We start from the raw sequence: 72089 nt of genomic DNA, 5'->3' as shown, positions 1-72089 counted from the left end.
AGCCATATGGTTGTCGCTTTATTGTATGCAATGCAATCGCCCTGTAATTGTTTTACTTTATCACTAAGCGGTAGCAATAGTCGTAGAAGCAATAGTTGGCGAGACGACAACAATGCTACGATGGAGATCAAGGTGTCGCGCCGGTGACGATGGTGATCATGACAGTGCTTCGGAGATGGAGATCACAAGCACAAGATGATGATGGCCATATCATATCACTTATATTGTTTGCATGTGATGTTTATCCTTTATGCATCTTGTTCTGCTTTGTTTGACGGTAGCATTATAAGATGATCTCTCACTAAATTTCAAGATAAAAGTGTTCTTCCTGAGTATGCACCGTTCCCAAAGTTCATCGTGCCGAGACACCACGTGATGATCGGGTGTGATAAGCTCTACGTCCATCTACAACGGGTGCAAGCCAGTTTTTCACACGCAGAATACTCGGGTTAAACTTGACGAGCCTAGCATATGCAGATATGGCCTCGGAACACTGAGACCGAAAGGTCGAGCGTGAATTATATAGTAGATATGATCAACATAGTGATGTTCACCATTGAAAACTACTCCATTTCACGTGATGATCGGTTATGGTTTAGTTTATATGGATCACGTGATCACTTAGATGATTAGAGGGATGTCTATCTAAGTGGGAGTTCTTAAGTAATATGATTAATTGAACTTAAATTTATCATGAACTTAGTACCTGATAGTATTTTGCTTATCTATGTTGTTGTAGATAGATGGCTCGTGCTGTTGTTCCGTTGAATTTTAATGCGTTCCTTGAGAAAGCAAAGTTGAAAGATGATGGTAGCAATTACATGGACTGGGTCCGTAACTTGAGGATTATCCTCATTGCTGCACAGAAGAATTACGTCTTGGAAGCACCGCTAAGTGCCAAACCTGCTGCAGGAGCAACACCAGATGTTATGAATGTCTGGCAGAGCAAAACAGATGACTACTCGATAGTTCAATGTGCCATGCTTTACGGCTTAGAACCGGGACTTCAACGACGTTTTGAACGTCATGGAGCATATGAGATGTTCCAGGAGTTGAAGTTAATATTTCAAGTAAATGCCCGGAATAAGAGATATGAAGTCTCCAATAAGTTTTATAGCTGCAAGATGGAGGAGAATAGTTCTGTTAGTGAGCATATACTCAAAATGTCTGGGTATCATAATCACTTGACTCAACTGGGAGTTAATCTTCCTGTTGATAGTGTCATTGACAGAGTTCTTCAATCATTGCCACCAAGCTACAAAAGCTTCGTGATGAATTATAATATGCAAGGGATGAATAAGTCAATTCCCGAGCTTCTCGCGATGCTAAAGGCTGCAGAGGTAGAAATCAAGAAGGAGCATCAAGTGTTGATGGTTAACAAGACCACCAGTTTCAAGAAAAGGGCAAAGGGAAGAAGAAGGGGAACTTCAAAAAGAACAGCAAACAAGTTGCTGCTCAGGAGAAGAAACCCAAGTCTGGACCTAAGCCTGAGACTGAGTGCTTCTACTGCAAACAGACTGGTCACTGGAAGCGGAACTGTCCTAAGTATTTGGCGGATAAGAAGGATGGCAAGGTGAACAAATGTATATGTGATATACATGTTATTGATGTGTACCTTACCAGAGCTCGCAGTAGCACCTGGGTATTTGATACGGGTTCAGTTGCTAATATTTGCAACTCGAAACAAGGACTACGGATTAAGCGAAGACTGGCTAAGGACGAGGTGACGATGCGCCTGGGAAATGGTTCCAAAGTCGATGTGATCGTCGTCGGCACGCTACCTCTACATCTACCTTCGGGATTAGTTTTAGACCTAAATAATTGTTATTTGGTGCCAGCGTTAAGCATGAACATTATATCTGGATCTTGTTTGATGCGAGACGGTCATTCATTTAAATCTAAGAATAATGGTTGTTCTATTTATATGAGTAAATCTTTTATGGTCATGCACCCTTAAAGAGTGGTCTATTCTTGTTGAATCTCGATAGTAGTGATACGCATATTCATAATGTTGAAGCCAAAAGATGCAGAGTTGATAATGATAGTGCAACTTATTTGTGGCACTGCCGTTTGGGTCATATTGCTATAAAGCGCATGAAGAAACTCCATACTGATGGACTTTTGGAATCACTTGATTATGAACCACTTGGTACTTGCGAACCATGCCTTATGGGCAAGATGACTAAAACGTCGTTCTCCGGAGCTATGGAGCGAGCAACAGATTTGTTGGAAATCGTACATACTGATGTATATGGTCCGATGAATATTGAGGCTTGCGGCGGGTACCGTTATTTTCTCACCTTCACAGATGATTTAAGCAGATATGGGTATATCTACTTAATGAAACATAAGTCTGAAACATTTGAAAAGTTCAAAGAATTTCAGAGTGGAGTGGAAAATCATCATAACAAGAAAATAAAATTTCTACGATCTGATCATGGAGGAGAATATTTGAGTTATGAGTTTGGTCTACATTTGAAACAATGCGGAAAAGTTTCGCAACTCACGCCATCCGGAACACCACAGCGTAATGGTGTGTCCGAACGTCGTAATCGTACTTTACTAGATGTGGTGCGATCTATGATGTCTCTTACTGATCTACCGCCATCGTTTTGGGGTTATGCTTTAGAGACGACTGCATTCACGTTAAATAGGGCACCATCAAAATCCGTTGAGACGACGCCTTATGAACTATGGTTTGGCAAGAAACCAAAGTTGTCGTTTCTTAAAGTTTGGGGCTGCGATGCTTATGTGAAAAAGCTTCAACCTGATAAGCTCGAACCCAAATCGGAGAAATGTGTCTTCATAGGATACCCAAAGGAAACTATTAGGTACACCTTCTATCACAGATCCGAAGGCAAGATATTCGTTGCTAAGAATGGATCCTTTCTAGAGAAGGAGTTTCTCTCGAAAGAAGTGAGTGGGAGGAAAGTAGAACTTGGTGAGGTAACTGTACCTGCTCCCTTATTGGAAAGTAGTTCATCACAGAAACCGGTTCCTGTGACATCTACACCAATTAGTGAGGAAGCTAATGATGATGATCATGAAACTTCAGATCAAGTTACTACCGAACCTCGTAGGTCAACCAGAGCAAGATCCGCATCAGAGTGGTACGGTAATCCAGTTTTGGAGGTCATGTTACTTGACCATGACGAACCTACGAACTATGAGGAAGCGATGATGAGCCCAGATTCCGTAAAATGGCTTAAAGCCATGAAATCTGAGATGGGATCCATGTATAAGAACAAAGTGTGGACTTTGGTTGACTTGCCCGATGATCGGCAAGCCATCGAGAATAAATGGATCTTCAAGAAGAAGACAGATGCTGACGGTAATGTTACTGTCTACAAAGCTCGACTTGTTGCAAAAGGTTTTCGACAAGTTCAAGGAGTTGACTACGATGAGACCTTCTCACCCGTAGCGATGCTTAAGTCCGTCCGAATCATGTTAGCAATTGCCGCATTTTATGATTATGAAATTTGGCAAATGGATGTAAAGACTGCATTCCTGAATGGATTTCTGGAAGAAGAGTTGTATATGATGCAACCTGAAGGTTTTATCGATCCAAAGGAAGCTAACAAAGTGTGCAAGCTCCAGCGATCTATTTATGGACTGGTGCAAGCCTCTCGAAGTTGGAATAAATGTTTTGATAGTGTGATAAAGCATATGGTTTTATACAGACTTTTGGAGAAGCCTGTATTTACAAGAAAGTGAGTGGGAGCTCTGTAGCATTTCTAATATTATATGTGGATGACATATTGTTGATTGGAAATGATATAGAATTTCTGGATAGCATAAAAGGATACTTGAATAAGAGTTTTTCAATGAAAGACCTCGGTGAAGCTGCTTATATATTGGGCATCAAGATCTATAGAGATAGATCAAGACGCTTAATTGGACTTTCACAAAGCACATACCTTGATAAAGTTTTGAAGAAGTTCAAAATGGATCAAGCTAAGAAAGGGTTCGTGCATGTGTTACAAGGTGTGAAGTTGAGTAAGACTCAATCCCCGACCACTGCAGAAGATAAAGAGAAAATGAAAAGTGTTCCCTATGCTTCAGCCATAGGCTCTATCATGTATGCAATGTTGTGTACCAGACCTGATGTGTGCCTTGCTATTAGCTTAGCAGGGAGGTACCAAAGTAATCCAGGGGTGGATCACAGGACAGCGGCCAAGAACATCCTGAAATACCTGAAAAGGACCAAGGATATGTTTCTCGTTTATGGAGGTGACAAAGAGCTCATCGTGAATGGTTACGTTGATGCAAGCTTTGACACTGATCTGGACGATTCTAAATCGCAAACCGGATACGTGTTTATATTAAATGGTGGAGCTGTCGGTTGGAGCAGTTCTAAACAGAGCATTGTGGGGGATCTACATGTGAAGTGGAGTACATTGCTGCTTCGGAAGCAGCGAATGAAGGAGTATGAATGAAGGAGTTCATATCCGATCTAGGTGTCATACCTAGTGCAACGGGTCCAATGAAAATGTTTTGTGACAATACTGGTGCAATTGCCTTGGCAAAGGAATCTAGATTTCACAAGAGAACCAAGCACATCAAGAGACGCTTCAACTCCATCCAGGACCAAGTCCAGGTGGGAGACATAGAGATTTGCAAGATACATACGGATCTGAATATTGCAGACCCGTTGACTAAGCCTCTTCCACGAGCAAAACATGATCAACACCAAGGCCCCATGGATGTTAAAATAATTATTGTGTAATCTAGATTATTGACTGTAGTGCAAGTGGGAGACTGAAGGAAATATGCCCTAGAGGCAATAATAAAGTTATTATTTATTTCCTTATTTCATAATAAATTTTTATTATTCATGCTAGAATTGTATTAACCGGAAACATAATACATGTGTGAATACATAGACAAACATAGTGTCACTAGTATGCCTCTACTTGACTAGCTCATTGATCAAAGATGGTTAAATTTCCTAACCATAGACATGAGTTGTTATTTGATCAATGGGATCACATCATTAGGAGAATGATGTGATTGACTTGACCCATTCCATTAGCTTAGCACTTGATCGTTTGTTTACTGCTATTGCTTTCTTCATGACTTATACATATTCTTATGACTATGAGATTATGCAACTCCCGAATACCGGAGGAACACTTTGCATGCTACCAAACGTCACAACATAACTGGGTGATTATAAAGGTGCTCTACAGGTGTCTCCGATGGTACTTGTTGAGTTGGCATAGATCAAGATTAGAATTTGTCACTATAAGCCTTGCAAGCATGATAACTAATGAGTTAGTTACGAGATGATGTATTACGGAACGAGTAAAGAGATTTGCCGGTAACGAGATTGAACTAGGTATTGGGATACCGATGATCGAATCTCGGGCAAGTAAACATACCGATGACAAAGAGAACAACGTATAGTGTTGTGCGGTTTGACCGATAAAGATCTTCGTAGAATATGTAGGAACCAATATGAGCATCCATGTTCCGCTATTGGTTATTGTCCGGAGACGTGTCTCGGTCATGTCTACATAGTTCTCGAACCCATAGGGTCCACACGCTTAAAGTTCTGTGATGATCGGTTTTATGAGTTTATATGTTTTGATGTACCGAAGGCAGTTCGGAGTCCAGGATTTGATCATGGACATGACGAGGAGTCTCGAAATGGTCGAGACATAAAGATTGATATATTGAAAGCATACATTTGGACATCGGAATAGTTCCTGGTGAAATCAGGATTTTACCGGAGTACCGGAGGGGTTACCGGAACCCCCCGGGGGCTAATGGGCCTTGTTGGGCCATAAGGGAAAGAGAGAGGGGCCGGCCTAGCGCAGGCAGCGTGCCCCCTTCCCCCTGTCCGAATTGGACTAGGAGAAGGGGGGCGGCGCCCCCCTTTCCTTCTCTTTCTCTCCCTGCCTTTCCCCCTCCTAGTAGGAGTAGGAAAGGGAGGAATCCTACTCCTACTAGGAGGAGGATTCCTCCTCCTAGGCACGCCAACAAGGGCTGGCCGGCCTCCCCCTTGCTCCTTTATATACAGGGGCAGGGGGGCACCTCTAGACACACAAGTTGTTCGCAAAGATCTCTCCCAGCCGTGTGAGGTGCCTCCCTCCACCATAATCCACCTCGGTCATACTATAGTGGTGTTTAGGCGAAGCCCTACTGCGGTAGCTTCATCAACATCGTCACCACGCCGTCGTGCTGACGAAACTCTTCCCCGAGCTCTACTGGATCGTGAATTCGCGGGACGTCACCGAGCTGAACGTGTGCTGAACGCGGAGGTGTCGTACGTTCGGTACTGAGGATCGGTCGATTGTGAAGACGTACAACTACATCAACCGCGTTGTCATAACGCTTCCGCTTAACGGTCTACGAGGGTACCTGGACAACACTCTCCCCTCTCGTTGCTATGCATCACCATGATCCTGTGTGTGCGTAGGAAATTTTTGAAATTACTGCGTTCCCCAACACAAGACGGTTCCAAAAATCCTTGGCAAAGTTGGTAATCATCACTTGAACATATAACTCTCTTGGCAGCCCCTTTTGGATCATGTGAAGAGCAATGCCATTGAGTTGTTGGCTGATTGCTTCTTGAGGAGTGAGAGTCCCGGGGGTGTGGCTCGATTTTAATCCATGTTCTACCACTTTCGATAGGGCCTCTGTTCAAGAATTCATCCGATTAACCAGTTAACTTGCCGATTAATCCCTACTCATAGGGTCCCCGAGTAGCCGATTACCCGATAAATCGTCCGATTAATTGATTAAATGGCCGATTAACTTGCCGATTAGCCTATTAATCCGCCACTCACCAGCCGACCGAGCAGCTACCAGTTAACAATTTCCTCAACAATGGATAGGGCTATGAAAACTAGAGAAGGATCTAAGGAAAATTCCATAAAGTGTCGCGTTGCCGCACCCTCTAACCGGCTAGTGGAACTGTCATTTGGACGGTCGGGCTCCATCCGAGCCACCGCCTTTGCCAAGTCCCTATGTTGGATGGAGATCAGGAACAAAAGAGATAGGTGAAGGTGCAGAGGCGACCCTCATCACCAACCCCAGAGTACCCAGGAGTAGACCTGGCCATGGGCAGCCCAGCCCGGACGGTCCGAAAATCCCGGACCGGGTTGAGCCCGAGTGTGCCATCAGGCCGAGCTCGGGCCTGGAAACTGAGCCCGGCGGGCAGGTCGGACCGGGCTCGGGCCTGCACAAAATGCTTTTTTAGTTGTGGTCTGGCCGGGCCAAACGGGCAGTGTCGGGCTCGGGCCGGGCTTGGGCCCAATTTTGTAGGCCCGATGACCGGGCTGGGCCTGGGTTTTTAGCACCTGGCTTTTTTTTGCCCGGCCCAAGATATGCCCTGGTATACCCAGGAGGATGGTGAGGCGAATGAGTAGTCGTTGGAGAAAGTGTCGCTTTGACTCCTCCCAAAATGTATCTCCCGGGCAGACTAACCCTTCAGCATGGAAGTGTCTCTAAGTATACTGTTCGGGCATAACAACATCGAAAAGAAAGATAAATCATTAGGCACGCTGGTTTTATTTGGCAAAATAGTAATTTCCAAAAGGAATACATAGTGAATGCACATCGACAGCTTGTTATGGTAGTTTTATTAGTCGGCGGCACAAAACTCACGACCTGTGATTTTGTCAAAGGTGGAAAGGTGGTGGTAGCTATCAGCCTATCAGAAACAGGTATTTTTCTTCCACTCCATTTGGCTCATTACTATCTATGAATATGATGTTTTTTTTTCGCTCCGAAATATTTATAGTTTACTTGCTTTTGGATGTTAATCCTTGCAGTAAGTTCCTATATACAAGCTTATACTTACAAAATATACTGGGAAAGACCATACATATTATAGCTAAGACAAAAATATATGATTTCCATACATGTAAAGATTAGACGCACCTTCTTGCAAAATAAAATAAGGTAAGATTAGACACTCACTAACAAAGGATCGTCATTACCACGTAACCGAAGCATCATGTTTCAAAACAGAAGGGACTAGAGATATCAGTGCTTAAAACAGTCAACCGTGTAGTTATGCCACACCTATTTCTTTACTCCTTGTCACTTTAGTGTAACTTTCCCAAATTGTGTACCAATGTATCGATATTTGGCATTCTCGGTATTTAGGGGCTGTTTGGATTATGACTATCTTTGCCATATATTGTCACATGATTTTTGCCATACTTGTCTTAGTTGAGTTGCTCAAATTGTTAGCCACACTTTTTGTATCTATGACATGTGGGGTTCACTGCTCATAAAAAAAGCATTGCCTTAGGTGTGGCTAGAACCAAACACCTACCTAACTTGGTCAAATTTGCCTAAGGTTAGGTGTGATAAAGTGTAACAAGGTGTGGTTGGAAACCAAACAGCCCTAGTTCCTAGGTCCGCCACTGACAGCACAAAACTCACGACCTGTAGTTTTGTCAATGCTGGAACACTGGAACAGTAATGGTAGCTCTCAACTTGTCACAAACGGATTTTTTTTTTTTGAAACTAAGGCAAAAGGTTGCCATTTTCATTGAATAAGAAGAAGGTTTAAGAGTCTTGGCCAAAAGACCAGATTACAAGCATCACTCTCGCGGCATTATATTACACAAATATTTCGCCCCGGCAAGGCACCACAGTGAAGCTTCCGCTTTGACGCGAGCCACAAGCACCCCGACCGGAATTGTCGTGCTGCGGAACACACGTGCATTTTGCTCTTTCCAAATTTCCCAAGAGATAAGAAGCATAAGGGAAAGAAGTGCCCTTCAAGATTGTGACCTCCCGGAAGCTATGTTGCGCCACCACTCCTTGACTGAAACCATGCCTCCCCAATTCGTAGGATGGACATCATGTAAACCGAGCCATGCTTTGATCATTCCCCAAACTCTAACCGTGTAACGACATTGGAAGAGAAGGTGAGCTGCTAATTCTGGCGTTTGTTTGCATAGCGGGCAAAGGTTACAGTTGGGCCAGCCCCTACGCTGAAGCCGGTCTGCCGTCCAAATCCTATTGTTGATGGCCAACCAAGCAAAAAATTTGCATTTGGGAGGAACCCAGTTCTTCCAGACCAAAAGAGGCATATCTGAGTCGATAAGGCCAAGAAATTGTGCACGGTATGCCGTCGCCGCTGAATATTGGCCATCATTGGTGAGCTTCCAGGAAATTGAATCAGCCACGCCGGGGTTGAGGTGAATGTGTGATAGCTCACTCCAAAGGTTGACGAACTCGGCTATGTGGTTCACATCAAGGTTCCCACCAATGTCCACTCTGCAGACCCATGTGTTATTATGTGAGGCCTTCTGGACAGTGCAGTTTTTTCTTGCAGAGATCGCAAAAATATTTGACGCGATGTCTTTGGGTCTCATACCATTCAGCCAAGCAGACTCCCAAAACGAAGCCCTTATCCCATCTCCAATCAGAACCTTGATGGCAGCAGCAAATATATCTTTATCTTTGTCATCACACGGGGTCCCCAAGTTTACCCAAGGCTTACTTGGATCAAACGGATATTTTTCTTCCACTCTATATGGCTCGTTACTGTGCATGAAATAATGATGATGTTTTTTTCCGCTGTAGAACTTTCTACGGTTTACTTGCTTTTGGATGTTAATCCTGCCGGTAAGTTCCTTTTTATTTATGGATTGGCGGCAAGTTTTCCAGACGCAAGCTTACAATACAAGACACTGGGAAAGAGCATACATTTAGGATTTCATGAGGGAGGAAAAGGGGGTGAAGAGTCGTACAATGCATTGGTGGGATGAAGGTGCTAGCTTGGCTGAGATATTATAGCTAAGATAAAAATATATGTTTTCCCGATTGTATGTAAAGGTTAAACACTCACTAACAAAGAATCGTCATTACCACGCAATCAAAGGATCATGTTTAAAAAAAGGTACTAGAGATCTCAATGCTAAAAAAATTCAACCATGCATTTATGCCACACTTATTTCTTTACCCCTTATCCGTCACGTGTCAGAAATGGACCGCTTCCTTCAAGCTACGTGAGTAAACAGAATTGATCTGCGTACGATGAATCTGTGTATGATTTACATCCGACGCTATCGCAATCCTCCATTGAATTGAACGGACGGCTGCTGTGCACTGTCGTATGAAAATCATATTTAAACAGTCATAGGTGTAGCAGCTCTCATGAATACACACACACACACACGAAAATCATATATATTTTTATTTATTTATTTATATATATACCCAGGATCTCTGATGTTACATCAGCAAGAGTTGCAACTCTCCGATTTAACTTCGAAAAAATATGAGCAAACAAGATTCTCTTGTAGCTCTACGTTTCGAAAGGGATCCTTGTAATCCTTCCAAGAACGTCTAGACATGTGGCTAGCTAGCTTACTTTCGCTGGGAGGCACATGCAAGAGTGCTTGCACTGCAACTAAATATGCACGCAAGCTTTATACAATAACTGAAAAGAAATCTTCTATCCAACATAAAAACAAATGAATAATTGCATGGGCCCCTGGGATGCACGGCCAGAAAGCTGCTTCTAACCTTTTTGTCGAGTAATTTAATCAGACCGTGCAAGCATTACAAATGATCGGGCCACTGACAATCATATCCATATCACTTTCAGAGCTAAAGTCCAGTAAGAATATTTTCAGTTTAGTTGGTGAATATAACAAGAGCGTTTGGTTACGTCGTCCTGAATTAAGCATGACGCGTGACTGGGAAAAAAATGCATAACTATCCGGAGACGAAAGATGAATCCAGTTGCCTGAAGTGGGACCAGAGTACGTCTCGTGTAAAATTCTAAAATTCCCGTACTACATGTTCAGTAGTACTAGGATTCATGCAGATAAACCAGCAGCACTGAATTCCCGTTCCAGCAGTACCAACTATCCGGAGCTAAAGTCCAGGTGTTCCTTCCACTGTTCCCTGAATTGGCTGCCATTTTGTTGGACTTCATATTGGCTGCTACCGCCTACCAGAAGTATTTTGCAACATAACGCCCTATCATTCCTACGATGTTACTCACATTAATTAGTAGGTTCCTTTCAATCAAGAATAAAAGAACAGAGATCCCTTCGGGAAGCAGATGCTTAGTTCCGTAATACTTCAGGTGATGCGCATTCATCAAAGACCAGCTACAGATTTCATCGGTTGTTGACGGCGCACGGGACACGATGTAGCAGATCTCACCAACGCAACACAAGCGTATCAGTCAGTGAACCTACCGTCACTGATGCATTTGGTTGGATCAGGTGCATCAGACAAAACGACGCATGATTTTTCTCAGGACAGTGATTAGGTGGCTCCTATACGTCGCAAGTTTGTGGGGCTTTATTCTTTCAGTTCCTAATCCACCTTTAGTTTTTCATTTTATCATGACGACCCTTGAGCTGAACTGAAGGAGGCAGGCCACCTTCTTTCTCATGGCTGCTTCGGGGTCCTGAAAGCAGGGTGGAGCAAAAGGCATCTCGGCATGGCGACCACAGCCGCTAAACAACCTAGACGTTTAGCCAAGACATTGCTTCCGCCGGTAGCAAAATGGAGGGCCAAACCCCTGTAGAAATCGCCGTCCTTCGTCGGTACATCGCCTCTCTCTTGTTTGCATCTTGTGCCTTTGCTGGTACAAAAGCACCCAAGGCGTGTCGCGGGAGGAGCACGGTGTTGTTTTTCATGGCAAGGCATGCAGTTGCTGTCAGACAAAGGGGAGGGGGGTGCAATGGAACTAGAGGAATAACAATGACTTGTGTTTGTTGGGGAAAGGGAGAGCTAGGCCGTTGAGTCCATTTCAGTGCGGGTAGGGAGGCGCCAGATGAGAGGACAAGATGAATCTGATCTTACATCACAGGTTGATGGGAGCATGTAGTATTTCTCAAGAGTGCTGCTGTGACACGCCAGAAGCTTAGTGGGGAAGACGACGGACGGTTTGCTGGTGCCACTCCATTATCTATCTCTTCATGCAATGTTGCGCCAGCATGCAGTTTGCGAGGATGCATGCAGTTTTAGTGCTCGTTTTAGTCTGCATATGAACTACTGCTATGAAGTACTCCCTTCATTCCTAAATATAAGTCTTTTTAGAGATTTAATATAGACTACATACGGAGTAAATAGTCCATATTGGAATCTACTTTGCATGTAGTCCATATTGGAATTTCTGAAAAGACTTATATTTAGAAACGGACGGAGTATAAACAAAGAAAAAGCAATACAAACACATGGTGCACGGTAGCCTTAAAATATATAGGTGTATGTTCAATGAGTCTGGAATAATTGACATCGCCCACTCAAAGAGCCAAAGGTGCATTTGCTGCTCACCGCTTGTATGACCTTTGAAACCTAATAAAGCAACAACTAGCAATACATATTTTGCCATCTCACTAGTCCCATTATATGTCTTACAACCTTAATTTTTTGCTACGGTTTACGTGCAAACGCCACAAAGTCCATCAAAGCATCTCACCAACCACTGGGAACTACAATCCGGTATCGAAACTTTTCCTGTATGAATTGACATTTTGGCTCCAACAGTTCAAGTACAACATAAAGCCAGGTCTAAGATAGCAAAACTCTCACCAGCAGCCATGAATTGGAGGACTAGTGGGGCAACGCTATGTATAGGCCTACAAGAGCCAAAGATAGAGCCAACTCTGTGACCAAGGCGTGCTGGGAGTTTGAACACACTTTGTGACAACATACACCATAGCGAAGCAACAGGGCTCTCATTTTCTTTGGGATAGGCTCGGTCAATTAGGGAAACGGGCAAATGGTTCTAGTAAAAAAGTTGACAAACATGATGAAGTGAAGAAATTAAGGGGTTCACTTTGGAGCAAGAAAATCCTTACATTATACTGTCTCAATCTCAACTCTGAATTTAGGAACTTAGGACTGCTGCCCAGTACGATCAAAACTAACAAAAGTGCACAGTGGCAAAGGATTTCGTAAGACAAATAAAATGATACTGTTTTCACATGATCAGTCTAGTCTACATAGCTTCACATTTAGTAGTGATCAAGGCTACAAAATGTTGACTGCGCGGACCCAAGTAGTCAGGTAGACCTACATTTCAGAACGAGGAGGGCACAAAAAGCTGCAAAAGCCCGTACCCGAGACAGAGGCAGAAAAATGTGGATTCTACTCTTTAATCCATGTTTATAAATTGTGTGATAGAGTTTAAACCATTTAAAATTTTCTTTCACATTTTACCACAAAGTCGTCGTGCTGTGTCAAGTTTTATTACCCTAATTAACAAGTTCCCACCAATTCTAACTGAATGAGCACACTATCAGGTCGACGCATTTGGTGATTGGGACGCCAACTCGGAAGCGGTAATCAGCTGGGCATGCCCGCCATATGGTACGACCCGGCCCGCTTCCCCCACCTAACCTGGCAAGCAGCGCTGACTTGCCAACAGGGACCAGGCTGCTCCTCCTTGCCACCCTCTATCCATTTCTCGCCCACTACGCATGGCTTCACCGGATTCAGCGAGTGGGTCTTACTTGATGAAACAACACAAGGGGTGCACTGAAGTGAGCTGGGGAAGCGCGTCAAGTTAAGCAGGGAGGCAGGTCGGATCATGTAAATAAGGAGAACATGCCCATCTGATGTATGCTTTTGAGAGTTGGCATGCCAGGCATTAGCCACGCCATTGGCACACACTCCCCAGGTGGGTCAGGTCAAGGCATTGCAGCATATGAGTATGCTGTGCTACTACTCCCCATCACGTGGTACACTGTAGAGGACTAAGTTCTAGGAGCATGTTTGATTGGTATGCTGAGGTTGCCACACCTTGCCACTTCATAAGTTAGGTAAGTTTGACTAAGTTAGCCATCTGTTTGGTTTGCAACCACGGTTGTAGAAAGATCCTTTTCATGCAATCTAGGCCTCGCGTGTCATTGGCTCGGAAATGTGCGGCAAAATTGACTCAAGTGTGGCGCCAATTTTGATCACCTAACCATAGGCATGTATGACAAAAAAACTTGGGGGCATTTAGAGGTGCCTATCAAAAAGATACATCGAAGGCTTCAGGATCAGGGTTTCATTGGCCAAAGAAGACCCATGTTTGGTTTGCAGAGATTTTTTCAATGCAATCTAGACCTCACGTCATTGGCATGTCCTACCCGAAGCCTTAAAAATGAACAATAATAAAGATCAGTACACACTTGACCATGTCACTGATCGCTCTATATATGTCAGAAAACCTTCCTTGGTACGATATACGCACAAACACTACAAATTGTGTCGAACTTTCTAAGAACGATGTGAGCCACAATTCGATTATATAGAACAAAGTCCTGGAACTTTTATGCGTGGGCTGACCGTTCAGCTCCAAGCATCCCAGTACAACAAAAAAGGAGTCAAATATAGCAGAAGTAGCTCTCACCAACAACCATGAATTGGACGATTGGTGCAATGGCATGTCTGACATCAACGTGAGGCGTAGAAGATTCAGAGATGCCGATAACGGTGCCCCAAAGGTGTTGGGAGTTTCAAAGGACTATGTGCAACACATTGGCTCTAATTTCCTTCTGCGGTAGGCTCAGTCAGTCAAGAAGAAATGGGCAAATGGGCAACCAGTCTAGTGTGAAATCATGAAAGAACTCAGGAAATTAAGTGGCTCACTTTCTAGCAAGAAAATTCAGTATGCCTCAGTCTGAACTGTGAAACTAGGAAATTAGCACTGCCCAGTAGTCGTTTATCTCGTTCCAAATGCGCGTTATCTTTTTTTTTTTTTGGAAACAGACAAGTGCAGATGATCTGAAGTTGTAAACCAAATGGCAAGGAGTCAAGCAAGATTGCCACGGTAACATGAAACAAACAACATTGCTACAGAACTTGCAGACGCCCGGACCTGATAGAGCAAAGTGCTAACAGACATAGAAGCAGGATTTTAGAGAGAAATGACCTGACAGTGAGAGTGAAGTGGTAACAGACATAAAGGCAGAAAAAACTGAGAGAAACGCTACTGCATAATAAAGAGATGCGCGGGGGGAGGGGGAGTGAACCACAAAACTTGCTGGAATAGGTGAGATACGCACATCATGTGGTTGCCTCGGATTTCAAATTCTCAAGAGCTCCCCCCATTCCTAAATATATGATTGAACTACCAAAACGTCATATATTTGGGAACAGAGGGAGTAGATTGTACGAACTTCCAACGGAATAAAAGGGAATCACAACAATTTGAAGTGGTGTTAGCCTTCTTTGTGGTTGATGAGACTTGGAACCATGGTTTACTAGCACAAAGTAAACACTAATGTCCATTATCCAACTAGTTGGTCTAAAATTTACATGATTCCTCCATACAATAAGAAAACAATCTATTATTTTCGATGCTGCTACCCTCGGCCGTATGACGACCCCTTGGATGCTACCGGTCTTCTCTTCTGTTGAGTCCTAAATGTTGACCCAGATTTTACGAATCTCCTGCCTGCGCTGTTATTCCTAGGACGTTCTTCAAATGCATTTTCAGATTTTCCAAACCTTGGATTGTTTCTTGCATACTCTTCCCTGTTTCTAGCAACTTCTTCCCTCTTTTTCATCTTGCTGGAGCTAGGCCTATATAGAATAACCGAGCGGCCGATTTGGTCAACAGCGATGGATCCGGTTGACTCCTCAAGTTGTCGTATCACATCAGGTAGTTCTCCAGGGCAATTCCCATGAATTTTTAGCTGTTGTTGAATGGAACCATGGTGAACAACATAATAACCGAGGAATGAGACTGAGGAAAAGGGACACTAAAACACAAAAAGGGATTAAGATGCACCAAACCATACAGTTCCATTGATGCTGTTCCACACGCACACGAAATGGATAGAAGGAACATTTTTGTGCAAGCTATCCCAAGTATTAGACTTGGATACAAGGACACAGCTACCCAATTCCAGCATATGCATGACTCCCAACTTGGCTAGGTTAGAATACAGACTCTAGAGATATCCAAAGTAAGCTAATTACTTTGAGGACAAACATGCAGATTGATTTATCAATCATATTGAATCCTAAAGGTTAGACTGCTTATTATAACACAAAGTTCCTGAAAGATAGGCTTGCGTTAAATTTGTCCTGTAAGGATGATTGGATGTTTTGATAAATAAGAAAGGAATTGTGTTGTCCTATATATGACTGGTAGGATTGATAATAGACTGAATCCTCTGCATGCAAACAAAATCAGTATTCAGTCAAACAGAATATAGGTTGGTTATTCACAAATTCACCCAGTCCAACCAACTAAAATAACAAAGTTAATAGTTAATGATAGTTGGCCACACCATTTCAACCTGCAATCTATTATTCATCTCGATGACCTAAGACTGGCAATAATCCTATATTTGGACTGGTCTACCTAGTTACCAAGAGTTGCCACCAGGGCATGCATGCTGGGCACAATCTTGAAGACCATAATCAAACCATTTTCTGTTATAACGATGTTTCTTCTTTCCCACAAACTTGCCTTGGACTAGCTCTCTTCTTCTAGACTACCAGCATCTACCTTCTAACCTATCATTTTAAAATGCTACAAATACCTATCTGGTTGCGGAGCTAAAATCATTTCCAAAGGAGGAAGGCTGGTTCTACTTTCATCAGCACTTGACTCTCTTGCTATTTACTATATGTTGATTTTTCTCTCTCCGGGAGAAAGTGATCGAGGCTATTGACGCTATTAGACGTACCTTTTTCTGGGCTGCTGATGGCACATGCACTGGTGCTAAATGTTTAATTGCCTGGAAAAATGTTTGCAAACCTAAAACAAATTGGTGGTTTATGCATCAAAAATCTTCATATCCAAAATAATTGCCTTATGAATTTTTCCTACAAAATCCTTTCCAATGAGGTTCTTCCTTGGGTCACTTGGTACCACTCCCAACACCCAAACTCCATGACCGTCCCCCGGGCACATTCTTCCTTCAACAACAACAACAAAGCCTTTAGTCCCAAACAAGTTGGGATAGGCTAGAGGTGAAACCCATAAAGATCTCGCAACCAACTCATGACTCTGGCACATGGATAGCAAGCTTCCGCGCACCCCTGTCCATAACTAGTTCTTTGGTGATACTCCAATCCTTCAGGTCTCTCTTAACGGACTCCTCCCATGTCAAATTCGGTCTACCCAACCTCTCTTGACATTCTCTGCACGCTTTAGCCGTCCGCTATGCACTGGAGCTTCTGGAGGCCTACGCTGAATATGCCCAAACAATCTCAAAGGATGTTGGACAAGCTTCTCTTCAATTGGCGCAACCCCAACTCTATCTCGTATATCATCATTCCGGACTCGATCCTTCCTCGTGTGGCCACACATCCATCTCAACATACGCATCTCCGCCACACCTAACTGTTGAACATGTCGCCTTTTAGTCGGCCAAAACTCAGCGCCATACAACATTGCAGGTCAAACCGCTGTCCTATAGAACTTGCCTTTTAGCTTTTGTGGCACTCTCTTATCACAAAGAATGCCAGAAGCTTGGTGCCACTTCATCCATCCAGCTTTGATTCGATGGGGCACAATCTTCCTTCCTCAATAAAATTATAAACACACAATTCCCCTCCAAAACATCTCCTGCCTTTTTCTTAAGGTCACCGCAAGCCCACCTGAACATTTTGTCATTTTCATTAGCTGATCATGAGGCGAAACATCAGCAATACAAGGGTTCGCAAGCCCATGCCAGAGGAAGGCAGGGGGGTTGACCGTACAGGCAGAAAAACTACAGAAAAGCAGCGAAGTTTTGAACCCAGGATTCAAGGATCGATTTGCAGATGGGACGCGAGCATCCCAGCGCCACAACTTGACATCCGCAGCGATGTTGCGAGCAACCACAGCAGGGGGCATGCGCTGGTCACAAAATACCTTGGCATTCTGGCTATTCCAGAACATCTCCTTTGGCATCACAAACAGCGGCTCCACTACATTCTTTTGGCATGACACCTGGCTACTGCACCAACCAATCGACGAAGCCTTCCCGAACCTATACACCCACTCCTTACTTACGCACTGACGTTTTGGTCTCCGTGATCTTGAAACTCGGATTACAATCTAAACTGCGGAATCACCTTACCTTTGTGGTGTCAAACAAGCTAGAAGTTTTGTTGCTTCTGATGCAGGATTTCAAGTTCAACGAAGAGCCAGATCAACACTATCTCAACCACAGCCATGGCTTCTCCTCCAATAATGCATAAGACCTAACCTTGCATGAGGACAGCGAAGTTGACTACGCCGATCTCATTTAGAGCGGCAGGGCTCCTAATAAGGTGAAAATCTTCGGATGGCTCCTATTCTGCGGCTGTCTAAACACCAAGGAAAACATGTTCCGCAAAAAAAAATCTCCCCCAAACAACTGCTGCTTGCAGTGTGGCCACTACTCCAAAGACTCCACTCACCTCTTCATCGACCGTCCGAAGTCCATGCAGATTTGGGAACAACTGGGAATCGCTCCAGGACCTTCAAACCAGGACCTCTGGAATGCCAGGCCACCCAGATGGCTGCATCTGGCCAGAGGTGCTCCTCTCCATTCTATGGAAGATTTGGGACTAAAGGAGTGCATAGGAACATAGATGGTTCTAGCTGACTTTATTTTATGGACTCATTAGTTCTAGGCTTCTAGCTGATATGAACCTGGACATGTAGCTGCTGTCACAGGTGTGCTATCTACAAGGACTGCATTGATCTCCTTGGTGATTTTGGGAAAGTCATCTTTGAGCATTGTCCGTGAGGAGCCAATGCAGTGGCTCATGAGCTAGCTAGGTTTGCGTCGACTCATCCGCCAGATGTGTGACTGGAGAATCCCCCTAGTTTTACTGTGCCTTTCCTCATGGATCATGTAACTATGGTTTATGATTAATAAAGCTGCCATGATGGCGTTCCCTCAAAAAACATGCAGGTCATCAAAGAGAGGTGGTGCGAGAACTATCCAATGGAGAGGAGTTGGTTTTAAGGATCGCTGCTGCTCTTCATACATTTCCTTGTGAAATTCAACATGAACATAAAGCGAAGGCAGTTCTGGGCACACATTCAATCCGAAAACAAGGTTATGAACTGGACTAAGGACATTGGTTGATATGCACCTGATAACGAACGAACCCCTATTTATTATGAGTCTATGACATTAATCCCCATTTCCCGGCGAATACATTAGTAGTAGCATGCTAGTTGTTTGACATATACTGAAATCGCAATTTCCTAGCAGGCAACACTAATCGTAAAGGAGAGAGGGGAGGCACCTTGAGGAGCTCGTTGGACTCGAGGTTATCCGTGAAGGCGGTGACGAGGTTGGGCGTGACGCCGCCCTTCCCCACCTGCTGCGACTTGAGCTTCTTGCCGAGGCCGTGCGCGTACGAGGCGAGCTCCTTCCGTTCCTTCACGTCGAGCTTCGGCAGCGGCAGCCGCGGGAGCACGAAGGAAGGGGGCGCCTCCTCCTGCTGCTCCTCCGTCGCTTCGAACTCCTCTTCGTCCGCCGCGGCCACCGCCTCGGACACGGCCGCTACGACGAGGCCGTGGCCGCTGGTGAGGAGGGAGCAGAGAGGGCGGTGGGGGGCGGAGAGGCGGAGGCGAGCGGACGGGACGGGACGGGAAGGGAGGGACCGGAGGTGGGAGGAGAGGCGGGCGAGAGGGAGGCGGAGGAGGGCGACCGCCGCCGCCACGCTCGTCATGGTGTTCGACGGAATGCCGAGGAGGCGACGAACTCGGGAGGGGATAAGCAGGGGGACTGCAAGGCCGCAACTGCAGAGGCAGAGAGCGAGAGGGAGGAGATAAGCAATTAATCAGAACTCCTGGCCCGGGCCCCACCTGCCATAGTCTGATAGAAGTTCGGTGCCGTTCAAACGAGAACACTACACTCATTTCCCGCTGTTTGTTGTCAACAGGCTAACAGTTCTAGGTTGCCATACAAACACTACGATCTGAGATACACAGCGAATTTCTAGAGAATTTCATACGGAACTGTTAGATTCCCGTTGGATTCAGTTATTTATCTATAAAAAAGCAGGGTGAAAGCCTATTTCGATAATTCCCATTGGATTTGGAAAAGAATCTCCAGATCGATAATGGTCTGGGTTTTCTGATTGTTTATAAAAAGCCTTTGGTGCTTTGAAACATTGATGGATTCCTCCTTGACATATATATATACTTTGGGTTCCCGCAAAAAAAATCTGGAAAAAATGGTCAAGCCAGTGTCATATTTGAGGGGAGGATGAAGATGAACAACAGTGCACACAGCTAGCCATGAGGCACCAACAAGGCATCCAACAGGCACACGTCTTGACAAAAAGAACATATATAGCTCCCCGCAAAAAAAAAGAACATATATATAACAAAAGGAATTTCCACGAGGTCTTCACCGATCAACGTCTTTGGAGACGAAACAACATCATAATGCACATTGTACAACGCCAGGGACATGTATGGCTCGATGAACTTCTAGAAGACCTGGGCGACTTTGCTCGCCAGTACACGGTCCCGTTTTTCGATGAACTCGGAAGGGAACCAGCCAGCTTTCCCCCTGCACTCACCTTCAGCCCACCCATTGTTTGACACCTGATTAAGGAGGGTATCAGCACAAGCTTAGAATAGTTGAATTTGACTGCAACAAGGACGAGGCACTAAGAAAATTCAGCAAGTGGCAAGCATTCGAGCTGCTGGCAGCAGAGTTGCTGCCACCAGCGAAGGGCCTGGTAGCAGAGGGTTGCACATGGGATTAATATTAGAAACATGTTAAAGGTTTAGAGAAGGAAGCACCTTCCGAACAACTACGTAGTCGCCAGTTGACAGATTGAGCTCAGTTTCACTCTCAGCTCGGTATGACTGGATCGCCTGACAAAAAAATGGGCATGTATAGCAATTAAAAAGAAAATCCCAACAGATAAAACAAATTAGTATTCGTAGGCTAGTTGCATTATGATGAAAGTAATAATTGGTTACCTCAGCCAGGAAGTGCTCCACTGTCTCCACCAATTCTGCAACTGTTGGAGTCCTCATGAATATGCCGTTAACTTCTTCATATGCGGGTGGCGGCGGCATAGAATTCTCAATGACAGGAGGAGGTGCTCCTTCAATTCTTTGTCGCTCAGATACCATCTGCAAATAAATAGTTCTGAATCATGATAACAAAACAAATATCTTTCTTGACGATGTACAAGTTTGTTTGTTATGTAGGTGTGATTAGAACGCCTATACAAAGAATCAGTACCTCTCTTTCAAGTTGATCTAGAATCTGAAGGACCCTTTGGTGGTAACTTCTCTCAGATTCAACCTTCGGTCAAGCCATCAAGTGTCATTTGAAGCAATAGTAGAGCTTACGGTAAACGGGGAAATGATCAAATGATTCAACCAAACAAAGATTAAATATACCATCGCGATAAGTCGTTGTAATGTCAGCCTTTGTTGTTGGGCTTCAACAGCAGTCATTGCTGCAACAGCTTCTTTGCCTAGAGTCCCCATATTTGATTTTAACTCTTGCAGCTTCGACTCAGCAGCCTCTAACCTTGAAATCATATCACCATTTCCAGATGTCTCTCTTAATTTCATTTGGCGCTTTGAAACTTCAATGGCCTGCACAACCCATGGATACCTCGCTAAGTCTCTTGTAGCAACAAGAAAAAGAATGTGGTATAACATGATAGAGTGATGTTCAAATGAATAGTGGGAAGAAACTAATAGGAAGCGTAGATGGCCAAGAAACAGCTCAAAAGTCCATTTATGGGGAAGTGGTGTACTGATGTGTATTTTCATTTACACGGCAACTTCGCATGGCAAATCAAATAAATAAAAATCATGTGCGAGAACAATTGCAACTCCCTACACAAACGCTCAATTAAGTCAAGCATCTCACCTATTTCGTCTGCTCCTTATGTACCCAAGAAATGCAAGTGAACTGAAAGTAAACTGGTCTACTTTTAGATATCAGATTTTAGCACAAAATAAACAGAACATGAGATGCTGATCTGTTTAAATGGCTGAATGACTTCTATTGTTGCTTTACATGAAACATAAAAACAGTGACTTGCATGGGGCAGTGCTCCACATTGTTTTCCTCGTAAAACAACTGTGGACTTAGTGAAATAGATATGCCATTTTTTCAGCAAAGAAAATTTCAAATCATCTGACATTATGTTGAGATATTACTGGTTTACAAGGTACATCTTCTGAGTAATAGCATAATTTCTCTATGTCATGTTATTGTATATATATTTCAAATTGTCAACAGTAACTTGGAAATGAATGTTTCTAAAGCCATTGGAGACAAGAGATAAATGTAAGCATATCGGAATATGATATTTCATAGTGAAGTAACCTGTGCTTCAGCTTCTTGACGCATTCTGTCATATCTTTGGGCAAGGTGACGAGCATCTTCCAGAGGAGCTCCCATCACCATGGCTCTCAGTGGCTCTGCCACCTGAAAATATTGATCATTAGTCACAAATATGCAGGTTGGGTAATATAAACAAACAAGGTTGGAAGGATGTTATGAGTAGTAAAATGCATAGCAGAATAAGGTAGTTATTTCTTATTAGCCTGCGCATGGTAATGGATAATTAAGTCTTAATAACAGTTTTTACGGATGTGAGATTTTCCACGAACAAAAAGAAAAGCATCAAGACATAATATCACCAACATAGAACACAGGTCAAAAAGAAAACTATAGTCCCACTCTATTTTCCCACTTTTCTATCTTCTATTTAGCATTTTCCTATTTTAGAAGGAAAAATAAGATGTTGGGAGGAAGGTTCTGAAACTAACAGCTCCGCTCGAGGTCTATATTCGGTGGGAAGCTCAGTTTCATAAACAACAGAAAAGCTAGGGGGACACCATTTAGGAATTAGGACAGACCCAGTGCTATAAGCTCCCACACCAGGTGGGGTCTGGAGAACGATTATATATCGGCCAGTTAATCAGCATCTCAGTCAGTTAATCGCTACTCGGTGAGTCGCCGAATAGCCAATTGACTGATTTATCGGCCAATTAACTGGAAAAATCGCCCATTTATCCCTACTCGGCACCCGAACAATATGGTACCAGTTACCGATATCCTGAACATTGAGCCTTACACTTGCACAGTGCAATGAAGAGAGGCAGCGTCGAACCCAGGACCTCTAGGCACAAGTGGGGAGTATTTCACCACTGCGCCAGCCACCAGGCCACTGACAAATTACACTAGCATATATTTCTTAATTACTACCCTATCAGTACAGTACGTAACGGAAAAAAAGTGAAGATGACAGTGTTTTTGTTCCCACACAACTTAAATATAACCACTGAAATGATGACAAGTGGTGACGAAAATCAGATCATCAGCCGGCTGGCAATTGCCACTAGTCGTGTCTACTGAAATAAAAATAGAACCAATATGTAACGCATAGTAACGAACTTTACATTGCAGGTACATAATTCCCCTATGTTTTTATAGGTTATTACTGGGCTGAAACCAAAAAGGGACAGTACCTGGGTGCCAAACGCTTTCAGCAGGTTTGCCCGTTCCTTCTCCATCAGGGATCGCGCCTTCGCAAAACTCAACGCTGCCCTCGACAATGTACTCCCACTGGTACAGGTATTCTCAACACCATACTTCTTGCCATCCTCACATAACTTATTGCCTGTGAAACCATAACTCGGATTACGCGCCAAATTCAGAATCGACCATGCACTGCAGCAAGAACATTACCTAGTTCGACTTGCTTCGAGCCTGTGACGATGTAGCCCTCGACCCCACGAACTATATCCCTTTGGAAGTGCTGCAATGTAAGTGAAAAAATGACCAAACCGTAAGCAAAAAATAGGAGGGGCGAAGCATTACGAACTGGGAGGAAACAGTTGTTGTTGGTCTTACCTTGGCGGCGCGCGTGGAGATGTAGAGCTTCTCGAGCTTCGAGTGCTGCTGCGCCTCGCCCTCGTCCGCGAACACGCTGTCTGCGTACCCGCCCCCGAACTGCTTCAGCACGGCCTGCGACAGACACGGGAGCGGCCGTTCAGGACCTAGCGGCAGAAGACGAGATCTCGAGGGGGTCCTCGTGCGACATCCGAAGGGGCAAACTGACACGAATCCTGAGCGGGCGGTGCCGCGGTGCTCACCTGCTGCTGCCGGGCGACCTGCTCTCGGAGCTTGGATGCCTGCTTCCGGATGGCCTCCATTGGCCTCCGCCGCCGCTGCTGGCCCCCTGTACGACGAGGAGGTCGTCACCGAGGTCGGGAGAGGCGTTTGGTGTGGAGGAATGGAGACGGAGGGGGATCCGGTCCGGTCGGTGGAATGGGAGGAGAGATCTGAATCGGAGGAAGGTTTTTTTTTTTAGTCCAAACATACTTGCTTTATTCAACTAAAATGTTCATAGGGATACAACGGCCTCTTTGGTTTGGAGGAATTTCATAAGAATTCTAGAGGATAGGATTCTTATAAGATTTTTTCCTTTAAAGCCCTTTGGTTTATAGGAATGGATTCATATTCCTACATAGGATTGCTTCCTATCCTTCACATTTCATAAGAAAATAAAAATGAGCCTAAACTCAATGGAAAAATTCCTTTGGTGTCAACCAAATGACATCTCGTTTACTATTCCTACTCATAGGATTTGAGATACATGACATCTCATTTCCTATAAAAATCCTATTCCTACGATAATCCTATCCTATGAACCAAAAGAGGCCAAGAGCCACGCATGGCGTCCTAAACCGAGTCCAAAAACATGTTTGGCGAGGCTATGAGCCTCTTGATTAGTCTCACGACCCTCAAAGATGAAGGTACATTGTTTCCCTCAAAAAAAAGATGAAGGTACATTGCTGAAATTGCGCCGAAGTAGGCGTAATTTCCTTCACGCTGCTAGCATACATCCCTTCACAGCCCTGGCCAATGTCTCGAACCACTCCCTGGCAATCAGAAGCTATGACAATATGCGTTAATGCAAGATCTTGAGTCAGCGCAAGCGCCTCTCTGCAAGCAAGAGCTTCGAGAGTTGTCGGGTCTGTAACTCCATGGCACCTGATGGCCGACGAACCCATGAAGATGCCTTCTGAATTCCTGCAGATGGCACTATACGCTCCTTCATTACCCGATCTGGCAACAACCCCATCAACTCTGATCTTGGCCAGCCCGCTCGGCGGTGCAATCCACTTGCGTTTTTGTCGGGGAGCCATAGGAGTATACACCGGTGGTGGTTTCTTCAGTTTGCACTCTTCGAGTCCATGCAAATACTTCATAATGAAACCATGGGTTGCTTGTGGGCTCTGAAAGATACTTTCATGGAGCGCTTTTCGCCGGGAATGCCATATGGCCCATAAACTGATCAGAACCTGATTAAATTCTTGGGATGGAAGAACTTCCATTAGTTCAAAAACCCACCGTTTAGCATCTGGTTGTCTGATATTGTTGACTGCTTCCACAAGGTCAGGGCTTTGGAGAGCCCATACACATCTTGTTAGCTCAGTGGTTATGCCTTTAAGCTAGGTGTAGGATCGATTTCTCACTGAACGAACCGTCGATGTCGACTAGGTTATGGACGCACGGATAAGGCTGATAATCCAGGTGTAAGGACATATTTATCCCTAAGTGTTTTGGTGATTGATGACAACACATTTGCGGACTAATCGTGTGCCATGAGTATTCCAGACACTTCTTTGCTAGGCACAAGACGATTGGGTGCCCCTCGAAGACTGACGAAGACGGCGTCTTTTCTACGTTTCTTTTTGGTGGATTTGAGTCGTAGGAAAGCCGTACTATTAAGAGGGGGTTCACGTTGGAAAGGTTTGGGTGGAATCATCACGTACACGTCTCCTTTTATCCCCTCCTTCTTCCTTGGAGCTTCCTCCGTTTTCCTGCCTCCTGTGACTGCTGCTGTTGTGGTTGCGGTCGTACTGCTCCTGGATCAACGGTAGTACTGTAGGCATCCACGGTAGTACCGCGCGGTGGCGCGGTAGTACCGCTGGTGCCCATAGTAGTACCGCTCCCCTGGAGCCGCACTACCGCTGCCCACCAGGCTAGTGCCGCCCCTTTGCGGTAGTAGGAGCGGATGTAATTTTTTACATCCACACCTGCCGCGGTAGTACCGCTTTCGCCATGCGGTAGTACCGCGCTATGCGGTCAGGCAGTAGTACCGCCCCTCGGCAGTACTACTGTGTCGGGTTTTTGCTACTTCCGTTTTTTTGCGGAAGTAGGCACAGAAGTTTCCCTTCCCCCTGGCTGGGACTTTTGCCTTGCGGTAGTATCGCATGGGGGACGCGGTAGTACCGCGCGTGCGGAAGTACCGCCCCCAACTTCTGTGCATATGTTTCTGTGCTGGGGTCATGGCAGTACCGTGGGTCGGTACGGTAGTACCGCACAGCCGTGCGGTAGTACCGCTTGGTTGCAAGCAGTAGTACCGCGCAGCCTTGCGGTAGTACCGCTGGCCAGGCGCGGTAGTACCGCTGGCCGCGGGCTGGTTGGTGGGTAACGGTTGGATCTTTTCCACACTATATAAGAGGGTCTCCATCTTCCCCGTTGACTTACCTCTTCCACCATTAAAGCTCCATTATTGCTCCAAGCTCCATTTTCGCCCGATCTCACTTCCTAGCCAACCAAACTTGTTGATTTGCTCGGGAGTGGTTGAGAAGGCCCCGATCTACACTTCCACCAAGAGATATTTGATTCCCCCTACTAATCCCTTGCGGATCTTGTTACTCTTGGGTGTTTGAGCATCCTAGACGGTCGAGGTCACCGCAAAGCCATAGTCCATTGTGGTGAAGCTTCGTGGTGTCATTGGGAGCCTCCAATTGAGTTGTGGAGATTGCCCCAACCTCGTTTGTAAAGGTTCGGTCGCCGCCTCCAAGGGCACCAATAGTGGAATCATGGCATCTCGCATTGTGTGAGGGCGTGAGGAGATTACGGTGGCCCTAATGGCTTCTTGGGGAGCATTGTGCCTCCACACCGCTCCAACGGAGACGTACTTCCTCTCAAAGGGAAGGAACTTCGGCAACACATCCTCGTCTCCACCGTCTCCACTCTTGGTTATCTCATGCCTTTACTTGTGTAGCTTATTTGTTTCATATATCTTGCTTGCTTGTGTTCCTATTCGTGTTGCATCATATAGGTTGCTCATCTAGTTGCATATCTATACAACCTACTTTGATGCAAAGTTTAAATTGCTAAAGAAAAGCTAAAAAATTGTTAGTTGCCTATTCACCCTCCCCTCCCCTCTAGTCAGCCATATCGATTTTTTCAATTGGTATCAGAGCCTCGTCTTTTTATTAAGGACTTTACCGTCCAAAGAGTATGGTTGATACCGTAGACGGTGCAGAGGAACACTCCAGTGTGAATCCTATCTCGTCTACGGGCGATGGGGGAACCTCGATCTCTCGTGAGGAGTTCAATGTGGCCTTGGAGACATTGAAAACCTCCATGACGACCGAAGTTGAGAGCATGTTTACTAAATTTCTTGAGGGGCTTAAACTATCCACCACACCGTTGAAAGTGGGTGATCCCGCCAACAAGGTGATGGATGTTATCCCCGACAAGGGGGAAGCTAGTAGTGAAATGGCTCCTTCTTCTAGTGGTAAGAATGGCACCGGCATCTTTGCCCATGTGGAACCACCACTTGTTTATGGTGGACCGATTTCTTCCACTCATTTGAATCATGCCGGTCCTCCTCCTAAGATTGTGAAAAATGAGGACTTTGATTCTTGGGTTTATCGCTTTAAACGCCATTTAAATCATGTGAACACTAACCTTTGGAGAATCATTGAAGAAGGTTTTTATCCGCATGATCCAAGCAACTTCACTCCTCGAGAAGCCGCAGATAATCAATTCAATGAGAATGCTCTCTTCATCATTCAAGATGCAATTCCACCCGAAGACCTACCTCATCTTCGTCCCTTTGCCTTGGCCAAAGATGCATGGCGTTGTGTTGTCTCTCTCTACCGGGGAAGTGCAAGCATTCAACGCTCCAATTATGAAGTGGTACAAGATGAGGCCGATGAGTTTGCAATGAAAGAAGATGAAGAACCTCGTGAGCTTTATCGGAGAGTAACCAAACTCGCGGTCTCACTACGAGATCACGGGAGCAAGGACACGGATGACAATTGGATCAAGCGCAAATTCCTCAAGGCAATGATGCCCTATCACAAGGCCATGTCCTCCGTCATTCGTCAAAGACCGGACTTCCACACTTTGACCTCAAGCGAAGTGTTGGATGAGTTTGTGGCCATGAACATTTTGGACAAGACCACCGATAATGCGGTGCTCCGTTCTCAACGGGCAAAGAAGCCTAACCTAGCATTGAAGGCCAAGCTCACCATGGAAGAAGAAGAAGAGGAAGAAAAGGAGAGCAACCCCGAAGATATGAAGTATGCATATCATGAACACATGGCACTTGCTTCAAGGCAATTTTGGAGCAAGAAAAACTCGAGGCCAAACTTTAGCAAAAGCAACTCGAGTGGCACAAGGGGCAAGCAACGTGTAAGGACTTGCTACAATTGCGGCAACGTGAGTCATTTCGTTGCAGAATGCCCATATGAGAAGAGGGAAGACAATGGTGGCAAGCTCATCCGAAAGGACAAGGCCAAGTCGTTCCCCAACAAGAACAACTTCACCAAGAAGACTCCTCCCAAGGCTTTGGTTGTGCAAGAAGAGTACAATGAGGATGATGACGATGATGAAGATGGTGAGTCGGTTGCCATGGCCTCCGTTGCCATTGCAACAATGTCACGGGTGTCTCTCTTCGACTCACCCAATGAGAGCATCACCGCCAAGTGCCTCATGGCTAAAGCCACCAACAAGGTAACCTCCAACATCAAAATTGCCATCATTAATCATCCTTCCCCGACGGATAGCATTAATGAACTTGAGGGAGCTAATGTGGAGGCTAACGAGTTTGAGGCCTTTATGGGCAAACTCAAGGGAAAATCCAAGAAGCACTTTGTTGCTCTCTTGGAACAACTTGGTGAAGCCAATGACATGATCGAGGCTCACGAAGACACCATCTCTAAGATGGAAGGGCATAGTCGTGACTATGCGATGAGATTTCGGATCTTTCCAATGCTCTTGAGGAAGAGCGTGGTCTTCGTTTGGCTCTTGAGGAGTCACACAACATTGATCATGCTAAGTTAAAGAAAGATTATGATCATGTCCTCATTGTTTCTCGTGTGCTAAATTCCAAGAAGGCCAAACTCGGGGTTGATCTTGCTAGACTCAAAGAGGAGTTTCATATACTTGACAAGGCCCACAAGGCCTTGAAGGGTATTCATGCTAGTCTCAAGGAGTCTCATGATCAACTCCAAGTGAAGCTAACTAAGGAGAAAGCAACTTTTTCTCATATGGTTTTAATTGATAATGCAAATGCTACTAACCCGTGTTGTGAGCATATACATCTTGTTGAGGAAAATGCGAAGTTGAAGGAGCAACTTGAGAGAGGTCTTGCGACTTGCATATAAGGCAAGAAGAACCTCAACGATCTCTTGATCAACCAAAAGGGAGGTGTGGCCAAGGAAGGGGTTGGGTACGTGCCCGACTCCAAGAACAAGAAGAAGAATGACAAGACCAAACGACCTCCTCCCCTCATGCAAACCTTTGTGAGGGAGGGAGAGAGTGCCCCCGAGGAGAAGAAGAAGAAGAATGTCAAGAAGGGCAATGCCACCCCTCTCAACAAAGCCGGCGATTTTAACCCTTCTTATGTGTTATGCCGTGCTAGTGATGGGCATATTTATGCCAAATTTGTTGGTTCTCTTCATGAATACATTGAATGGTCTATTTGGGTTCCAAAAACCCTTGTTACTAACATCAAAGGACCCATTACAAAATGGGTACCTAAAACCAAGCATTGATCTCTTGTAGGTGTTTGCTTCCGGTGGGGGATCATGGTTGCTTGATAGCGGAGCTACAAATCATATGACCGGAAGCAAGGACTTGGTGGTGGACGTGCACAAGGTTCCATCTATGCCCACCAATGACGAGTGGGGTGACGCCTCATCTTCTAAGGTATTGGGACTTGGCAAGGTGGTCATCTCTCATGATCTCACGATCGAGAAGGTCATGCTTGTTGAGTCCCTTGCATACAATTTACTTTCCGTTCGTCAACTTGCTATCATGGGCTTTGCCACTTTCTTTGATACCGATACCGTGGCCCTCTTGTGGAGCAAGACTCTTAAAGTAGCTTTTGTTGGGCATGTCGAGAACGGTCTATATGTGATTAACTTTTCGGAGCGACCCACTAAGACCGCGACATGCCTAATGGATAAAGTTGATGTGGGATGGCTTTGGCACCACCGTTTAGCCCATGTCAATATGAGATCTTTGCAAAGTCTCCTCAAGGGGGACCATGTCCGTGGACTAACAAATGTTAGTTTTGCTAAAGATCGTGCTTGCAGTGCCTGTATCGAAGGAAAGCTACATGAGAAGGCTCACCCTCCCACAACTATCATTTATTCAAAGAGGCCTTTGGAGCTCCTTCACATGGATCTCTTTGGGCCTCCATCCTTCGATAGTCTTGGAGGTAGGAAGTATTGCTTGGTGATTGTGGATGACTACTCAAGGTACACGTGGGTGTATTTCTTCAAGAGGAAGAGCGAGACCCAACAAACCATCATTGACTTTGCAAATGAAGCACAACGTCAACACAATGCAAAGATCTTGACAATAAGAAGTGACAATGGCACCGAGTTCAAGAACTACACCTTGGATGAGTTTCTTAGTGACGAGGGAATCAAGCATCAATATTCCGCACCCTACACCCCTCAACAAAACGGTGTTGCAGAGAGGAAGAACCGGACGTTGATGGATGCGGCAAGGACCATGATGGCGGAGTTCAAGTCACCGTACAACTTTTGGGCCGAAGCCATCAACACCGCGTGTCATGCATCAAATCGGCTCTACCTCCGCAAGGGCTTGAACAAGACTCCATATGAGATACTCACCGGTAACAAGCCCAACCTCAAGTACTTCCGGGTATTCGGGTGTAAGTGTTTCATTCTCAAGAAAGGTGTTCGGTTGTCTAAATTTGAGGCTAGAGCTTATGAGGGCATATTTGTTGGTTATGCTACAAACTCTCATGCTTACCGTGTCCTCAATAAATCCACGGGACTTATTGAGGAGACGTGTAACGTGGAGTTTGATGAGAATAACGGCTCCCAAGTGGAGCAAAGTGGCACTTGTGATGTAGGTGATGAAATTCCTCCTCAAGCCATAAGAAGAATGGGTGTTGGTTTTATCCTACCCATTGAGGAACCCCTTGTGGCCGAAGGAGAAGGACAATGCTCCACTCAAGTGGAGCCATCACCAACCCAAGGCCCACACGCTTCCGAAGAACAAAGTGAAGGCCCTCAACCTCATGAACAAGACCAAGGGCATGATCATACTCAAGACGGTGTGGACACACCAAGTGATGCCCAAGGTCAAGTTCTCTCCCCCGAGCAAGTTCAAGATCAAGAACAAGTTCATAACGGCGCTCAAGATGATCAAGTAACCACTCCTCAACTCACCACCAAGGAGGAATTAGAGCGTCGTGCCGCCAAGGTTGCTTCCAAGCTCTCCACCAAGGATCATCTCATGACGAATGTGCTTGGAAGCTTAAGAAAGGGGGTAAGCACTCGTAGACAATTAGCAAATTATTGTGAGCATCACGCGTTTGTCTCTTGTGTGGAACCCCACAAGGTCTATGAGGCGCTAGAAGATCCGGATTGGCTCAATGCCATGCATGAAGAACTCAACAACTTCGAGCGCAACAAAGTGTGGAGATTGGTGCCAAGACCGACCGGGAATCACAATGTCATAGGAACCAAGTGGATATTTAAGAACAAGCAAGATGCCCATGGGATCATCATTCGCAACAAGGCTCGTTTGGTAGCACAAGGCTACTCCCAAGTCAAGGGTATCGACTACGGTGAAACCTTTGCTCCTGTTGCTCGTCTTGAATCCATTCGCATGTTGATTGCATATGCTTCTCATCATAACTTTAAGTTACAACAAATGGATGTGAAGAGTGCTTTTCTTAATGGTCCCATTAATGAATTGGTTTACGTCAAGAAACCCCCCGGGTTCAAGGATCCCTACTTTCCCGATCATGTGTATCAACTCGATAAGGCACTCTATGGCCTTAAACAAGCCCCACGTGCGTGGTATGACCACCTTACTGAGTTGTTACAAGACCGTGGTTTTGAAGTTGGGCTAATCGACCCCACTCTTTTTACTAAGAAGGTCAAAGGGGAGTTGTTTGTGTGCCAATTATATGTTGATGATATTATCTTTGGTTCTCCTAACAAAGCTTTCAATGAGGAATTTGCCGCTCTCATGATCTTAAAGTTCGAGATGTCCTCCATGGGAGAGTTGAAGTTCTTTCTAGGGTTTGAAGTGAAGCAAAAAAGAGAAGGAACCTTCATCAATCAATCCAAATACACTCAAGAGATTCAAGCTAAGTGACGTCAAGCCGGCTTCCACTCCAATGCCCACCAAGTGCCAACTTGACTTAGATCCCAATGGTAAAGTGGTGGATCAAAAGGTATATCGTTCCATGATTGGATCCTTGATTTACCTTTGTGCATCTAGACCAGACATCATGTTGAGTGTGGGAATTTGTGCACGGTTTCAAGCCGCACCTAAGGAAAGTCACTATGTGGCGGTCAAACGAATCTTTCGATATTTGGCTCATACCCCAAACTTTGGCTTATGGTACCCAAGAGGATCAAACTTCAAGCTTGTAGGGTACTCGAATTCCGATTGGGCGGGAGACAAAGTGGATAGGAAGTCCACTTCCGGAGGGTGCCAATTCCTTGGTTGCTCTTTGGTAAGTTGGTCTTCCAAAAAGCAAAGTTGTGTATCTCTCTCGTCCACCAAAGCGGAGTATGTGGCGGCCGGTAGTTGTTGTGCACAACTCTTATGGATGAGGCAAACTTTAAAGGATTACGGTGTCACTTGTGACAAAGTGCCTCTTTGGTGTGACAATGAAAGTGCCATCAAGATCTCTCTCAACCCGGTGCAACACTTCAAGACAAAGCATATTGAGATCCGGGATCACATTAGGCGAGGAGAGATCAAGCTCAACTACGTCAACAATCATGATAACCTTGCAGATATCTTCACGAAGCCCTTGGATGAACCAAGATTTCGCGAGTTAAGGCATGAGCTAAATATCATCGATTCGAGCAATGTTGCTTGAACCCTTGCACACCCCACCATACTCAACGTGTTGTCCTATTTAGATGTAGGCATGGACATAGGGGGAGTGATGTTCTCTCAATGAACTCTCCCTCCCCCCATTATGCATAAATCAATCAAGTCTTTCACATTAGCCATGTTTGACGGTACTTGTGCTTCATAGACGAGTTTTGGTCATGGACCCAAGGATAATTCTTCGCGGTGCCATAACAATTGACTCAAACATAGGTGGCTATGGCCACCGCCCTCTCTTTTGGAGAGGTGGTGTCTTTTTGGTTTTGTGTGTTGCGTGGTCTTGTGGTGTCGTGTTGGCTCGGAGTGGTTTGTGCAAAGATCCAGTTTTTCGTGCGCTCGAAACGTGCATCTTCTTGAGCCCACGGTACTACCGCGTCTGGGCGTGGTACTACCGCTTTGGGAGGCACGGTACTACCGCGCCACAGCACGGTACTACCGCTTTGGTGTGGTACTGCGGAAGTACCGCGCCGGGCGGTACTACCATGTCTGGGCACGGTACTACCGTGCCGTCAAGGGCGCGTGGGGGTTATGACTCGGGCAGGGGAGTTCCAACTCCCCATACCCATTCATTTGTCTCTCTCCCCACGTCTCTCTCTCAAGAACGGCGCCGGAGGCCCTCGCCGGATCTCCATCTCCGGCCACTCTCCTCGGATTCCGACCGGTGGGATCGTTCCCCACCACTTCCTCTTGCCATGGACCAAGGTTTTTCCCCAAATCCCTCCTTTTCTTGGTTGTTCTCTTGCTTCTAGGTTTTTGGGGAGAAACTTGTCGTTCTTGAGATTTTAGGCCAAACCTGTGCAAGAGTAGGATGTAGGAGAGTCGTGATGCGTAGGAAACATACTTGATATGATGTCTTGTGGTAGCTTTGTCCAACCATAGTACCGCCGTGGTTTCGTGGGCTTTTTCATATTTGAACCCGTTCAGATCTGACGCGGTGCGGTACTACCGTGCCTAATGTGCGGTACTACCGCTCTTGCGGTACTACCACCCGTCAGGTGCGGTACTACTGTACAGCGCAGTACTACTGCTCTGCAGACGCGGTACTACTGCACCGGCCGCGGCGCTAAGGTCGTACTACCGCTCCTACACCCGGTACTACCGTGATCTTGCACGGTACTACCGCGTCTAAGAGCCGTACTACTATCTTAGCTCCGCAGTACTTGGCAGTACTACCGTAGGGATCAAATCTCTCTCTAGGCATTTATCATGTGTGCTTTCTGCTTGTTTCACTTACGTTGTTGTGGTCTTTGCATTAATCTCTCTTGGCTGTTGTGGGTGTTTTTTTTGCGTTCTGTGTCTCAGGTGGTGGCTCTCGCCGTTCCAATCCCAGTCGTGACACTGGATCCAAGCGTCTGCGCAACCCCCAAGATGAAGCCCTAGAGGGCTCCAATGCCCCCAAGCGCAATGTCAAGACCACTGCCAGCAAGCAAAAGGAACCTGCTAAGGGCATGGACGAGATTTCAATCACTGAGTATGTCGAGCGTCGGAAGATCAATCCCTATGTAAATCCCCGGGCTATCCTCAGAGGCAACGAGCTGTTCTGGACCAAGCAACAGGCTCTCATCTATCTGGATGTGATCAAGAACAAGCAGAATACCTTCGTGGATGTCAAGTGGATAGACATGCATCACCTGTGGAAGGACAAGTTTCGTGACTATTTTGGAGAGGCTCTGGACTTGGTGGAGCAGTTTGCTATTGAGTCGGTGATCTCTTTTCACAGCTCATCTGTCAGTTCTTTGCCTTAGTGTACTTTCATCCCGGGGAGGAGCGGAGGATGACCTGGATGACCAATGGCCATCAGCTGTCTGCTACATGGAAAGAGTTCATGGATCTGCTGCACATTCCTGATGACGGGCTTCACACCCCTGTTGGCATTCGCCCCCATGCCAACTCTGAGTCTGCCAACAAGAACCAGCTTCAACCCTTCCTTGTTGAGAAGGCACTCCCCAATGGCAAGTCATCTTGGGTGTTAAACTCCTTTCTGGATATCATGCATCGCATCTTCCACAACACTCTGTTCCCACGCATTGGCGACAAGGACAAGGTACATGCATATCTAGTGGACATGTTGCTCTTGTGTGCAGAGGCATGTTCTTCTCAGACTCAGCCACTTGATGTCTCACACATCATGTGGTGTGAGCTTCGGTTTGCGGTATTCACTCGCAAGGTACCTATCTATGGACCGTACCTGTTTCCGCTGCTCTCCACCACTTGGGAGAAGACGTATCCAGGTGATGAGTTCCTTGCTCCAGACTGGATTCGCCATGAGTCCATCAGCCTCCGCGTCAAGCCCAACTTGGCCAACACCACTACCCGTGCTGAGGCATCTTCTGCTAGGAGGGCTGCTGGTGAGGGGGAGGCTGCTGCTGAGACTGTTGCTGAGGACCGTGCTGCTAGGTCCACCACTTCTTCCTCTGAGCCGTCATGGGCCAAGAAGCTGAAGGACAAGATGAAGACTCTCTTTTGCATGCAGGCGAAGGGACAGTACAGGGCTCACGTGGATGACAAGGAGAGTCGCCGCCGTGACAAGAAGGTGATGAGGCTCTTTGGAGAGGATGTGTCTGGCGGGTCTAAGGACGTCATCACACCTGAGGCTGCCTGGATGTCAAAGCAGGGCTACAAGTGGACCAGTTTAGAGGATGACCTCGAGGAGACTATCCTCGCCACTGAGTCTGACGAGGAGCACGAGGAGCAGTGGGACGACTTCTCTGCCTGAGCCACCTCATGTGTGTAGGTGTCCTCTCTGCCCTTTTGGCGTCTCGATGCCAAAGGGGGAGAGAGTGTAGGGATTTGCGTTGTGTCGTGCTTGGTGTGTTTGTTTGCTTTGTCGTTTGGACCTCGTTTGCTTTTGTTTGGTTTGTGCCTTCGAGACCTATCCTCCATATGGTGTAAGACATATGCACTCTATCTATCTTAGTTATCTTATATTTGTACTATCTTGTCTAGTGATAGATATGCCTTGTCTCTATAATATAGGGGGAGCTCTGTTCCTAGTATTCGTGCTCATCTAGGTGGCACACATTTAGGGGTAGCCCGTCTATATTATAGAGAGGAGGGGTTTGCATTTACTTAATAGTATTTTCTTTGTGCAAATCCCGTTTTGTCATCAATCCACCAAAAAGGGGGAGATTGTAAGGACATATTTATCCCTAAGTGTTTTGGTGATTGATGACAACGCATTTGCGGACTAATCATGTGCCATGAGTATTCCAGACACTTCTTTGCTAGGCACAAGACGATTGGGTGCCCCTCAAAGACTGACGAAGACGACGTCTTTTCTACGTTTCTTTTTGGTGGATTTGAGTCGTAGGAAAGCCGTACTATTAAGAGGGGGTCCGCGTTGGAAAGGTTTGGGTGGAATCATCACGTACACGTCTCCTTTTATCCCCTCCTTCTTCCTTGGAGCTTCCTCCGTTTTCCTGCCTCCTATGACTGGCTGCTGTTGTGGTTGCGGTAGTACTGCTCCTGGATCAACGGTAGTACCGTAGGCATCCACGGTAGTACCGCGCGGTGGCGCGGTAGTACCGCTCCCCTGGAGCCGCACTACCACTGCCCACCAGGCTAGTGTCGCCCCTTTGCGGTAGTAGGAGCGGATGTAATTTTTTACATCCGCACCTGCCGCGGTAGTACCACTTTCGCCGTGCGGTAGTACCGCGCTATGCGGTCAGGCAGTAGTACCGCCCCTCGGCAGTACTACTGTGTCGGGTTTTTGCTACTTCTGTTTTTTGCGGAAGTAGGCACGGAAGTTTCCCTTCCCCCTGGCTGGGAATTTTGCCTTGCGGTAGTACCGCATGGGGGGCGCAGTAGTACCACGCGTGCGGAAGTACCGCCCCCAGCTTCTGTGCGTCTGTTTCTGTGCTGGGGTCGCGGCAGTACCGTGGGTCGGTACGGTAGTACCGCACAGCCGTGCGGTAGTACCGCTTGGTTGCAAGCAGTAGTACCGCGTGGCCTTGCGGTAGTACCGCTGGCCGCGGGCTGGTTGGTGGGTAACGGTTGGATCTTTTCCTCACTATATAAGGGGTCTCCTTCTTCCCCGTTGACTTACCTCTTCCACCATTAAAGCTCCATTATTGCTCCAAGCTCCATTTTCGCCCGATCTCACTCCCTAGCCAACCAAACTTGTTGATTTGCTCGGGAGTGGTTGAGAAGGCCCCGATCTACACTTCCACCAAGAGATATTTGATTCCCCCCTACTAATCCCTTGCGGATCTTGTTACTCTTGGGTGTTTGAGCATCCTAGACGGTTGAGGTCACCGCGAAGCCATAGTCCATTGTGGTGAAGCTTCGTGGTGTCGTTGGGAGCCTCCAATTGAGTTGTGGAGATTGCCCCAACCTCGTTTGTAAAGGTTCGGTCGCCGCCTCCAAGGGCACCAATAGTGGAATCACGACATCTCGCATTGTGTGAGGGCGTGAGGAGATTACGGTGGCCCTAGTGGCTTCTTGGGGAGCATTGTGCCTCCACACCGCTCCAATGGAGACGTACTTCCTCTCAAAGGGAAGGAACTTCGGCAACACATCCTCGTCTCCACCGTCTCCACTCTTGGTTATCTCATGCCTTTACTTGTGTAGCTTATTTGTTTCATATATCTTGCTTGCTTGTGTTCCTATTCGTGTTGCATCATATAAGTTGCTCATCTAGTTGCATATCTAGACAACCTACTTTGATGCAAAGTTTAAATTGCTAAAGAAAAGCTAAAAAATTGTTAGTTGCCTATTCACCCCCCTCTAGTCAACCATATCAATCCTTTCACCAGGCAGCAACACTGATTAGTGTGATTCAGGCATGGGTCATGTTCATGCACCAGAGAGCTGTTCGTCGTGTTGGGAGACCGTTGATCTGCTATGGTCCATTGTTTCCCCGGGAACATGAGAGGATCCAAAATCTGAACTACATCTACAACTGCAATGACGTCGAGGCTCTGTGGATGCTTAGAATGAAAAGAACACCATTTGCTAGGCTTGTCGAGACCTTCAGGAGCAGGGGCCTGTTACAAGATAGTATCAACACCAGTGTAGAAGAGTAAGTGGCCATGTTCCTCCATGTTGTTGGCCATAACCAGAGGTTCAAGGTCATTCACAACACGTTCAGGAGATTAATGGAGACCATCTCTAGTTACTTCAAGCAGGTGATTTTTGATGTTGGGGAGCTTAGATGAGAGATGATCAGGAGACCATCTGGCCAGACTCCACTCAAGATTCGCGGAAGCCCAATATGGTATCCATACTTCAAGGTGAGCATTGACAATATACACTTTTCATGGCTTGATATGCTTGTATTGTTCAAGTTCAGCACTAACACAGGCTAGTGATGCCATTTTCAGGACTGCATTGGGGCAATAGATGGTACTCATGTCACTACCAGAATTCCTAGGTCACAGTCTGCAGCATACAGGGGGAGGAAGCACTACACAAGCCAGAATGTGCTTGCTGCTGTTGACTTTGATATGAAGTTCACATATGTGCTGACTGGTTGGGAGGGGTCAGCGCATGATGCAAACATTCTCACTGACAGCATGAGTCGACCTGATGGGATCAACATCCCTGATGACAAGTTCTACCTTGGAGATGCTGGCTATGTATGTCGGCCGAGTATTCTTCCACTCTTCAGGAAAACAAGGTACCATCTCAACGAGTTCTCTGGTAGGAACTTTCCTAGGACTGCACGGGAGCTGTTTAATCTCAGACACTCCAGCCTTAGAGTAACTATTGAGAGGGCATTTGGAGCTCTGAAGAATAGGTTTAAGATCCTGGATCAGAAGTCATTCCATCCATACTCCACTCAAATTGAGCTAGTTCTTGCTTGTTGCATTCTGCATAACTGGATCCTCCAGTGGGGCTTTGATGAACATGTGCCTGAGAAGGAAGAGGTAGAGCCTGACGATGTTGTTAACTCTGGCCATGGTGTGGAGGCATTTGACAATGACGCTTGGAAGAACAAAAAGTTGGAGTGGGCAGAGGCAATGTGGCTTAATAGAGGTCAGTGCAGGATTTGAAGAAGAGGAAGAAGAAACAGCAATAGCAGAAGCACGGAAGAAGAGGAAGAAGAAGCAGCAGCAGAAGCAGAAGAGGAAGATGAAGCAACAACACCGATAAACTATCCCCTATTTAGCCAATGGCTCTTAATAATTTGATCTGTCATTCGATTGTAGTTAGGATGAACTGTCATTTGTTTAACTAGCTGGCACTATGTTCAGATTGTGTGTGTTAAGGTCACCACTAGTTAGAAGTGGTGACAACACCTTATGCATGTTGCAATCAAACACCATGTCATATGTGTACCTAATACAATGCGGGCGACCAAACGCTGGATAAAAATGGTTGTCTCATGCAACTAGGGGCATGCAGGCAACCAAACTATGTGCATCTGGTTTTTTTGGCATGCATCCCCTCAAACCGACTCAATAAAGCCAAGCTCGCCGGGCCAGGCTGAATCGGCAATGTAACCAAACACGTCCTTGGTTTCTCAACTATAGCTCGTGGAGTGAGGGGTTGTATTTATGTTTTTAGGGTATTTATGTTATTATTATTATTATTATATTGATTATTGAATGAGGGATTTTTTTTCTCATAACAACGGGTTTAAACAGGTTTTAAAAATGGGATCATTCTTTTTTTAGGGGAAAGGAAATCTCATTAATCACTTACCCAGGGTTACATTCAGAGTCAATTACATGCATCAAACCCTGTGGCACATCAGCTAGAATACAAAAAATCACCATTCAATCTAGCAAAGGCAGCTAGCTCATGCGCGGCCACATTGCATTCTATGTAAATTTTGGATATAGTGCATGATCCAAACTCTCTAGGCATTTCCTTCACCTTCTCATAAACAAGCCCACAAACAGCTATACTAGTGTTGGAATCATTCACAACAATTACTACAGCTGAGCAATCTGTTTCCAAATTCACATGATTCAAAGCTAATATGTGTGCCTGGGTAAGGCCAAACAACAAGGCCTGAGCTTCAGCTTCCTCAGCTTCAGTGCATCCATGAAAGCAGCAGCCCGCTGAGAAGACCACCGTACCGGAGCTGTCTCTGCCAATAGCTCCCAGCGCGGCTAATCCTGATGCTCGTATAAAAGAAGCATCGATGTTGATTTTTATGTGATTTCCAGAAGGTTTTGCACATCTAATAGCATGGCGAGGATGACTAGTACGCTGCACTTGAGTTTCATGTATTTTCTGCTTCCCTTTGGCATCATTTGCAATCGGGTTTGGGGCGGATAAACACTCCCAATAGTTTGTCAAAAACACACTGAATCCCGAATAGTAGCCTTACCTTTGTTATGAATGACGTCCTCTCTTAGGTGCCATGCCCTCCACAAAACAAGCATGAACTTTTCCCTCATCTCGCCTATGCATAAGCACAAGTTTTGCAAGGGCCAATCGGGGGAGAAAATCAAGAGAGATTTACCTTCAGGTAGTTTTCAAATTTTGCACATTTCCTCCCAAAGAGCTCTCTGTTTTATGCAGGTTACAGTAGCATGATGAGCATTTTCAATAGCTGTTCCACAAATATTGCATGTACCATCCAGTTCAAGCGTCCTCTTATGCTTGTTTTCCTTTGTAGGAAGTGAGTCAGTGGCAACCCTCTAGGTGAAGATACGAATCTTGTGTGGTACATTTGCTTTCCAGAACAGATTCCATAAGTACTCCCTACCTTTATTTGGGTTTGTCGAAGAACCCTCCCTTTGACCGCCTTGCAACGAAACGCCAAGCTGATATGCACTCTTAACCGTGAATGCACCGTTCTTTTCATAATTCCAAGCCAAAGTATCATCCAAAAGGGTTTGGGGAAGTTTGATCTTACATATTTCTTCGGCATCAAAATTGTAGGACAAATTTTCAATTAGTTGTTTGTTCGACTCATTTGAATGAGGAAGAAGTATCACCCACCTTAATCGGCTTTTGTTTTTCATGTATTGTATAGAAAGGCCAGACTGTAAAGGAACCCAGTTGTCACGACACATTTGGATACTCTTTCCATTTCCAACTCTCCAAATCACCCCCTTTTTAAGGAGCTCAAGCCCATATTCGACCCCACGCCACACAGGTGAAGCTTCAGAAGTGAAAACCGTGTCCAACAAGTTACCTTTTGGATAATATCTTGCTTTCAGAACCCTAGCACACAAACTATCTAGTTTTTGTACCAGTCTCCAAGCTTGCTTTGCGAGCAGAGCTTGATTGAACACATGCATATCGCGAAACCCCAGCCCCCCTCGCACTTCGATTTTGTCATTTTCTCCTAGGACATCCAATGAACTCTTCTTTTGTTCTTATCATCCCCCACCAGAAGTCCCTCACCAACTTATCATAATTATCACAAAAGCCGGCACTCATTTTGAAGATACTCATGGTGTGCGTAGGAAGGGCTTGAGCAATTGATTTGACCAAAATGTCTTTTGCCCCATAGGACATATATCTTTCTGCCCAGTCCGTAAGCCTCTTAATTAGTGAACCTTTCAACTATTGGTTGGAAGTGAGAGTCCTTCATCCGACCTTCCGGGGTAGGAAGACCAAGGTATTTCTCTTCAAAGGTAGACGAGTTAAGATCCAGGGTATGCATAATCTCCTCTTGGATATGAGCGGGACACACCTTACTGAAAAGAATGGAACATTTTCTTGGGCTCAACAACTAACCCATGTGAGGGAGTCCTGGATTAAGGGGTCTCCGGACAGCCGGACTATATCCTTTGGCCGGACTGTTAGACTATGAAGATACAAGATTGAAGACTTCGTCTCGTGTCCAGATGGGACTCTACTTGGCGTGGAAGGCAAGCTAGGCAATACGGATATGGATATCTCCTCCTTTGTAACCAACCTTGTGTAACCCTAACCCTCTTTGGTGTCTATATAAACCGAAGGGTTTTAGTCTGTAGGACAACAATCACAACATACAATCATACCATAGGCTAGCTTCTAGGGTTTAGCCTCTCCGATCTCGAGGTAGATCTACTCTTGTACTACCCATATCATCAATATTAATCAAGCAGGACGTAGGGTTTTACCTCCATCAAGAGGGCCCGAACCTGGGTAAAACATTGTGTCCCCTGCCTCCTATTACCATCCGGCCTAGACGCATAGTTCGGGACCCCCTACCCGAGATCCACCGGTTTTGACACCGACATTGGTGCTTTCACTGAGAGTTCCGCTGTGCCGTCGCCACCAGGAAGGATGTCTCATCCCGTCTTTAAAGACGTCACTGTGGCTAAGGGAGCTTTGGCTATCGGCCAAACTCTCCGGCTAGGTGGTTTTCTTATGACCGCCTGTTCGGCCGCCGCGCCGATGATGACTTCTCGGGTCATCGAAAGTAATCTTCACATCAACTCAGAACTCGCCGAGCAGTTAGATCCAATGGAGCTCTCTTCCCTGAACGAGCTCTTGGATCGCATCGCCGCCCTGGGAGTCGCTATAGACTATGATCAGATTGGGCCTAAACCCGATCTAAGAGAGATCAACTCTCCCCAGGTCACCCATCACGTTGCAGTGGTGGAGGAACAATGCGGCAACCCTTCATCTATCTTAAGGACTAGCTATGTCTGGATTCCCGATCCCTCCAAGCCGGATACCCGCGGAGGGAAGGACGTCACTCAAGACCTGAACCTAGAGTCAGGCAGCGGGCTAGATTTATTGGAAAACATCCAAGAATCCAAACTTTCGAGTTCTGAGACTCCTTGGCCCCTGACTCAGATTGGGTGAGGATTCGGGTTCAATTCCACCCACCCATCCAAACATAAGCGATCTATCCCAAATTAGGCAAGAGCCCGAAGAAACAGTACACCATTACTGGGCCAGATTCCTCCTGGTCATGAACAGAATAAAGGACTGCCGCGAGGAAGACGCAATTTCATTCTTCTGCAATAATTGCACGGACAAGGGAATCCTCAACGCCATAAGTCGCCGCAAAATTACACGCTTTGCCAAATGGTGTCCATAGTACGAAAGTACTGTGCGATGGAAAGCGCCTGGAAAACCGAAATAAAATTTTGGGATAATCCGACCCTGAATACAAACCCAGTCCAAAATAAAAGGGTGCATTATCACAATACACCTGGGTTAACTACCAAAAAGCAAAAGCCCTCTATGGGGCAAGGAACTGTACTGGAGGGATGGCTCAACGGACCCTGCAAAATTCATAGTACAGCGGATGCAATACCAACGCACAGCCTTAGATCATGTTGGATACTCCGGTAGGTGGCCAAAAGTGGTGAGGATCTACTCCTCCCAAATACCACAGAGCACCATCCCGTGGACAACAATACGGTGTTAACAGTCTTTGAGACCTTCGCGTCAAATAATAGACGCAAGCGAACACTCCACAACATGGCCGAAATCTGCCACATAGCAGAAATAAATCCTTGGAGTGACACAGCTATTACCTTCAATGCCAGTGACGAACCTAAATTCCGAACAACCCGAGCACCAGTCGCACTGGTCCTTAGTCCAATCGTGGACGGCTTTCGACTCACCAAGGTACTCATGGACGGCGGCAGCGGATTAAACCTCATCTATGAGGAAACTCTTCAAAAGATGGAAATAGACTGGAGCCGCATTGAGCAAAGTAGCACGACCTTTAGAGGAATCATCCCCAGTCGGGAATTACGCTGTGCTGGGAAAATCACACTAGATGTGGTATTTGGCACGCCGGATAATTATAGGTCCGAAGAAATTACTTTCCAAGTGGCCCCGTTCAGCAGCGGATACCACGCTCTATTAGGGCGGGAGGCGTTTACAATCTTCCAAGCCATACCGCATTACGGGTACATGAAGCTCAAAATGCCCGAGCCCAACGGAATCATCACTCTTGCTAGTGATCCGGACATAGCACTCAGCGCCGAAAATAAGACAGACGCACTGGCCCTTGAGGCACTATCCGAAGCCCTAGCGGCCGAGGAACTAACTGCGCTGCGCTCCATGGTGAACAGGGACGACGTGATACTCGATAAAAGATCCAAGTCCACCTCCTTTAAACCAGCGTATGAAATAGTCAAGTTCCAAGTCCATCCAACGGACCCTACAAAAACACCTTCCATCGGGGCACAATAAAACCCTGATGTCGATGCCGCACTGCGAGAGTTCCTACGCGAGAACTGGGACATTTTTGCCTGGCACCCTTCAGACATGCCAGGAATCCCACGCAGGCTGGCCGAGCACAGCCTAAATATCCTAAAAGGATTCAAGCCAGTCAAGCAGGCTCTTCGGCATTTCTCCGAACCTAAGGGACAAGCCATGGGAGAGGAACTAGCCAAGCTATTGGAGGCCGGATTCATCAGAGACATAAAACATCCGGACTGGCTAGCAAACCTGGTGATGGTACCAAAGAAGGACAAATCCTGGCGCTTGTGCGTTGATTTTAAGGACCTTAACCAGGCCTACCCAAAGGATCCCTTCCCCCTCCCTCGCATCGATCAAATCATCGATGCTACCGCAGGACACGATTCATTGTGTTTCCTCGACGCATACTCTGGCTACCATCAAATTAAAATGGCAAAGCCAGACCAAGCCGCAACGACATTCATCACACCATACGGCCCATTCTGCTTCAACACAATGCCCTTCGGGCTCAAAAACGCCGGCGCAACATATCAACGCATGATTCGGACATGTCTGTCAAACCAGATCGGCAAAATAGTGGAGGCATACGTAGATGACGTGGTCGTTAAAACCTAGCATGTCGAAATTCTAGTAGATGACTTGAGGCTAACATTCGATAACCTCCAAACATATGACATCAAGCTCAATCCGGAAAAATGCGTTTTCGGCGTACCAGCCGGAAAGCTCCTGGGATTCATTGTCTCCAATAGAGGTATTGAAGCTAATCCGGCCAAAATCTGAGCGTTTTCACAGTTGGCTACTCGAACAGACCTCACACAAATACAAAAATTGACTGGATGCGTGGCGGATCTAAGCCACTTTATCTCCCGCTTGGGAGAAAAGGCATTACCCCTTTATCGCCTCCTCCGGCGCACCGAACACTTCAAGTGGACAGATGCCGCCACGGCCGGACTCAACGAAATAAAAGCCATATTGACAACAAACCCAGTCCTGGCCGCGCCAAACATAGGCAAACCAATGCTATTATACATTGCGGCAACTCATCAAGTAGTAAGCGCAGTGCTCGTCGTCGAACGAGAAGCGGACGGACACAAATTCCCCCTTCAAAAGCTGGTTTACTATGTGTCCACTGTCCTTACTCCATGCAAATCGTGGTACCCACATTATCAAAAGATATCGTACGCGGTATTTATGGCATCCTGGAAGCTGCGACACTACTTTCAAGAGTGTTCAATAAAGGTAGCCTCGGAAGTACCACTTAACGATATTATAAACAACCACGACGCGATGGGACGGATTGCCAAATGGGCCATTGAGCTCCTCCCGTTCGACATAACTTACAAGCCACGACGAGCTATTAAATCACAAGTTTTGGCTGACTTCGTCACTGAGTGGACGGAAGCCGAACTCCCTAAGGAGTACGACACATATTCAAACTGGATCATGCACTTCGACGGCTCCAAAATGTTAGCTGGTCTGGGGGCTGGCGTCGTTTTGACGTCCCCAACAGGAGATTCAGTTCAATACGTACTACACATAATGTATACGGACTCCAACAACGCAGCCGAATATGAGGCCCTTCTACATGGTCTCCGGATGGCAGTATCGATGGGCATTCAACGCCTAGAGGTGCGCGGGGATTCAAACCTCACGATATCCCAAATAAATGGAGACTTTGATGCCAAGGATCTGAAAATGGCAGCTTATCGCAATGCCGTCCTAAAAATGTCAGCTTGGTTCGAGGGGCTCGAATTTCACCATGTGGCTCGGGAAAACAATCAGGCGGCGGATATCCTCGCCCGCATCGGCGCAAAACGCGACGCGGTCCCTCCCAACATATTCCTGGAAAGGCTCTTCAAACCATCCCTAGCATGGGAAGGGGACACCGGTAACAACAGTCCGGACCCGGCCAAAATACCCGATACCGAACTCTCTGACACAATCGGTGGCTCCGCCACCGAAATAACACATTCAGCCCATGAAATAATGGCCATTATTGCCTCGTGGACAGAACCATTCCTGGCCTACCTAACTAGACAGGAACTTCCGGAGGACCAAAATGAGGCACGCTGCATAGTGCGGCGATCCAAGGCCTACAGGGTCCATGAGGGAGAATTTTACAAAAAAAGCGCTACCGGAGTCCTTCAAAGGTGCATCTCCGAAGAGGAAGGGCGGAACCTTTTGGCAGAAATTCACGCCGGACTCGGCGGTCATCACGCCGGAGCCCGGGCTCTGGTAAGCAAGGCCTTCCGTACAGGATTCTATTGGCCAACGGCCCGGGCAGATGCACATGACTTGGTCCAACGTTGCGCCGGTTGCCAGCTCTTTGCAAATGAAAGCCACATGCCACCCACCGCCCTCCAAACAATCCCCATTACATGGCCCTTCGCGGTATGGGGGCTTGACATGGTTGGACCCCTTAAAGGGGGAACCCACAAGAAAAAATACTTATTGGTCATGGTGGATAAATTCACCAAATGGATAGAGGCTAAACCGGTTAAAACAGCTGAATCCAGACCGGTGATAGATTTCATATCCGGGGTTGTACACCGTTACGGCGTCCCCCACAGCATCATCACTGATAACGACACGAACTTCATGGCCAACGAGGTAAAACTCTGGTGCAGCAAAATGGGCATCAAGCTCGATTATGCTTCAGTTTATCACCCACAAACCAACGGTCAAGTCGAACGAGCAAATGGTGTTATAATGAGCTGCATTAAACCCAGATTAGTGTGCTCCTTAACGGAGTCTGACACGCACTAGGTAGAGGAGCTCGACTCCGTACTCTGGGGGTTGCGGACCACGCCGAATCGTAGTACCGGATATACACCGTTTTTTATGATGTATGGCGCAGAGGCAGTCCTGCCCTGTGACATAATTCATGACTCACCTCGAGTGCGCATGTACGAAGAAAGAGAAGCCGAGCTCGATCGGCAGGACAGTATGGACACCTTGGAGGAAGAGCGTGACGTAGCCAAAGCTCGTTCTGCATTTTACCAGCAACAGGCTCGCAGATACCAAATCAGAGAAGTACGGGCCAAAACTTATAACGTTGGCGAACTAGTTCTACGACTTTCGGATAAGAAAAAGAACAAGCTCGAGCCCAAATGGGAAGGTCCCTTCATTATCGACCAGTCCTGACCGATGGAGTGTACCGACTGCGGGATGCATCGACTAGTCAACTCGAGCCGAACCCATGGAACGCAGCCAGGCTTCGGAGATTCTACGCCTAGCACCGGACTCTATGTTAGTCCCCTCCCTTTGTCCATTTTCCGCATATGCATCATTTTTCTTGTTTCCCTTTCTTTCTTTTATTTCTCTAGGCCTTCAAGGGTCACCTTGTGCCTCACTCGTACATTACAGATGCGCTAGCCGCACTCTTCATATCTAGGGGCTTCTTTCACAGAAGCTTAAATTATTTACCTGGGCCTCACGCCCAACACATGTGTTATACTTCTGCATGTACCTTTTTTCACCATTATATGCATCGATATGACTTAAGTTTTGGCCAAGCTGGGTTGCCTGACTCTCGTATTTATGCCCTACGTTCCCGTTAATTCAACTAGGGCATAAGGGGAGCACCTCTGCGATTGTTACCGCCGGGTCAGCCGGACGTGTACCTCAGACTGGGTGAAGCTGAAAGCTAGCGCTCTTAAGGGAATATTTGGTTGGTGAACAAAAGATGACTTTTTATTATCCATATCTGCCCCCAGATGCTTTTTCTGCGCTTCTTATCGCAGTCCGGACATGCACTTTAGGGCATGCTTACCCAGGGAAAGGAACCCTTAACGGAACTATTCTCCCTGGAAGATGTTTCTTACTACCCATGTAATATAACATAACTAGTTGGGCACTTGTCTGATAAAGCACTAATGACCCCTACGCCTGGTCTCCACGCATGCCCCGGTTCTTACATAACCGAGAGGGTATTCGGATACACTCTGGACCGTCGGGTCCCGAGGTTGAAGCGAAAAGGTCCGCCACGACAAACAATCTACAATCCGGCTAGAAGGCATTATACATGTCACTTTAAAATTACATAGTCAATTTGACTGGTTGAATTCCTCTTCAATACCATCCAATAGGCTGTCTAGTCTACAGTCCTATTGGGAATACTTTGCGGCCAATTCTACTTGGCCGTACACTAAGCTCACAGGGATCTCCTTCCCATCAGGCCCCACAGGTCCGACTTCGGCCATGTGGTTCGGGTCAGCCTTCGTGTATCGTGTCTTCACCATTGCCCAGGCTTCCCTGGCGCCCTGACGGCAAGCCGATATCTTCCATAATCAGAAGCACCGCCGCGCTCCCTTCAGCTTTTCTGCAAGCTCTCCAAGGCCTTCGGGTATGGAGACGGATGGCCACAAGGCCTGGGCGACGCCTTGCATCACCTGCCGAACTCGTTCGTGCAGCTGTGAGAGCTTGGGAAGAAGGTCACCCGTTGAACCGGGCATTTCCTCGGCAGGACGACATGTTAGCATACCTACAGACATAACTCTGTCAGCCAGCTTCCTTGCCGAACTCTTTTTCAAAGTTCGTTCAAGCACTTACTAAATATGTCGCGTCGAAGCCGCCGATTCTCCTTAACAGAGTCCGACAGTTGGGCATGAACATATTTTAGTTCCACGCCCAGCTTGGTGTTGGCATCTAGGAGACCATTCTTCTCCTGCCTCACCCTCATAAGCATGCTCTCACCGGCCTTCAGCTGGCGTAGGAGCTGTTGCTTATCCGGATTTACTCCAGCATCATCTGCAATTTTATCATCAGATCTGCATATACGCCGCATTCTATATGATACTTATCATTCGAAGGATATGTTACCAGAGGGGGTCTCTTTGGGCTCCCCTGCTGCGGCCAGTGCGGCCTGAAGTTGGGCTTTGCACTCTTCCAGCTCCTGGGACAGTTGAGTATTCTTTTCTGTAAGAACCTGCATAACAAATGATCCTTAAATCAGTTATCCTAACTGTTTCAAGTCTCTGGGGCTACTGATATATATAATCACCAAATTTTCTCACCCGTATGTCTTTTACATACTGCTCCGTGGCTCTGGCTAGACCATTTTGAGCGGCACGGAGGTACACGTCTCCCGAGTTGAAGGCATCCAATGCCTCTTGGGAGAAACAAGCGTCACGAAGAATAGTCCGGCGATGCCTGTGGTTCATGGCACTTTCCACCTCGGAATTGGTGGCGGACAGTTTATCCGCATCCTTTGTCGGAGGAGCGCCCGGCGCACGCCTCGCATTCTTTCCCGCCTCCAAATCCGGCCTTGGAGCCTGGCTGGTGGAGGCACAATTGGTAGCCTCTCCGGGTATAGTCCGGCGAGCGCTCTTTTTCCTGAAAAGAAGGCATGGGCGTTAGTATGCCTCTGAGAATAATGTCTTGTAATAAAGACGGCGCGCCGTACCGCTGCGCCGATGTCTCAATCCGGACTGCGGATCTTTTCAACCTGCCTGGCCTCGCGGCCCCTTGTTGGCTAGTCACCGCAGGCTCGGCCTTCCGCCTCGAGGACCTCCCCTGCAAAACACGGCTGTTATACGACAATAAAAAACGCGAGGATGGATCCCCTTTCGAAGTGCTGGGACTTCAGTCTCAGTCACCTGTGAGGCTGGAAGTAGCCCAGGGTAATCGGCCGTAATGGCCACCAAAGCGTTGTCGTTACTCGATTGGTAAAATACCCCATCGATCAGCTCCACAGATATATCCGGATCCTCCTGGGAGGCCGGGTCAAGGGACCGTCCAGGGTCCTCGGGTTGTGGAGGAGGGTTGTTTATCTCCTCTACAGCCTGGCACAGCTCCTGCGATGAAATCGCTAGACTGAATACTTAACTACGGGAATACGAAACGGATGGGCGAGAAAAAGTCTCCGCTTACCCAGCTCGGAGGATTGTACATAGAAAATCCGCCCTGCGGGTTGACATGAAGGAATTCCTCCTCTTCTCCCTTGTACAAAGTGGATAAGATCTTTATTAAATCAGCAGCCGATCCCGGCCCTTTGCGGCCATGGCGGGTGGCATCATCCTCCCTGTTGAAATCCCACATGGGGTGGCCTCTATATTGAAGCGGCTGCACCCCCCGCATAATACATATGGCCATGACCTCGATAATGGTCAATCTGGATCGAGTTAAAAAACTTATCCGGCTCATCAGGTAAAGAACATCCCTGTCATCTTCCTCCAGGGAGCTCCATGGATGCCAGCTCCGGTGCTTCTTTAAAGGGGCGTTGTCGAACTCAGGAAGGCCGATTCTAATAGGATTCGGGAGGGGGACGTCTTCTATATAAAACCATTCTGAAGGCCAGTCTTTGGACGTCTTCTTTGGGGTTTCGGACAGGTATCCGGTCCCGGCAATACGCCACACTTCGGCTCCGCCCACTTGATATATTGACCCATTCTGAGAACGGGACACAAGGCAGAACAGCTTCCTCCACAGAGCGAAATGAGCCTCACAGCCCAAAAATAACTCGCAAAGGGCTACAAATCCCGCGATATGCAGCATGGAGGCAGGCGTAAGGTTATGCAACTGGAGGCCGTAGAACTCGAGGAGCCCCCGGAGAAACGGATGAATTGGAAATCCAAGCCCTCTTACCAAATAAGGGACAAGGCATACCCGCTCTCCCTTGGAGGGATTGGGAAGGCTCTCCGCTTCCTCTCCGCCATTATAGGTGGCAAGCCTGGCTCGAAACAGGACCATGTACGCTGGGGGAAGAAATCCCTTGGTCTGAAGCATCACTAATTTGCTGTGCAGGACAGAACATCTCTCCCAATCTCCAGGCTTGGGGCTAGGGAAGCGAGAGGAGGAGCTGCGTCGACCGGCCATGATGGAATGGATCTCTGTCGAATGCGCTCCGATGAAGGCTCGCCAAGGGAGGATGGTGTGCTTTTGATCTGAATCCTCGTCTTTTTAATAGGCAGCTCATTCGCACAGCTAGGGGGGTAAATGTAAAAACACCCTGGCTCTTGACATTCGCTCGACACGTGGAAAGTGGCCATTATTGGGTGTAGAAGCCAAGGAGTGCAACATTCACAAGAGGCCGCTATTTCGACAGGTACACGGAATTTGGAGAGGAACCCCCCTTGCAATGCCGAAGACAATACTGCGCACCGGACTCATCGTCATTGTAGCCTGGTTCAGGGGCTACTGAGGGAGTCCTGGATTAAGGGGTCTCCGAATAGCCAGACTATATCCTTTGGCCGGACTGTTAGACTATGAAGATACAAGATTGAAGACTTCGTCTCGTGTCCGGATGGGACTCTACTTGGCGTGGAAGGCAAGCTAGGCAATACGGATATGGATATCTCCTCCTTTGTAACCGACCTTGTGTAACCCTAACCCTCTCCAGTGTCTATATAAACCGAAGGGTTTTAGTCCATAGGACAACAATCACAACATACAATCATACCATAGGCTAGCTTCTAGGGTTTAGCCTCTCCGATCTCGAGGTAGATCTACTCTTGTACTACCCATATCATCAATATTAATCAAGCAGGACGTAGGGTTTTACCTCCATCAAGAGGGCCCGAACCTGGGTAAAACATTGTGTCCCCTGCCTCCTGTTACCATCCGGCCTAGACACACAGTTCGGGACCCCCTACCCGAGATCCGCCGATTTTGACACCGACACCATGCCTTTCTGGAAAACATTGAGGGACGACTTGATGCTTGTTGCTTGATCCTCGGTTGCCTTGAAAAATAGTAAACTGTCATCCGCGAACAGGAGATGGGATATTCCTGGAGCGCCCTTGCCACCTTCAGGGGGTAATATTCGAGATAGAGCATTCAGCTTCAAGTGCACGGGATAAGCCTTCGGCCACAAACAAGAATAGGTAGGGGCTCAAAAGATCTCCATGTCTCAGCCCTCTCGAAGGGTAGAAAGAGTCCAACACTTCACCATTTAATTTAACAGCATATCTAACAGACCGGGCGCAGGACATTATCCATGAAACCCATTTCTGACAAAACCCATACTTTAACAACACTTCTTCAAGGTATTTCCATTCCTTGAAGAAGCACTCAAAGGCGATAATGAAACCTTTCTTGGTGGAATGGAAATGAAGGCACTTTGGTATTCTGAGATTAGTTCATCCAGGAAAGGTTTGAGTCGATTCACCAAACATTTTGAAATGATTTTGTAGATCACGTTACATAAGCTGATCGACCTGAAGTCTTGTAAATTTTCAGGCGGTTTTCCTTTAGGGATAAGAACAATCACAGTATTGTTAATGCCCTCAAGCATTATGCCATTTGCAAAGAAGTTTTTCACCATTGCAATCACATCATGTTTCAACTCAGCCCAATTCCTCTAGAAAAATCTCGCAGGAAAACCGTCTCTACCGGGAGCCTTTAGGGGCCCAATTTGAAACAATGCATCACTTATCTCATCATCATAAAACTCACGACAAAGCGCCTCATTCATCTCCTCAAAAACTTTATCATCAAAGAGGTTAAGCAAAGCTTCTGGTTCCACATCATCATCAACTTCACAAAGTTTCTTGAAAAAAATTTGTTGTCAACAAAGCAATCTGCTTTTTTCCTTGAACCCAGTTACCATCTGCATTTTTCAACTTGCTAATATAATTTTTCTTTTGACACCAAGTAGCCTTGCGCTGAAAATATTTAGTATTTTGTTCACCCTCCCGGTTACTAATAACCCAAGAATGTTGACGCCATAACATCTCTTCCCTATACAAGTATGTCACACCCTAGCTAGTTCAAGCATTAGAGTGTGCATCATGTTTAAATTTCTCTTAAATTTGAAATGGGGAAAGCAGAACCCCCCAACACCCCCTGGAAACAACTAGGGTTTACTAAAATTATTTTCAATGAACCTGAAATGCCCTTCTAAAAAGTTCACCCTCTTTGTCTTGGGTTAAAACCTCTGGCAAAATTGGTGCACAATTTTCTAGGTCAACAGAAGGTCATTGAATTAAATCATAAGTATTTGAATTTGGGCATTTAAATGCTATAAAATAATTTAAATGCTCAAATAATCCTGGAAATAAATGTTTGATGTTGGAAATAATCTAAACAGAGCCCACAATTATTTTGAGGATTTTTGGAAACGTTTTAGTATTTTATTTAAAGCCCAATAGTTGCAGTTAATTAGAAAAACAGAAACAAATAAAAAGAGAGAGAGAGAGGGAAGCCCACCCGGGCCTTACCTGTGCTGGCCCAGCCACCCGGCTCGGCCCAGCCTACTGGCTCTGCCAGTCGTCGCCCTCCTCACGCCAGAAGGACGCGGAGCGCATGGCCGGCGCCCGCGGCCACACGCCGGCCACCTCCTGCTTCCGCCGACGCCCGGAGACGCCTAGGGGTGCCACGCGACCCCCACGTCCCCCTCTCATCCTCGCTCACTCTCCCCTCGTCTCCCTCACCCTCTCCCGCACCATGGCCGACGAGCTTGTCGCCGCCTAACCGCCGTAGTCGCGCTCTCGGTCACCCCCTCGCCTCTCTAACCGGTCCAGAAGCTCCACCGCGACGCCCTCGCCCTCCCCACCGAGCCACGCATCACCAGAGGCCCTGCATCGCCGCCATCGGATCGTCTTCAACCTCGATACCCACCGGACGCTGTTCATTGATTCGCCTCGCTCCGGTCGCCCCCGAGCCCACTGAGCTGCTCAACGACCTCCCTGTGAGCTCCGCCGCCTTTCCCCTCTTCTTTCCCACGCGTTTGCACCCTATAGGCCATAGTTCCACCATGGCCGAAGCTCGTCTCCGCTCGAGCTCGTCGCCGGCGTCGCTCCGGCGACCATTTGGTCCTCCCGTGCTATGCAACGTGCTTGCCGCATCGCGTAGTGCCTCGCTAGCGCTTCAGTTTCTGTGTTTGCACGTCGCAGCCCACTCCCCGCACATGGCCGAACTCCGGCCGCCACCTTGGAGCTCGCCGTCGTCGTCTTCGGCCACCGTAGGCCCGGACTCCACCACCACTAGATGCGCGACTGCAAGAGCTCTCCAACAAGCCCAAGAACAGCCTCGCCCGTGCCCTATGGGCGTTTTCCGAGCTGCGCCACCGTCTCGGGCCTCGCTGGCGTCGAGTCGCCGGCGAGTTTGACCCAGTTTGACTCCTAGGTGGGCCCAGGTAGACCCCCCCTGAGTCTATAACAGGTGGGGCCGGTCTACTAACTAATTTAGGATTAGTTTCAATTAATTTTAAATAAATCATTCACTGACATGTGGGCCAAGGCCCCACTGACAGCTAATTAGTGTTAATCTAATCCTGTTAATTAGCTGAGAGGCTGACAGAAGGGGCCCACCAGTCAGGTTTGACCTAGGATGGGGCCTTTGACCTGCTGAGGTCAGCATGACGCAATGCTGACGCAGTAATGCATTTTCTGAATTTATTTTTATTCAGGAATTTCCAGAAAATAGTTAAAACTTCTAAAAATCATAGAAAATCAACCATAGCTCCAAATGCAAAGATTTATATATGAAAAATGATCAGAAAAATTCAATCTATCCATCTGTAATGGTTTCATGCATGACAAAACAAGTTTACCTTGCTGTTTAAGCAGAATAAGGAAATGCACTATTAAGGCCATGTTTAATGAGCTAATATTTGAATCTTTGATTCAAATGAGTTCATTCCTTTCTGTTATAGATTGCATTAGGACAAGACACAATCATATTGCCATGTCATAGCATGCATCATATTGTTGCATATCGTCATGTGTTGATTGTGTTCCGATGTGTTCTTCGTGGTAGGTTCTGCCTCCGAGGATATTCACGAGTATCCAACTGAAGGGCAGTATCCCACTACCACTCCATCAGGCAAGCAACCATTGATCATTTCGATACAAACCCATGTTCTCACTTCTGCTCTTGTTTACTGCATTAAGACAACGCGATTCAAACTGCTGTGTGCTATGGTAGTTGAACCCTTATCCTCTGCATGACCTGTCATTGCCACAGTAACTAGATGAAACCCACTAGCATGTGTAGGAGTTGATTGAGCCATGTATGTGATTCCTACCTTGCTATGCCTGCTATGCTTAGAGTTGTGTCAGGTCTGGTTCATCTGGGTGATGGGCCAGAGTGAAATGCTTATGCCGGTAATGTGAGGGATGTGTTGAACATGTTTTGGTAATGGTATCGATGAGAGGCCATGTAGGAGTACATGGTGGGTTGTTTCATTGAGGTTGTCCCTAAGAACTGAGATCTGTATGTGTGATTTAAGATTCAGCTACTACCATGCATTGGGATCCTTAATTGACCCTCTCGGCTTCTTAATCACCCTAGTACTCTGTCCAGGAGTTGCAAATAGTTTCTGGTGTTTGTAGGTTATGTGTTGGCGGCCGTGCATAGTGCTAACCCTAGGGGTGGGCTATGTTGCGGTAGATACACCGTGGCACGGTGTACCGAGTCACCCGTTTGGTGTCTCGGGATCCCTGTTCACATCGTCCGGGGCCGTATTTGGAAACCTCGGCCGGACTCCTTGCGGATGGAACCTGGATAGGCGATAAACCTGGACTAGAGACTTAAGTGTTTAGGTAGGCCGTGGCCGACACCCACGCTGGGCTTCCGCTTGAAGGTTGCCGAGTACATGTCGTGTAAACGGCGGTAAGTGGTGAAAGCGTGTATGAAGAAGTACACCCTTGCAGGGTATAAAACTATTCGAATAGCCGCGTCCGCAGTAAAGGACTACTTGGTTGCCTATACAGTTCATAGACAAGTTAATGGGTACTAATAAAAGACTCAAGATAAGTGTGAGTACCGAGGATGGCCCTCTCGTAGGATGACGAGGGAGGATCCTCGGTGGAGTATTGTGTTGGTGAGTAGTGGACTCGTGTGCGAAAACTATTTTACTGGTGAAGTTCCGTAGGATAGCTTAGCCAAGAGTCAAAGCTGGCTTGCTGCATTAACCCCACCACCTTCTTGAGAATAAGCATGTATAGTAGGTTCTGATGTAAGACTTGCCGAGTACCTTTGTACTCATGTTTGCTTAATTACTATTTTCAGACGACAACACCGCCCCCTCCGATGGCTTCTACGTAGACCTTGACGTCGACGAGTGACTAGCCACCCAGGTGGTGATCCTGGCCATGGAGGGCCCTATGTAGATAGACAGGCTTCGAGAAGCCTTCTTTCTTTCTAGAGTCTGTACTCAGACTAGTTGCTTCTGCATGTGCTTGTATGTTTGTATGACTTGAGTGTCGGGTCATGTGACCCCTATCTGTATGAACATGTTATGTATGGCTCCTTGGAACCTTTAAATAAAGTACTTGAGTTGTAGAGTTTTGTTGTGATGCCATGTTGTATGTACTCATATGGGGCATATTGTGTGTATGATTGAAATGCTTGGTATGAGTGGGATCCGACAATCTAGTTGTTTATCCTTGGCAGCCTTTCTTATGGGGAAATGTAGTCTAGTGTTCCTCGAGCCATAGTAGTCCGCTACAGCCCGGTTCACCGGAGTCCTGCTAGCCTAGCACTACTGTTCAGGACACTTGACTGGCCGACATGTGTTTCACTTCGTTCCTATGTCTGTCCCTTCGGGGAAATGTCACGCTGTGACTTCCGGAGTCCTGCCTAGCCTGCTACAGCCTGGGTTCCCCGGAGTCCTGTTAGCCCAGTGCTACAGCCCGGAATCAATCGCTGATGACCGACATGCTCGATGTGATTCATGTATGCCTGTCTCCATAGGTCTGTGCCACTTTGGGTTCATGACTAGCCATGTCGGCCCGGGTTCTCTGTCATATGGATGCTAGCGACACTATCATATACATGAGCCAAAAGGCGCAAACGGTCCCGGGCCATGGTAAGGCGACAACCGTGGGATACCGTGTGTGAGGCCGCAAAGTGATATGAGGTGTTACCGGCTAGATCGATGTGACTTGGAATCGGGGTCCTGACAGCGTTGGCATCAGAGCTGGACTGCCTGTAGGTTTGTTGAGCCAAACTGGTCGATGTCGAGTCTAGAAATGCTTTAGTTATATGTAGGGGAATTGATTGTGGGAGGGAACATAAGGCTCTTTTACTCCTTTACCCTATGCCTCTGATCTGAGTCATTCTCTTCTCATTCAACGTGGGTTAAGGACTAGGCTCTCTCCTTCTATCAGGTTCACGTGTTACTAATCCGTAGTAGCTTATAGGATTGATGCTACAAGCCCCAATTCAGTTTCTACTATTTTAGTATGTTGCTAATTGGATCAGAATCTTGATATGATGTTGTTGAGTGGTATTGCGAACTGTTGTGGATGTCTCAAATCTTTTTCTGAGCATTTACAACTGTTATGCTGTCCAATTTTCCCTAGAAATTCTGATGTCTTTGCATTGTGTTTGTGCTTTCAGATGGCCAACCGTGTTCAAAACCAAGTGGTTTGCCTGACCCGGTGCCTCGACGTGCCCGATCATACTGCTATGTTAGTCCGGGTAATGATCGAGACGGGCTACCGTTGGTATCCCGAATACACCGTCGAAGAGCAGTTCCGCGACTTTAATCAAAGCCAATATCTCTGCACCGTCAGGATATTTCCTTCTTATCCTGGATCTACCGAGCCCCTTCACTGTTCCTATGGACTCGGGGTTACTGTTGAGATGGCTGTGCAGGATGCTGCCTATTCCATGATGACCATCTTGCGAGTCCGGACTGGCCTGCTTCGGAACACCGACTTCCGTTACATGCCAGCTTCACTTCCGGGAGCGCAAGGGTATCTTCAGGATATCTATGCTGACTCCACTCAGGAGGACTCATTAACTCGTACCACCGCCGAGATGCTCGAAGATAAGGACCGAGAGAATCGGGCCTTGAGGCTGGAGCTTTTCAATACCCGTGCTGATCATTGGGCCACATTGACTCGGTTTGCACCTGCGGTGCAAGCTGGATGTATGGATACAAGGGATTTGTATCCTGTGAGATCAGCTATGCCAGACATGGTGGATTGGCGTGATGTGGGAGGCATCACCCCACCCCGTGGTCCCCGCAGGCCACCGTTTGTTGGTCCAAGACCTCATCCTAGCCCCTATGGTCCACAGGCTCCTCAGGACCGTCTGTTCCCGGATGGTCACGTTGAACTTCCAGGCTATGGAGGTGACTTCTATGAGGACTACTACAGAGCTGTCTGAGTTAGTAGTAGTACCACTAGTATTGTAGTAGTTGTATCTCCACTGTCATGCGAGACTTGTGGAATATGACTTTGTGTGTAATCAAATCCGGAGGTGTAGACAAATACTGTATAGGAGCTTGGAATTCCTCCGATGAGATGTAACGTCTTTCATCATAGTTGTACTGTAGCCTGGGCTTGTACTAAACTATGTATGATGTGTATGACCGTTGGTATATATATGGCAGTTTTATATTACCATGACATACGGATGACCATCTCTGCATTCCGCGTTATCCATTACATTCTGCACTCCTTACTAAGTTTGAGCCATCCTTATCTAAACCATTGTCTTGTTTTCTCCTAGGATGGTCAACACCCGCAGCAACCCTGCTGCCTCGGAGCGGGGGGAAGCTAGTGCAGCTAGAGGTGAAAATCTGCCTCACCCGCCTTCTCTGGCCGAAGTAATGCTGGAGGCGGAAAGAAACAAGCGTGAGACTAACCGCCTGCTAGAGCGGATTGAGCAGAACACTGCACGCCACCCACGAAATGACTTGGTGTCAATCAATGACTTTATCAAGCTGTACCCACCAAAGTTTAACCATTCCGTCGAACCCCTCGACGCGGATGACTGGCTTCGCAGCATCACTCACAAGCTACGTTCTGCCAACGTAGCCGAAGCCGACAAGGTTACCTATGCTGCCTATCACCTCGAAGGCCCTGCTAGCCTTTGGTGGGAAAACTTCGAAGCTATGCGCCCGGTCGGCCAAGTTACTACTTGGGCTGAGTTCAGTGAGGCTTTCCGCGAGCATCACATTCCGGAAGGTCTCATGGATCGCAAGAGGGAGGAGTTCTGCAACTTCACCCAAGGAAGACTGACTGTGGATGCTTATAGTCATGAATTTGGAAATCTGGCATGCTATGCTCCCGAAGAGGTATCTACTGACGCTAAGAAGCAAGCAAGGTTCCGCAAGGGACTTAGCCTTGAGCTTCGCCGCGATCTTCGTCTGCACGAGTGCATCTCCTTTCAGAAGTTGGTCAATAAAGCCATCAGTGCTGAGACAGGCCAGACTGATTATGACGCTTCACGCAAGCACTCCCGTGACTTTGCCTCTTCATCCGGCTCTGGAGCTCAGAAGCGCCGGGTGTGGATCCCAAGCATGGCACTGCCACCCAGGTTCATCCCGAGGCCATCCTTTGAGGCGCCTCGTCCCAACCAGCAATTTGCACCGCCCAAGCCCTATGGTGGCCCCACTGCTAATGCTGCTCCACGCCCCAATGTGGTGACATGCTTTAAGTGTGGAGAGCCGGGTCACTATAGCCGAGAGTGTCCCCAGAACAACAACCCCAATCAAACTAGAAAGTCCGTTGGCCGTGGTAAGCCCGCGGGAAAAACAATCTACGCCAAGCCGGCCACCACTGCACGTGGCCATGTCAACTATGTTTCAGCCGAGAAGGCTCATGAGGATCCCAACGTCGTCCTTGGTACGCTCCTTGTTAACTGCCATCCGGCATCTGTTCTTTTCGATACTGGAGCATCTCATTCATTCATATCCGAGAGCTATGCTCGATTGCATAACACGACATTCTGTGACATGCCCACTTCCATGGTAATTCAAACTCCGGGTTCCAAATGGCAAACTTCTAGAGTAAGTCATGGGAACGAAATTCTTGTCGATAGACTTGTCTTCCTTGCATCCTTGATAGCTCTCAAGTCCACGGACATAAACATCATCTTGGGTATGGACTGGATGTCAGCTCATTACGCTAAGATTGATTGTGCCACTAGAATCGTTTAGCTTACTCACCCATCGGGCAAGACAGTCAATGTCTTAACTCGAGTGGCCAAGCGCCAGCTTTACTCCCTAAATGCCAACCCCCTTCCAGACCTTGAGGATGTTCCGATAGTCCGAGACTTTCCAGATGTCTTTCCAGAAGAACTGCCAGGTGTTCCACCTGACAGGGATGTCGAGTTTGTGATAGACCTTGTTCCAGGAACCGTGCCAATTTATAGAAGACCCTACAAGATGGCACCCTTAGAACTAGCCGAGCTTAAGAACCAACTCGATGAGTCCTTGAAAAAGGGTTTCATCCGTCCTAGTTCCTCTCCTTGGGCTTGCCCCGTCCTCTTCGTTAAGAAGAAGGATGGAACGGATCGAATGGTTGTGGACTACCGCCCTGTCAACCTGGTCACCATCAAGAACAAATACCCGCTTCCTAGGATTAACGATCTGTATGATCAGCTCGCTGGATCCTCAGTATTTTCCAAGATGGATTTGAGGTTGGGCTACCATCAAATCAAAATCAGAAACGGGGACATTCCCAAAACGGCCTTTGTTACTCGTTATGGCCAATACGAGTACACCGTCATGTCCTTCGGTTTAACCAATGCCCCAGCTACCTTCTCTCGGTTAATGAACTCGGTTTTCATGGAGTACTTGGATAAATTCGTCGTGGTATACCTTGATGACATACTCATCTACTCCAAGAATGAAGAGGAACATGCCGAACATCTAAGGCTGGTATTGATGAAACTTCGAGAGCATCGCCTTTATGCCAAATTCTCCAAGTGTGAATTTTGGTTGCCAGAAGTGACCTATCTAGGCCATGTAATCTCTGGCAAGGGTATTGCTGTCAATCCCGAGCGAGTTCAAGCCGTCCTTGATTGGACTCCACCTGAGACGGTCAAGCAAGTTTGGAGTTTCCTTGGCTTAGCAAGCTATTGCTGCCGCTTCGTCGAGAATTTCTCCAAGGTTGCTAAACCTCTAACTGAACTCCTCAAGAAAGATAAAAAGTTCGAGTGGACTCCACGGTGCGAGTTTAGCTTTCAGGAACTGAAAAGACGCCTGACATCTGCTCCCGTACTGGTACCACCAGATTTCTCCAAGGACTTTATTATCTATTGCGACGCCTCGCGACAAGGACTAGGTTGCATACTCATGCAGGATCGTCAGGTAATTGCCTATGCTTCACGGCAATTACACCCACATGAGGAAAATTATCCCACACATGATCTAGAGCTTGCAGCTGTAGTCCATGCACTTAAAACCTGGCGACATTACCTCCTCGGTAATCGTTGCGAGATCTTCACCGATCACCAAAGTTTGAAATATATCTTCACCCAACCAGACTTGAATCTCAGGCAAAGACGTTGAGTTGAGTTGATCTCGGATTACGACTTAGGAATAACTTACACCCCGGGCAAAGCCAATGTCATGGCTGATGCACTAAGCCGTAAATCCTATTGTAACAACCTGATGTTACAACAGAGTCAACCACCTCTCCATGAGGAATTCCGTAAGCTTAACCTTCACATTGTTCCTCGAGGATTCCTATCCACCCTGGTGGCGAAACCTACCCTTATGGATCAAATCATAACCGCCCAGTGGTATGATAAGGGCATATCCCGGATTAAGGAAAATATCGCTAGCAGAGTTGCTAAATGTTTCTCCATGGATGAGCGAGGTGCTGTCTTCTTCGAGAACCGTTTGGTGGTTCCCAAGAAACAACATCTGGGCCAGTTGATCCTTAAGGAAGCTCATGAATCCCCTCTCACCATTCATCCCGGTAGTACTAAAATGTATCAAGACCTACGCCAGAGGTTTTGGTGGACTAGGATGAAGAGAGAAACCGCTCAATACATTGCTAATTGCGACGTTTGTCGTCGTGTTAAAGCAGAGCATCAATGGCCTGCTGGCACTCTTCAACCTTTGGCTATTCCCGAATGGAAATGGGATAAAATCAGTATGGATTTCATCACTGGGTTTCCCAGGACCAAGAGAGGGAATAATGCCATCTTTGTCGTGATCGACCGTCTTTCCAAAGTAGCCCACTTTCTACCTGTTCGTGAGAGTATCACCGCTAGCCAGCTAGCCGATTTATACATCTCCCGAATAGTGTCTCTTCATGGTGTTCCATTGGAAATTAACTCAGACCGTGGGAGTCTCTTCACCTCTCGATTTTGGGAAAGTTTCCAAAATGCTATGGGAACTCGTCTCTCTTTTAGTACTGCCTTCCATCCTCAATCAAGTGGTCAAGTAGAGCGAGTCAATCAAATTCTGGAAGATATGCTCCGAGCTTCTGTCATCTCGTTCGGAATGAGTTGGGAGAAATGCCTTCCATTCGCGGAGTTTGCTTATAACAATAGTTATCAAGCCAGCTTGGGCAAGGCTCCTTTCGAAGTTCTCTATGGACGAAAATGTCGAACGCCTCTTAACTGGTCAGAAACCGGGGAAAGACAACTCTTTGGCCCGGATATGATTCAGGAAGCAGAAGAGCAGGTTCGCGTTATTCGTGAGAAATTGAAAACAGCCCAATCTCGTCAAAAGAGTCAATATGATCGTAAACATAAGCCTATGACTTATGAAGTCGACAAGAAGGCTTACCTTCGGGTTACTCCGTTAAAGGGAACCCATCATTTCGGTATCAAAGGCAAATTGGCCCCTCATTACATTGGACCCTTTCGCATTCTTGCCAAACGAGGAGAAGTTGCCTACCAATTGGAACTACCTCCGCATCTTTCCAGAGTTCACAATGTCTTCCACGTTTCACAACTCAGGCGTTGCTTCGCAGATCCTATCTGTGGAGTGGACCACGAAACGCTTGATCTACAAGATAACCTCTCCTATCGGGAATATCCCGTTCGTATCCTTGATCAGGACGAGCTACCACTCGACGTCAGAATATCAAGTTTCTCAAGGTTCAATGGTCACACCATTCCGAGAAAGAAGCCACATGGGAAAGGGAGGATCGTCTTCGACTTGAGTACCCCACCTTCTTCCCGGAGGATCCTAAATCTCGGGACGAGATTCTTTTGAGTGGGGGTGAGTTGTCACACCCTAGCTAGTTCAAGCATTAGAGTGTGCATCATGTTTAAATTTCTCTTAAATTTGAAATGGGGAAAGCAGAAACCCCCAACACCCCCCTGGAAACAACTAGGGTTTACTAAAATTATTTTCAATGAACCTGAAATGCCCTTCTAAAAAGCTCACCCTCTTTGTCTTGGGTTAAAACCTCTGGCAAAATTGGTGCACAATTTTCTAGGTCAACAGAAGGTCATTGAATTAAATCATAAGTATTTGAATTTGGGCATTTAAATGCTATAAAATAATTTAAATGCTCAAATAATCCTGGAAATAAATGTTTGCTGTTGGAAATAATCTAAACAGAGCCCACAATTATTTTCAGGATTTTTGGAAATGTTTTAGTATTTTATTTAAAGCCCAACAGTTGCAGTTAATTAGAAAAACAGAAACAAATAAAAAGAGAGAGAGAGAGAGGGAAGCCCACCCGGGCCTTACCTGTGCTGGCCCAGCCACCCGGCTCGGCCCAGCCTACTGGCTCTGCCAGTCGTCGTCCTCCTCGCGCCAGAAGGACGCGGAGCGCGTGGCCGGCGCCCGCGGCCACACGCCGGCCACCTCCTGCTTCCGCCGACGCCTGGAGATGCCTAGGGGTGCCACGCGACCCCCACGTTCCCCTCTCATCCTCGCTCACTCTCCCCTCGTCTCCCTCACCCTCTCCCGCACCATGGCCGACGAGCTTGTCGCCGTCTCACCGCCGTAGTCGCGCTCTCCGTCACCCCCTCGCCTCTCTGACCTGTACAGAAGCTCCGCCGCGACGCCCTCGCCCTCCCCACCGAGCCACGCGTGGCCGGAGGCCCTGCATCGCCGCCATCGGATCATCTTCAACCTCGGTACCCGCCGGACGCTGTTCATCGATTCGCCTCGCTCCAGTCGCCCCCGAGCCCACTGAGCTGCTCATCAACCTCCCTGTGAGCTCCGCCGCCTTTCCCCTCTTCTTTCCCACGCGTTTGCACCCTCTAGGCCATAGTTCCACCATGGCCGAAGCTCGTCTCCGCTCGAGCTCCTCGCCGGTGTCGCTCCGGCGACCATTTGGTCCTCCCGTGCTATGCAACGTGCTTGCCACATCGCGTAGTGCCTCGCTAGCGCTTCAGTTTCCGTGTTTGCACGCCGCAGCCCACTCCCCGCACATGGCCTAACTCCGGCCGCCGCCTTGGAGCTCGCCGTCGTCGTCTCCGGCCACCGTAGGCCTGGCCTCCACCACCACTAGATGCGCGACTGCAAGAGCTCTCCAACGAGCCCAAGAACAGCCTCGCCCGTGCCCTGTGGGCGTTTTCCGAGCTGCGCCACCGTCTCGGGCCTCGCCGGCGTCGAGTCGCCGGCGAGTTTGACCCAGTTTGACTCCTGGTTGGGCCCAGGTAGACCCCCCTGAGTCTATGACAGGTGGGGCCAGTCTGCTAACTAATTTAGGATTAGTTTTAATTAATTTTAATTAAATCAGTCACTAACATGTGGGCCCAGGCCCCACTGACAACTAATTAGTGTTAATCTAATCCTGTTAATTAGCTGAAAGGCTGACAGAAGGGGCCCACCAGTCAGGTTTGACCTGGGCTGGCGCCTTTGACCTGCTGAGGTCAGCATGACACAATGCTGACGTAGTAATGCATTTTCTGGATTTATTTTTATTCAGGAATTCCCAGAAAATAGTTAAAACTTCTAAAAATCATAGAAAATCAACCGTAGCTCCAAATGCAAAGATTTATATATGAAAAATGATCAGAAAAATTCAATCTATCCATCTGTAATTGTTTCATGCATGACAAAACAAGTTTACCTTGCTGTTTAAGCAGAATAAGGAAATGCACTATTAAGGCCATGTTTAATGAGCTAATATTTGAATATTTGATTCAAATGAGTCCATTCCTTTCTGTTATAGCTTGCACTAGGCCAAGACACATTCATATTGCCATGTCATAGCATGCATCATATTGTTGCATATCGTCATGTGTTGATTGTGTTCCGATGTGTTCTTCATGGTAGGTTCTGCCTCCGAGGATATTCACGAGTATCCAACTGAAGGGCAGTATCCCACTACCACTCCATCAGGCAAGCAACCATTGATCATTTCGATACAAACCCATGTTCTCGCTTCTGCTCTTATTTACTGCATTAAGACAACGCGATTCAAACTGCTGTGTGCTACGGTAGTTGAACCCTTATCCTCTGCATGACCTGTCATTGCCACAGTAACTAGATGAAACCCACTAGCATGTGTAGGAGTTGATTGAGCCATGTATGTGATTCCTACCTTGCTATGCCTGCTATGCTTAGAGTTGTGTCAGGTCTGGTTCATCTGGGTGATGGGCCAGAGTGAAATGCTTATGCCGGTAATGTGAGGGATGTGTTGAACATGTTTTGATAAAGGTATCGATGAGAGGCCATGTAGGAGTACATGGTGGGTTGTTTCATTGAGGTCGTCCCTAAGAACTGAGATCTGTATGTGTGATTTAAGATTCAGCTACTACCATGCATTGGGATCCTTAATTGACCCTCTCGGCTTCTTAACCACCCTAGTACTCTGTCCAGGAGTTGCAAATAGTTTCTGGTGTTTGTAGGTTATGTGTTGGCGGCCGTGCGTAGCGCTGACCCTAGGGGTGGGCTATGTTGCGGTAGATACACCGTGGCACGGTGTACCGAGTCACCCGTTTGGTGTCTCGGGATCCCTGGTCACATTGTTCGGGGCCGTATGTGGAAACCTCGGCCGGACTCCCTGCGGATGGAACCTGGATAGGCGATAAACCTGGACTAGAGACTTAAGTGTTTAGGTAGGCCGTGGCCGACACCTTTGCTGGGCTTCCGCTTGAAGGTTGCCGAGTACATGTCGTGTAAATGGCGGTAAGTGGTGAAAGCGTGTATGAAGAAGTACACCCCTGCAGGGTATAAAACTATTCGAATAGCCGCGTCCGCGGTAAAGGACTACTTGGTTGCCTATACAGTTCATAGACAAGTTAATGGGTACTAATAAAAGACTCAAGATAAGTGTGAGTACCGAGGATGGCCCTCTTGTAGGATTACGAGGGAGGATCCCCGGTGGAGTATTGTGTTGGTGAGTAGTGGACTCGTGTGCGAAAACTATTTTACTGGTGAAGTTCCGTAGGATAGCTTAGCCAAGAGTCAAAGCTGGCTTGCTGCATTAACCCCACCACCTTCTTGAGAATAAGCATGTATAGTAGGTTCTGATGTAAGACTTGCTGAGTACCTTTGTACTCATGTTTGCTTAATTACTATTTTCAGACGACAACACCGCCCCCTCCGATGGGTTCTATGTAGACCTTGACGTCAACGAGTGACTAGCCACCAAGGTGGTGATCCTGGCCATGGAGGGCCCTATGTAGATAGACAGGCTTCGAGAAGCCTTCTTTCTTTCTAGAGTCTGTACTCAGACTAGTTGCTTCTGCATGTGCTTGTATGTTTGTATGACTTGAGTGTCGGGTCATGTGACCCCTATCTGTATGAACATGTTATGTATGGCTCCTTGGAGCCTTTAAATAAAGTACTTGAGTTGTAGAGTTTTGTTGTGATGCCATGTTGTATGTACTCATATGGGGCATATTGTGTGTATGATTGAAATGCTTGGTATGAGTGGGATCCGACAATCTAGTTGTTTATCCTCGGCAGCCTTTCTTATGGGGAAATGTAGTCTAGTGTTCCTCGAGCCATAGTAGTCCGCTACAGCCCGGTTCACCGGAGTCCTGCTAGCCTAGCACTACTGTTCAGGACACTTGACTGGCCGACATGTGTTTCACTTCGTTCCTATGTCTGTCCCTTCGGGGAAATGTCACGCTGTGACTTCCGGAGTCCTGCCTAGCCTGCTACAGCCCGGGTTCCCCGGAGTCCTGTTAGCCCAGTGCTACAGCCCGGAATCAAGCGCTGATGACCGACATGCTCGATGTGATTCATGTATGCCTGTCTCCATAGGTCTGTGCCACTTTGGGTTCATGACTAGCCATGTCGGCCCGGGTTCTCTGTCATATGGATGCTAGCGACACTATCATATACATGAGCCAAAAGGCGCAAACGGTCCCGGGCCATGGTAAGGCGACACCCGTGGGATACCGTGTGTGAGGCCGCAAAGTGATATGAGGTGTTACCGGCTAGATCGATGTGACTTGGAATCGGGGTCCTGACAGCGTTAGCATCAGAGCTGGACTGCCTGTAGGTTTGTTGAGCCAAACTGGTCGATGTCGAGTCTAGAAATGCTTTAGTTATATGTAGGGGAATTGATTGTGGGAGGGAACATAAGGCTCTTTTACTCCTTTACCCTATGCCTCTGATCTGAGTCATTCTCTTCTCATTCAACGTGGGTTAAGGACTAGGCTCTCTCCTTCTATCAGGTTCACGTGTTACTAATCCGTAGTAGCTTATAGGATTGATGCTACAAGCCCCAATTCAGTTTCTACTATTTTAGTATGTTGCTAATTGGATCAGAATCTTGATATGATGTTGTTGAGTGGTATTGCGAACTGTTGTGGATGTCTCAAATCTTTTTCTGAGCATTTACAGCTGTTATGCTGTCCAATTTTCCCTAGAAATTCTGATGTCTTTGCATTGTGTTTGTGCTTTCAGATGGCCAACCGTGTTCAAAACCAAGTGGTTCGCCTGACCCGGTGCCTCGACGTGCCCGATCATACTGCTATGTTAGTCCGGGTAATGATCGAGACGGGCTACCGTTGGTATCCCGAATACACCGTCGAAGAGCAGTTCCGCGACTTTAATCAAAGCCAATATCTCTGCACCGTCAGGATATTTCCTTCTTATCCTGGATCTATCGAGCCCCTTCACTGTTCCTATGGACTCGGGGTTACTGTTGAGATGGCTGTGCAGGATGCTGCCTATTCCATGATGACCATCTTGCGAGTCCGGACTGGCCTGCTTCGGAACACCGACTTCCGTTACATGCCAGCTTCACTTCCGGGAGCGCAAGGGTATCTTCAGGATATCTATGCTGACTCCACTCAGGAGGACTCATTAACTCGTACCACCGCCGAGATGCTCGAAGATAAGGACCGAGAGAATCGGGCCTTGAGGCTGGAGCTTTTCAATACCCGTGCTGATCATTGGGCCACATTGACTCGGTTTGCACCTGCGGTGCAAGCTGGATGTATGGATACAAGGGATTTGTATCCTGTGAGATCAGCTCTGCCAGACATGGTGGATTGGCGTGATGTGGGAGGCATCACCCCACCCCGTGGTCCCCGCAGGCCACCGTTTGTTGGTCCAAGACCTCATCCTAGCCCCTATGGTCCACAGGCTCCTCAGGACCGTCTGTTCCCGGATGGTCACGTTGAACTTCCAGGCTATGGGGGTGACTTCTATGAGGACTACTACAGAGCTGTCTGAGTTAGTAGTAGTACCACTAGTATTGTAGTAGTTGTATCTCCACTGTCATGCGAGACTTGTGGAATATGACTTTGTGTGTAATCAAATCCGGAGGTGTAGACAAATAATGTATAGGAGCTTGGAATTCCTCCGATGAGATGTAACGTCTTTCATCATAGTTGTACTGTAGCCTGGGCTTGTACTAAACTATGTATGATGTGTATGACTGTTGGTATATATATGGCAGTTTTATATTACCATGACATATGGATGACCATCTCTGCATTCCGCGTTATCCATTACATTCTGCACTCCTTACTAAGTTTGAGCCATCCTTATCTAAACCATTGTCTTGTTTTCTCCTAGGATGGTCAACACCCGCAGCAACCCTGCTACCTCGGAGCGGGGGGAAGCTAGTGCAGCTAGAGGTGAAAATCTGCCTCACCCGCCTTCTCTGGCCGAAGTAATGCTAGAGGCGGAAAGAAACAAGCGTGAGACTAACCGCCTGCTAGAGCGGATTGAGCAGAACACTGCACGCCACCCACGAAATGACTTGGTGTCAATCAATGACTTTATCAAGCTGTACCCACCAAAGTTTAACCATTCCGTCGAACCCCTCGACGCGGATGACTAGCTTCGCAGCATCACTCACAAGCTACGTTCTGCCAACGTAGCCGAAGCCGACAAGGTTACCTATGCTGCCTATCACCTCGAAGGCCCTGCTAGCCTTTGGTGGGAAAACTTCGAAGCTATGCGCCCGGTCGGCCAAGTTACTACTTGGGCTGAGTTCAGTGAGGCTTTCCGCGAGCATCACATTCCGGAAGGTCTCATGGATCGCAAGAGGGAGGAGTTCTGCAACTTCACCCAAGGAAGACTGACTGTGGATGCTTATAGTCATGAATTTGGAAATCTGGCATGCTATGCTCCCGAAGAGGTATCTACTGACGCTAAGAAGCAAGCAAGGTTCCGCAAGGGACTTAGCCCTGAGCTTCGCCGCGATCTTCGTCTGCACGAGTGCACCTCCTTTCAGAAGTTGGTCAATAAAGCCATCAGTGCTGAGACAGGCCAGACTGATTATGACGCTTCACGCAAGCACTCCCGTGACTTTGCCTCTTCATCCGGCTCTGGAGCTCAGAAGCGCCGGGTGTGGATCCCAAGCATGGCACTGCCACCCAGGTTCATCCCGAGGCCATCCTTTGAGGCGCCTCGTCCCAACCAGCAATTTGCACCGCCCAAGCCCTATGGTGGCCCCACTGCTAATGCTGCTCCACACCCCAATGTGGTGACATGCTTTAAGTGTGGAGAGCCGGGTCACTATAGCCGAGAGTGTCCCCAGAACAACAACCCCAATCAAACTAGAAAGTCCGTTGGCCGTGGTAAGCCCGCGGGAAAAACATTCTATGCCAAGCCGTCCACCACTGCACGTGGCCATGTCAACTATGTTTCAGCCAAGAAGGCTCATGAGGATCCCAACGTCGTCCTTGGTACGCTCCTTGTTAACTGCCATCCGACATTTGTTCTTTTCGATACTGGAGCATCTCATTCATTCATATCCGAGAGCTATGCTCGATTGCATAACACGACATTCTGTGACATGCCCACTTCCATGGTAATTCAAACTCCGGGTTCCAAATGGCAAACTTCTAGAGTAAGTCATGGGAACGAAATTCTTGTCGATAGACTTGTCTTCCTTGCATCCTTGATAGCTCTCAAGTCCACGGACATAAACATCATCTTGGGTATGGACTGGATGTCAGCTCATTACGCTAAGATTGATTGTGCCACTAGAACCGTTTAGCTTACTCACCCATCGGGCAAGACAGTCAATGTCTTAACTCGAGTGGCCAAGCGCCAGCTTTACTCCCTAAATGCCAACCCCCTTCCAGACCTTGAGGATGTTCCGATAGTCCGAGACTTTCCAGATGTCTTTCCAGAAGAACTGCCAGGTGTTCCACCTGACAGGGATGTCGAGTTTGTGATAGACCTTGTTCCAGGAACCGTGCCAATTTATAGAAGACCCTACAAGATGGCACCCTTAGAACTAGCCGAGCTTAAGAACCAACTCGATGAGTCCTTGAAAAAGGGTTTCATCCGTCCTAGTTCCTCTCCTTGGGCTTGCCCCGTCCTCTTCGTTAAGAAGAAGGATGGAACGGATCGAATGGTTGTGGACTACCGCCCTGTCAACCTGGTCACCATCAAGAACAAATACCCGCTTCCTAGGATTAACGATCTGTATGATCAGCTCGCTGGATCCTTAGTCTTTTCCAAGATGGATTTGAGGTTGGGCTACCATCAAATCAAAATCAGAAACGGGGACATTCCCAAAACGGCCTTTATTACTCGTTATGGCCAATACGAGTACACCGTCATGTCCTTCGGTTTAACCAATGCCCCAGCTACCTTCTCTCGGTTAATGAACTCGGTTTTCATGGAGTACTTGGATAAATTCGTCGTGGTATACCTTGATGACATACTCATCTACTCCAAGAATGAAGAGGAACATGCCGAACATCTAAGGCTGGTATTGATGAAACTTCGAGAGCATCGCCTTTATGCCAAATTCTCCAAGTGTGAATTTTGGTTGCCAGAAGTGACCTATCTAGGCCATGTAATCTCTGGCAAGGGTATTGCTGTCAATCCCGAGCGAGTTCAAGCCGTCCTTGATTGGACTCCACCTGAGACGGTCAAGCAAGTTTGGAGTTTCCTTGGCTTAGCAAGCTATTGCTGCCGCTTCGTCGAGAATTTCTCCAAGGTTGCTAAACCTCTAACTGAACTCCTCAAGAAAGATAAAAAGTTCGAGTGGACTCCACGGTGCGAGTTTAGCTTTCAGGAACTGAAAAGACGCCTGACATCTGCTCCCGTACTGGTACCACCAGATTTCTCCAAGGACTTTATTATCTATTGCGACGCCTCGCGACAAGGACTAGGTTGCATACTCATGCAGGATCGTCAGGTAATTGCCTATGCTTCACGGCAATTACACCCACATGAGGAAAATTATCCCACACATGATCTAGAGCTTGCAGCTGTAGTCCATGCACTTAAAACCTGGCGACATTACCTCCTCGGTAATCGTTGCGAGATCTTCACCGATCACCAAAGTTTGAAATATATCTTCACCCAACCAGACTTGAATCTCAGGCAAAGACGTTGAGTTGAGTTGATCTCGGATTACGACTTAGGAATAACTTACACCCCGGGCAAAGCCAATGTCATGGCTGATGCACTAAGCCGTAAATCCTATTGTAACAACCTGATGTTACAACAGAGTCAACCACCTCTCCATGAGGAATTCCGTAAGCTTAACCTTCACATTGTTCCTCGAGGATTCCTATCCACCCTGGTGGCGAAACCTACCCTTATGGATCAAATCATAACCGCCCAGCGGTATGATAAGGGCATATCCCGGATTAAGGAAAATATCGCTAGCAGAGTTGCTAAATGTTTCTCCATGGATGAGCGAGGTGCTGTCTTCTTCGAGAACCGTTTGGTGGTTCCCAAGAAACAACATATGCGCCAGTTGATCCTTAAGGAAGCTCATGAATCCCCTCTCACCATTCATCCCGGTAGTACTAAAATGTATCAAGACCTACGCCAGAGGTTTTGGTGGACTAGGATGAAGAGAGAAATCGCTCAATACATTGCTAATTGCGACGTTTGTCGTCGTGTTAAAGCAGAGCATCAACGGCCTGCTGGCACTCTTCAACCTTTGGCTATTCCCGAATGGAAATGGGATAAAATCAGTATGGATTTCATCACTGGGT

General features: G+C 47.1%; 2 protein-coding genes across 2 annotated transcripts; both read right to left on the bottom strand.

Annotated features, from left to right (window-relative positions):
• Positions 1 to 15109: 15109 nt before the first annotated feature.
• Positions 15110 to 19682, bottom strand: LOC119271460. The gene is made up of 2 exons (XM_037553292.1): positions 19162 to 19682; positions 15110 to 15617 (listed from the first exon to the last, which is right to left on the bottom strand). The coding sequence occupies exons 1-2, from the start codon at positions 19588 to 19590 to the stop codon at positions 15285 to 15287; spliced, it is 762 nt and encodes a 253-aa protein (XP_037409189.1). The 5' UTR covers positions 19591 to 19682; the 3' UTR covers positions 15110 to 15284.
• A 360-nt stretch (positions 19683 to 20042) lies between these two features.
• On the bottom strand, positions 20043 to 24196 carry LOC119271448 (SH3 domain-containing protein 2-like). The gene is made up of 10 exons (XM_037553283.1): positions 24005 to 24196; positions 23763 to 23876; positions 23598 to 23667; positions 23378 to 23529; positions 22230 to 22331; positions 21287 to 21487; positions 21126 to 21188; positions 20858 to 21013; positions 20675 to 20749; positions 20043 to 20473 (listed from the first exon to the last, which is right to left on the bottom strand). The coding sequence occupies exons 1-10, from the start codon at positions 24062 to 24064 to the stop codon at positions 20357 to 20359; spliced, it is 1110 nt and encodes a 369-aa protein (XP_037409180.1). The 5' UTR covers positions 24065 to 24196; the 3' UTR covers positions 20043 to 20356.
• Positions 24197 to 72089: the final 47893 nt, after the last annotated feature.

The sequence above is a fragment of the Triticum dicoccoides genome, chromosome 1A (assembly GCF_002162155.2).
Source record: "Triticum dicoccoides isolate Atlit2015 ecotype Zavitan chromosome 1A, WEW_v2.0, whole genome shotgun sequence".
NCBI lineage: Eukaryota > Viridiplantae > Streptophyta > Magnoliopsida > Poales > Poaceae > Triticum > Triticum dicoccoides.
This window is presented reverse-complemented; position numbering and strand designations above follow the sequence as displayed.

Excerpts from the sequence above, each read along its gene's own strand:
- LOC119271460 (XM_037553292.1), bottom strand. The coding sequence starts at position 19,590 with ATGACGAGCGTGGCGGCGGCGGTCGCCCTCCTCCGCCTCCCTCTCGCC. Across the intron at positions 15,618-19,161 it reads AGTCCAACGAGCTCCTCAAG|CTAAAAATTCATGGGAATTG; the intron begins GTGCCTCCCCTC and ends ATTCAACAACAG.
- LOC119271448 (XM_037553283.1), bottom strand. The coding sequence starts at position 24,064 with ATGGAGGCCATCCGGAAGCAGGCATCCAAGCTCCGAGAGCAGGTCGCC. Across the intron at positions 23,877-24,004 it reads AGGTCGCCCGGCAGCAGCAG|GCCGTGCTGAAGCAGTTCGG; the intron begins GTGAGCACCGCG and ends TGTCTGTCGCAG. Across the intron at positions 21,488-22,229 it reads GTCAAGAAGCTGAAGCACAG|GCCATTGAAGTTTCAAAGCG; the intron begins GTTACTTCACTA and ends TGGGTTGTGCAG.